This window comes from Excalfactoria chinensis, chromosome 1 (genome assembly GCF_039878825.1).
Source record: "Excalfactoria chinensis isolate bCotChi1 chromosome 1, bCotChi1.hap2, whole genome shotgun sequence".
Classification (NCBI taxonomy): Eukaryota; Metazoa; Chordata; class Aves; order Galliformes; family Phasianidae; genus Excalfactoria; species Excalfactoria chinensis.
This window is the reverse complement of record NC_092825.1, coordinates 160327101-160387037: the sequence shown is the minus strand read 5'-3', so window position 1 is coordinate 160387037 and position 59937 is coordinate 160327101. Positions and strand designations below refer to the sequence as shown.

Genomic DNA, 59937 nt, shown 5'->3' with positions numbered 1-59937 from the left:
GCAGTGGATTCCTGCCCTGCACTGCCATGTGAGACCATCAACAACAGCTTCATCTGAGTGCTCAGTGCATGGCAGCTTAGCTTTTTCCTGACCCATTTGCCTCTCAGAATGAGGATTAAGGACAGGTATTTTTCCTCCAGGATATTTCAGCTTCCTCAGGAAAGGCATTTGACATCCATAATAACTTGATGAATGCTAAGGGTGATGCCGATAATTCAAACCAGTGACTTGCAGCTTTTAGGCATTGCCCATAGTTCCCATCTGGAGCTGTCAGCTGTGGTAATGTGCGTTATCCTCATCTCCTCATGAAGTGGCTGAGAACCCCTCCAGCAAAAGGATTGCTTTCAAAACATGACTGCAATAACATACGCGTCAAGAGCGTTTTTTACTACAATATACATTTTATGTGGGTTTTATTATCTCCTATATATATGCAAATTTATGTATAGGTGTAATAGTGTATTACATATCATACGTAATGTACATTGGCATACAGGTGTATAGCACAGACTTTATTTATGTGGTTGTATTTTTACATTACATACTAAGTATTTTTTTAATTTGTATGTGATTTTTCAAGACAATATCACAAGGGTGAAGTGCTACAAGCTGGGAAGCAGAATTCCAGGTGCTATTTGCCTGGAAGGAGTCCCAGCAGTTAGAACCAAAGCCAAAAGCTGAGACTGCTCAGGGTTAGGAAGGCTGATTTGATTTGTTCAGCTGGAAGCAAAAATAGGCAAACTGGGGGCCTTCAGGGCTGCCCTCCAGGTGGTTGCTCTGGTGGTCACAGCTCTGGGGAGCAGCAATCACTATCTCTGCCTCCAGCTTGAGCCCCTCAGTCACGGTCTGATGCAGGATGCCGGGGAGCGCTGCCCTTCTGTCAGACTGCCTTAGGTTTGAGAACATGCAGTAAATGGCAAGTAAATTAATCGGGTCAAAGAGAAGTTAAATAACTGAAGTGCTCAGAACGCCCACATTTCAGTGTCTCTCCATTTTATTCTAATAGCAGTGTCAGGCTGGACAACGCTCCCCAGGGCAAAGTTCCCCTAGAGTTGTTCTGCTGGGCTGCTGCTCTCCTGGGCTCCCCTCCCACCACTGCTGTGAGCAATGTGGTTGTTTGCTGGCCTGGAATGGCCCCAGGCCAGGAGAAATGCTGTCTTCAGTGAGCATGTGCTCACCAAGGCCAGGGGATTTTGCCAGCATCAGGGCCACGTGAGCCTTTCTCTGGGTCCCCAGACATGTTAAAAGTCTCTTTCATTTGGTGAAGGCATGAATTTAAACATCTAGTTGGGGAAAGAGGGAATCTAGCTGCTAAACGAAGAGGCGCCTTCAGTTGGCCACAGTTCAGGGATCCCCGACAGGACAACAGAGAGGCGGCTTTATTCCCAAGAGCCCATCAGCTGTCACTCCTCTGTGCTCGTGGCACTCTGGCTGGACAGGGAGAGGTCCCTTTTGTCCGTGAGCCCTCAGCATCCATCAGCCCTCAGACCTAACTTCAGCCCTGCTCCCAGAGAGACCAGGCAGGCTCAAGGTGTGGGAAGCATCCTGCCTGGTGAGTCACCAATTTCTGCTGCAGGTGGGTTTTTCTTGCTGCTGTCACGTTTCTTGGGTGAAACTGTTGGTTAATGCAGATTTTGGGAGGAGGGAAGAAAAGAAATGAACGTGTGCTTTTAGGAGGAAATTTTTCACTCAGAGGGTGGTGACACACTGGAACAGGTTGCCCAAGGAGGCGGTGGATGCCCCATCCCTGGAGGCATTCAAGGCCAGGCTGGATGTGGCTCTGGGCAGCCTGGTCTGCTGGTTGGCAACCCTGCATGTAGCAGGGGGGGGTTGAAACTGGATGATCATTGTGGTCGTTTTCAACCCAGGCTGTGAATCGTAGAGTCTGTGATTCTGTGAGTCTATGATTCCAAAAGGGTGTCTGTGAGTTAAAAGGCACCTGCTTGTGGGAGCAGCTTCACAAAGGTGGGCTGACTTTTTAGAAAGATCTGCATTTGAGAACAAACAGTTCTGTCATCATCTCTGATTTATTTCTTTGTTTATCTATTTCTCAATTTTCTGGCAAAGAGTAATTAGTTTTTCCATTTGCTGGTATCACTTCTCAAATGACTGCTCTCAAAAGGAAAGCTCTCAGGGGCCTTGTTTGTCTTTCTGAATCAGATCTTGGTAAACTGACCAAACAAACAAACAAACAAACAAAAAAGTAGGAAAGACAAAAAAAGTGGGAAAAAAAAAGAAAAAGAAAAAGAAAAAAGGGAGAAAAAATAAACCTACCACCAACCACCCACAGCTGCATTTTACAACCTCCACAAAAAGTTTAGGAATGGGAAATGAAATGCATCGCGACTGAGCAGGTTTTATTTCAGTCTATTAAAATCAACCCTCATGGAATCGATGTGTTAACAGTGAGCAAAAAAAAAAAAAAAAACAACCAAGAAAAAAGGCCTTCTGTGCTAACAAAACTGTTAACATCTGAGATGTAGGAAATTGGATGTAGGCTGGGCTCAGCTGATTCCTTCTGTTTTCCTTTGCTTTCGTTTATTCCTCTTTCTCCTCCCCCTTAGTTCCTTTCTGTATTTCTTGCACGGCATTTTTTTTGCTGCCTGATAATGCAGAAAATGTGCCATCTTCTGTTCTTTTCAGCAACTACACAGTCCCAGAAAAAATGTCCTCCAGGGAACTCCTTCAAATGAGCCCACTAGTGTGCACACGTACATGCAGGCCCATGCATGTGAATGTAAACCTACATACGTGTATCTCCTAAACCTCTCTGAGCTACCAGCTTCTCTTTGTTTGCAGCTTTAGTTACCCGACAGGACAACAAATATGCTCACCATGGGGTTCCCAAGGGAACCAGAAAGTAGGGCAGCTCGGCCACTGCTACTGAGGGCAGGAGGGGAGGAGGGAGATGGTGCTTGGTCAGATCTCCCTTCCATGGCTGCACTGGATGGAGACCATACCTCTGTTTTGCCTTCTAATCCTCACTTTTGCCCACACACCCATGTCTGTGTCCTTCCCCTTGGAGGTGCTCTCGGTCAGTCTCCCTCCACTCCTCTCTCTGACACAATGCTAGTGGGACACTCAGCAAACCTGCTAAGAACAGTGTGGTCGGATATCAACATGCAGCCGTGGGCCCAAGACCTTGCCTTCATGTTTCAAGACTTTTCATTGGAGATATTTCTGCATTAGGCAATGTATGGAAGGGCAAGGGAAACTACATGGCCTTGTAATGGTCTTTGTGGGCTTCCCTTGCAAACAGACTGGGAGGTGGGCAGGGGGCCTCTCCCAGAGGCACCATCAGCTGCAGTGAAGTGGGGGAATGCCACAAACTTTGCCTGCATTTGCATGAGGAGTGTTTTGCTGAGGTAATAACTGCATTATTCTGCAGCTTATACACGTGTTCTTACTTCCATGTGGTCCTGTACTGTCCTATGTAGAGAATCCTGCCTGTCTGACTCCTTAGTGAGGCTGCTTTCAGTTGCAGATTGGATTATTTATTCTTTAAAAGAACTTTGAATACTATTAAACCAGCCATTATTTCTACCATATCCCTGACAAGAAGGCAGGAAGGCTAGCAGCAGAGTGCAAAGAGGAATAAGTAATGAGAGTAAGATAAATATCCTCAGTGGGTGTATTTTTCCTCTGTGTTCTTTTAACCCCAGTGATATGTGTTATGACAGAGGAGCCAAAGATCTTCTCTGCCTTTTCCCATGTGCCAGAAAAGTGCTAGAATTTTGGCCTTACATCACAGTACCTTAAGGCACTTTTAGGTCTGCTAGAGGTGTAGCAAACCTTCTGCCTTCCATGAAATATGGAGAGCTTTAGGATGATTTAAAGCAATGTTTCCCCCCTCCCTTCTCATCATAAGTGGAATTCAGCTGAAACAGGGAATAGGGGCCCCACATTTTCTCAGAAAAGTTTCTGACCCACAGGGATTGGAAAGAGGGGAGGGAGTTGTAGTAAATCAGAACATCCATAAGACATGGAGTTGGGTCAGGCTTCTGACCTGAAGTCATCACTTCAGAAAGGACACAGGTGAGACAAGCAGCAAGCCCTAGTCTTGGCAATAAGCTGTAGTGGTCAGCAAAAACCTTTTCATTGTGCCTTTCAGTCTTTCCATCTGCAGTACTGCATCCGGGCCTGGGGTCCCCAGTACAAGAAAGATGTAGAACTCTTGGAACAGGTCCAGAGGAGGGACACTAAGATGATCAAAGGGCTGGAGCACCTCTCCTATGGAGAAAGGTTGACGGTTTGTTTAGCCTGGAAAAGAGAAGGCTCTGCGGAGACCTCATTGTAGCCTTCCAATACTTGAAGGGAGCGTATAAACAGGAGGGGGAATGGCTGTTTAGGAGGGTGGATAGTGACAGGACAAGGGGGAATGGTTTTAAACTGAGACAGGGGAGGTTTAGGTTACATATTAGGAGGAAGTTTTTCACTCAGAGGGTGGTGACTCGCTGGAACAGGTTGCCCAAGGAGGCTGTGGATGCCCCATCCCTGGAGGCATTCAAGGCCAGGCTGGATGTGGCTCTGGGCAGCCTGGTCTGGTGGTTGGCGACCCTGCGCATAGCAGGGGGGTTGAAACTGGATGATCATTGTGGTCGTTTTCAACCCATTCTATGATCTCACCACTGGATGGCATCAGGGCTCTATTTTTTTGTAACTGTTCCAAATCTCTCTCAACACTGCTTCATGCAACAGCAGCTGCATCAGTACATGGATGCTGGGAGATTTATCAGATTCTTCTTGCAGGATTATCTGTCTTAGAGCATGTTGACATCCTGTTTGTGACCAGGTCAGAGGCACTGACACTGCCACATTGAGTCAACACTTTCTGTTATCACACTGGAAAACACTGAGGCAGATATTTATAATGTATGAGTAAATGCTGTTAAGGTTTTTATCCATGGAGAACAAAGCTGGGCATTCTGCTTAAATGTACATCTGCAGTGTGCTTGCAGAATCCATCAAACTTTCCTAAATACTCCATAGTCTTGGATAGTTTGGATACATAGTTTGGATGTGGTGCTCAGGGATATGATTTAGCAGAGTATTGTTAGAGTTAGGGTAGTATGGTTAGGCTGTGGTTGGAGCTGATGATCTTCGAGGTCTTTTCCAACCTGACTAATTCTATGATTCTATGATTCACCTCTGCACCTAAGGCACTGAAAGGGCAGCTGAATTGTCTTCTGTATCATTTTGCTGGCAGGTGTTTTCTCAAACCTGGGTTAGCAAGAGGGAAGGTTTTTGCCATGATGTTTGTGCCCAGGCTGGTATGGTGCCTACATCTGAAAATGTCAAGAGGCATATGGTTCATCCATGTGGCTGCCTAAAAAGATGATGGCTACATGAGGTCAGAGCTCCATGGTAAATCTCTGCAAACATTGCCTGTAACTATTCCACTGAGCAGCTACAGAATTCATTCTGGTTTTGTTCTGCTATAACAAGACAGCAGATGGTCTGCCCACACCCCAGGGAGATCCCACAACTCCTGATACTGAAATGCATTATAGCTGAGCAGGTTCTACAAGCTGAGAAAGCTAGGCTTGTTCAGCCTGGAGAAAAGAAGGCTGTAGGGTGACCTCATTACAGCCTTTCAGTACCTAAATGGTCATGGTCAGCTGTTGAAAAGGGATTTCCAAATCTAATTTTCTGTATTGTCAGAAGTGAATTATTGTCTTTTGTGTTTGTCACAGTTCCCTGTAATGCAGCAAAGAGGGTATTGCTGCGGTGCTGATTTGTGACGTGTGAAATTATCCTTCATACCTTCTTTCCACGTAGAGGTGAAAGAGGGAAGGAGAAAACAGAAAGAAAAAAGAGTCTGGTCTCGTTAGTACTTTGGCAGATTAAGGAGGGCTTTGAAACAAAGAATAAACCTACTGCTAGTAATCACAACACTGTGAAAACCTACAAAGTTCAGACAAAGTCACTGAAAGGAGAGCAAGTCCATCTCCCCAGGTGAATGCTGGCTAGTCTCTTCTTGCATATATCTCAATCCCAGACTGTTGTACTGAACTCTGGGTCAGCTGGAGAGTCAATAGAGTTCCCAATGAGTAAATATGAAAGGACTTTGCCTTAAGAGAAAAGACAGACACAAAAGCTATTTTAGGGTGGCTTTCATGTGTTGTCTCTTACAAGCATGTGTAAGGCTTTCAATGGGAGATTTTAATTTATCACGCTCAGTTATGTATATGCATGTAGTAACTACAAACTACAATCCCAGGCAATATGAAGAATCTATGGCACAAGAGAAGCAGTAAAACGATTGTTTTATACAAACTCCAAGAAGTACAATTTAAGCAAAAATAATTTTAAGATTAGTTGTATAAGTAATTGTGGGACTGTATGTACTTACTCTTGTGTTAGAGAGTGATAAAATCCCTATTTAATTGCATCAGCTTATAGCAGTGAATGACTTCAGAATAACAGTCATACCTCACAAGGAGGAAAAAAGCATGCAAATCCAATTAAAAAAGTGAAATCAAAAGGAACAGCTTTTGCAAAGTCCCCCTTAAAAAGCAGTCCATGAAAATGTCTCAGTGAGAGTTCATAATGCAGCAAAGCATGACTGCAGCCACCAAAGCAAAGAGCTATTTGTATAGCTGTATAAACAGACCTCAGTCCCCTGACAAACAAGCCAGCCCAGACAATGAAATCTCTGACAGAGACAAGAACCAGGGTGAGATTTTGCTGTGAATTCACAGTCCCTTTGACTTCAGAGATGGCACTTCTCTGCTGGCCATGTTACAGCCTTCTGCGAGCAATGTCACTTTACCTAGGAGATAGCCTTTTGTCTTTCCCAATCGAAAAGCCACCCAGCTTGAAGTTGTTGATTTGTTATTATTATTATTATTATTATCTCATTTTGTTATTTGTCTGGAACGAAATTAATGATTCACTTACATTCATTTTGTGTCCTGATTTTGTGACTGAGGTTTTTCAGTGCTTACATTAGTCCGTACCACATGTGGCAGCAATGTTAAATGTTTCTAGGAAGGAGCCATATCATCCTGCTTATCTTCTGCTGCTTTTAGTTATCTTCTCCCATTATCTTCTCTTCATTTATGTAATAGTGAGAAGTGTTTATTTTGCCAGCCATTTCTTAGCAAACCTCTTCTATTCAATAAGAGGACCAAGAGCCCTGTTCCCAAGAGAATTTTTCCACAAAACTTGTATTTTTCCTACCCAGAGATACTCTTTGTGGTAGAAATCTCTGCCCTTCTTCACCAGTTTGCTGGAGTCTTGTATGCCAGAGCCCCCAGTGGAAACTGTGTGATTTTGGCCTGGAACTAAATCAGATTTATCAGTGCATCACTGCAGTGGGAATGACAGGGTAGGGAAGGAAAGCAAAGTGAAAATAACTGGTCTAAGCAGTTCCCGTTTCTGATATCCTGCAGACATCTCCCAGTGGGCATGAGTTTGGGCCCTGAGGACTCTTGGGTTCCTTACCATATCTTCTTACTGTTGCCTGACAGCTAAGATCAGAGCGGAAGCCAGAAGAGCATTTGGAAAACTCGTGGTGGACTTCGGGGCTGCAGAAATAAAATTTCTCTTCTTTCTGTTTTCAATACTGGGACACTATTCAGTTGGCCCAAGTAAATGTCATTACAATATTGCTATTAAGTTAACACTTTGGTAGAAATAAAGAAACTGAAGGAAATGTGGAGCAAAACCTTAGACAGGTTTCTATCCAATCATCTTTTCAGCACTGCAAGACAACAGTGAGTGTTATCTCAGCCTTACAAACACTTGCACATTTCCTAGCTTTATTATGAGAACCATACAAGGCTGGTTAGCCCTCTGCTGGGGCTTCTTAATTAAGATATCATTCCTACAGTGCCAAAATTTGGCTGTCCCAACCAATGCCCCCTGAACAGCTTGTGCATTGAGTCCCCCTGCAAACATGAGTCAGGTAGTGCTTAGAAAGTGGTCGGAAAGTCTGATAACTCATAACATTTCTAACATAGAGTTATTTTATATATAATTTGACTGTCACAATGAAAAGAACTGAGTCCCTTTAGAGCAGTCAGCTGATTTAAAGAATTTTCTTCCTATAAAAGCTCTACCCCAAGCCTTAGCTCTCAGTGATGTCAGAGTCATGTATTTGCCTTACCATGTTTATTTCCTGCTGAATTACATTTTGTTCTGTTCCTCAAGAGTAAATGCTGTAGAGATTGTGTGCCTTTTTTCTTCAGCACTTTGGGACTCTATTGACAACAAGAGAAGCTTTGATGTGCTTGGTCAAAAGGCCTCCCTGAGTCAGCTGTATAACTACTCTAAACCTGTGATAGTAACAAACAGAACATACTAGTAGTATAGTCATTAGCATTATCACAAGCTAAATTTTGCTCCTTTATGTTATGCTATTTTACACATTTACTTATTTTTGATGAGCATAACAATCGCTATCTCTCTGAACTATCCCCCACTAATGTACTTTCACCACTGTCACTGTGCTCTTGCATTGACCTCATAACTTGTTTCAAGAACCAAAGCCTAAAGCTTGGTTGAAGGCTTGAAATGGAGTAACTTATCTGTCCAAACAATAAGTAAATACCTATCAGTTTGAATTGTCTAAATGCAATAGGTTTTTTTCCAAGGCAATGCCTGCATGGGCTGAATTTCAGTCTGTTGTCATACCATCTTCTGATGTGAAATGTAAGCCAGAAATACAGTTGTTGCTACAGCCACTCTCTGTGACCATCACTGGACAGAAGGTAGTCATCATCCATTTTGTGTTTGATTCAGATGGAGCTACCATGCTTCTGAAACACTTGGTGTGAAACAGTAAACTGATCTGTTGACACCATACAGCTTCTTCTCTTCCCCGACCTCCTTGTGTTTCTCATGATGAAAAATGTTGAGTTGAGGAGCTTCTTATGTTTGAAGATCAAGGAAAGTTCTCCTAGGCAAGAGATGGGGCAAGGTGAGGGTCCCCTCACAGCACAACATGACTGTGGCCTGTGAGTCCCCTTAAAAATAAAGGTGTGCTGCCTTAAGGCATCTATTGCTAAAAATTAAAGATACCAGCTTAAATGTGGAATGCTAAAGGGCAGTTTAACTTCAGAACTTGTGGGCAGCCATGTGATCATTTCTGGGATTTCAGCTGCCTGCAGATCAGATGGGCATTTTTCCATTTTTCTGAGTCAACAAAATTGTGTTTGGGAAACAACAATCTCCAGGCTTGCAAGAATGGGACATGGGGAAAGTTTCAGTTTCTTCTTTCATCTTTTCTCAAAACAGGTTCCTGCACAAGCAGTTATGTTTCAGGCTTTTTTTTTTTTTTTCTTCTGTTTTTGAGTATTCCGCACCCTAAGACATAATATGTCTTTTGTGCTGTGTGCAGTGCCTTCAGCTGATGAGCCATTTTACGTGTTGAGTCTAATTATCCTTTGAAAAAACCCTCAGTCTTGACTACAAAGGAAAACTGGGCTGACTAACTTAGTGACATCCATTTTAATCCCATTTAAGTTAAAGGAGTTGAACTGCCATCATGGACTGCAGATGGCACTAAGATGTACAGATTTCCACTACAGTTCCTTTTGTGCTGTCTGAACCAGAAGGAGCCCCCTGAACCAGAAGGAGCCCATTCTTTGTTGGACTACAGAGATACCAGGAGTTAAGTAATAATGTAGAGAAGGAATCTGTTGCATTTGTCTTCATTTATTTTTGACTTAAAACCATTCCTTTAGCCTGGTTTGATTTTTGGTTTGACTTCATAGCATTTATGAAAACTTTTCCTTCTGCGTGATGTTTAGTTACTGTAAGGTGTACATACTGAAGGTGGGAAGAGAATGAATGAATAATCAAACATAAAACTGTGGATTAGTCTGGAATGTCTCTCCCCAGGCTATTAATTTGTGCACTATTAACATGTCCATCATTATTGGTTGTACAGTTTTGGAAGTTATTAATAAATAACCAAGATGGGTAATGTACTTAGCTGCAATATGCCATTGGCCAATACTTTCACTTTGCAAACCAAAGGTAGATTGACAGTGGGTTTTTCGTATTTCTGTTTTGCAGATGCTGTAGTTTTACCATGGAAAGTCTGGTATTTTTGACGAGCTTTTTTTTGCTGCTAGCCAGCACACAGCAAGAACCTTCGTAAGTATATGTTTTTATTTTATTAACTTTTCACTCATAACGAATTCTTTGAAATAGAAAGTAGGAAGTGCTTATGATCTTGAAAAAGAAGGGCAGCGCTGAGCTCTGCTCTGTGTGACAGTGACAGGGCCTGAGGGAATGGCATGGATCTGCATCAGGGGAGGGGCAGCTGGGGGTGAGAGAAAGGGTCTGCACCAGGGCAGGTGGGATCAGGCTCAACAGGGAGGAGTTCAAGTAACATTGGAACAATGTTCTCAGAAATATAGTCTGCTTTTTGGGTGATGCTCTGTGGACCCAGGTGATCTTTGTGGGCCTCTTCCAACTCATGATATGCTATGATTCTGCATGAAGATACATGAATTCATAATGTCAGATGTTGAGGTACTAAATTGTCTTTGTAAGGATTTATGAGTGCATACAGTAGTTCTGAGTAGATGGAGTGTTCTAGAATAGCTGAGTTAGGCCTGTAGGTTAAGAGTTAGTGGGTGGGGGGTTTAGGTAGGTGTGTGTACAGGTTCTCTCGCATGCATCGGGTTTTGCGTAGCAGGTGTACGCATCTACAGGCTGCCCAGGGAGGTGGTGGAGTCTCCTTCTCTGGAGATATTCAAGACCCGCCTGGACGCCTACCTGTGCAATGTGGTGTAGGGAGCCTGCTTTGGCAGGGGGGTTGGACTCGATGATCTCTAGAGGTCCCTTCCAACCCCTACAATTCTGTGATTCTGTGATCTGCGCGGGATTTAGGATGGTATAAAAGGAGTGTGACACAGCAATAAATTGAAAGAAGTCATCATGGCATCCATGTTTGTGTCTCTCCCCCGGACAGTCGAGGTCCCGGGATAAGTCAGGTTAATTGGCGAATACGTCAGTCAGATATATTTTGACATATTGCAGGTGTTTTTTCTCTCCTATCTGTAGGAGTTGATATTTGAAGAACCTAATCTATATGGCACAGAATTTGGGGATCAATCAGAGAGTATCTGCCTTCTTTTAACATATACTCTAACTAGCAAGGGTGGTAAGCTGGGTGACCTCTGCAAGGCCCTTTTAACCTCGACTATTTTTGTGTTAGTAATACTGACAAGTCTGTTCTTCTTTTCTTTAACATGCATGTTGGCTAAACATGATATTATACAAAAAAAAAAAAAAAAAAAAAAAAAAAAAAAGCCTATGTATTGGTCAATCTATTCCTATGTGATTTTAGATTTCTCATCACTGCACCAAATGTGGTTCATTTGGGTGCACAGGAGACAGTAACCGTTCAAGTTCATGGAGCAAAGAGCCCAGTTCATGTTACTGCATATTTCAAAGATGAGGTGAAAAATCGGCTTTTATCAGATAGAATCAACTTCAACCTTAACCAGGGGAACAACTACCAAGAGATAAAAAAAATAATGGTAAGTCTGCCATCATAGTGATGTAAATGCTTATCCTGCGTATAAATCATAATGGGTTATAAGTGGGTTGGAACAGAGATAACATTGATTGCTAGAGTGAAATGAGAAAATATCTGCATCAGTAGTGACAACACTCTGTTAATCCAATAAGCTAATAAAGCAATTGCTTGTGCTCTTTCGTGCCTAATCATCAAGCCCAAGGTTTTGTCACATGGTGATGAAAGATCTTTTCATCAATGTTGATCAGCGATGAAAGTAATTTTTTAAACTTTTCTTTTTTCCCCCCATTCTTCTATAAATCTGTGGCATTTGGGGGGGTTGAGTTTTTCTGATAGATTGATTTTTTTTTCATTTGAGGGGTTTTTTTCCTCCTGGAAGTGTAGCATGTAATCCTTCAACTGTTTTCATGGCCTTATCATTTCCTTGGCCATCATAGGAAACAGGGGAAACCTTGAAAAATGTACAGTCTCTCAATCCAAAGAACGTAATGTTTCCTCAGACGTTTAAGTTGATTAATTCTGCTTTACATCATTTGTTTCAGACACAATTCTTTGACACAATTTTATCACTTAGTTCAGTTGTACTGATTGGACCCATTTGGTTGGAAACAGCACACAGCAATACTCAGTTTTGTTCTGTTTACATGCAAAGCCATGGGTGCCCATCCTTTTGACTTGCCTAGGCCACAATGAGTAAAATTGTCTTGATCTGTGTGTAATACAATTAATGTATTTAAGTACATCTGTATTTTAGATATTATCTTCAAACATTTAACTTATGTTACTTCCACGCGGAAGAAAGAATAAGTATACATTAAATACATAATTCAGTGAATTTACAGATTCTGAGGAAAAATGTGTAAATGTGGTATAATGTGTATTTTGTAAATCTGCCTTTAACATGCTTGGATTAGCAGACAGACACAAGTTTATTCAGGTGATTATTATTTGTATATTCCCCCACATAGCAGAAACATTAATCAAATACATACTGCAAAACTAATGAAAAACACATCCCAAATTATTCTATCCTTCTTGTGAGCTTCCTGAAATGTTGAAAATTACAAAATTTGTCAGCAGCACAGAAGTATTCTGGATGTTTCTTTGACAGTGAACACGTTAACTTGTTAAATTATTTTATAATATAAGCCCAAGCTTAATAATTGGATAAGAAAACTTACATGTCTGCTTGATAACATATGCCTTCACAGGCACACACATGTAGGTAGGTTGAAATATTATTATCAGCAGTCACTGCTTTTTACTTGCCAAGTGGCACAAGTGTGTGTAGCACATAATACATGCAGGTTTCAATTCAACCAACCATGTGTGGTGGAGGTGAGAGGCAGAGACTGCACTGAGCCCTCCCATCCACAGCATTATGCTGTCACCTACGCAGTCTGTGCTCAAGTTATGTGCAATTAACTCTTGAGAAATATCATTAAAAATCACATAATATAAAAAGTTTACAATCTTGTGGGACTGCAATACTAGCTGTCCACGGCTGCATGTGGGCTGTGAGCCATAGGCTAGACATGCCTGACTAAAGCTAAAAGCTGAGATGTAAAATTCTAACATCATGTACAAGATTTTAGCAAAGAAACATATCCAAAAACTGGGGCCTCCAGAACAGGAACGATGAGGAGCTCTTGGACTGGGTCCAGAGGAAGGCCACTGAGATGTTCAGAGGGCTGGAGCACCTGTCCTATGGAGAAAGGTTGAGGGCTTGTTTAGCTTGGAGAAGAGAAGGCTCCAGGGAGACCTCATTGCAGCCTTCCAGTACTTGAAGGGAGTGTATAAACAGAAGGGGGAATGGCTGCTTACAAGGGTAGATAGTGACAGGACAAGGGGGAATGGTTTTAAACTAAGAGGAGGTTTAGGTTACATATTAGGAGGAAGTTTTTCACTCAGAGGGTGGGGAAGCACTGGAACAGGCTGCCCAAGGAGGCTGTGGGTGCCCCATCCCTGGAGGCATTCAAGGCCAGGCTGATGTGGCTCTGGGAAGCCTGGTCTGGTGGTTGGCGACCCTATACACAGCAGGGGGTTTGAAACGAGATGATCATTGTGGTCCTTTTCAACCCAGGCCATTATATGATTCTATGGTATGTAAATGATAAGTTAGCTGGAATTAAACATGCATGTAGACTGAAGAAAATTCATTGGGCTTTTGTTATTGTTATTTTGTTATTTTGTTATTGCCACAGAAAAGGGAGGAATAGACATTAATTCTATTTACAAAGAAATACTCAATAAGAAAGACACAGTTGAGTACCTTCTTTTGAATTATGCTTCAGCTGGTTTTGGCCATCCGCTGTGTAACTCCAAGTTCACCAGTTTCTTGACTGTTTCTTTCATTATCTTCAGGTCAAGCCAGGAAATCTGCAGCAAGATACGTTCAAGAAGAGTAAAAATCCACATATTCTACTTGTCAGTGAAAGCAGGGAGCTTCATAAGGAGACTGTTCAAAAAATCCGCATTCTCCTGTCGTCCAAGAAGGGCTACATTTTCATTCAGACGGACAAGCCTATATATACACCAAATTCTAAAGGTTAACATACAAATGCTTCACTTCAGATGCTGAATATAGATGTTACATGGGCATGATTTAAAAAAGTAATAATGTTTTAATCCTCTCTAATGTATTTCCTTGTCTTTTAACCATAGCTATCTCTGTACATTCAAGCCAGCCCAAATTTTACATTTGTGTTCTGCTGCCAGGGCTTTTGCAGGGTCTGCACTGCGTATCAGAGCAAACACATGGAAATGAGAGAGAAGTCAAAGTCTTTCTCTTCTTACAATGGTAGCCCACTGTTTGCAGTGTCAGCACTAAGCATCTTTTACACTTTAAGACCACAGCAGTTTTGTTTGTTAATAGTTTAGTTAAGTAGCAAGAGAGAGAGGTAAAGAAAATTCTTAAGTGTTGCTGTAGACTTTGACTGCAGAAGGAATATTAGATGGGTGAAGCACCCTATATAGTTTTCAGAAGTGGCTTCAAAATGATATGAAGTAATTTAAATTCAAAATGTGAAAGAATTACATTTTTTTTTTTTTAAATTTCTTGCACTTCTATTGTTTGAAAAGAGGTATTTTATCCTAAACTCAGATACGCGCTTGTAGTCAACCAACAATCAACAGAACAAGAGGAAAAGTCTCAAGTTGCACCAGAGGAGGTTTAGATTGGATGGTAGGAATTATTTATTCACTGAAAGGGTTGTGAAGCATTGGAACAGGCAGCCCAGGAAAGCACTTGAGTCACCATCCCTGGAGGTATTTAAAAGATACATAGGTGTGGTGTTTAAGGACATGGTCACTAGTTGACTTGCCAGTGATTGGTTAACAGTTTGAGTTGGTGATCTTTAACAACCTAAATTTCTATGACTATAGCATTTACTATAAAGAAAAGCCAGAAAATAAGTATGTGAACACATTTTCTTCTTCCTTTAACCAGTAAGATACAGGATCTTCATTCTGGACAATGCTATGAGGCCATCAGAAGATACAGTTACAGTTGCTGTGCTTGTGAGTATACAAATACTTTTATTGTGTGCTTCTTTAGCACAGGCATAATGAAAAGGCTTCCACAAATAGCACAAGAGTAAAAACATGCCTATAGCTCCTCTCATTTCCTCATCACTATTCACATATTGTGAGATATAATTCATTGTTGGTGCATGGAGGGAGAGAAAAGGCATGAAAATTAAGATCAGAAAACAGCGTGTGTCTTCCTTAGGATCAGTACATGAACATGTCTCTTTTTTAATATCTGGCTTATGTTTGCTTGTTTTCACTCTCTCAACAGAATTCAAAAGGGATGGTGGTTATGAAGTCAGAACGGAAAATAAAAGCAGTCTTGAGTGAAAATTTTGAAATACCTGACGTTGCCGAGTACGTTACTATGCCCTGTGCATTAACACAGCTCAGACGTCCAAATGCCACTTTGTTTAGCTTTTTTTTAGGCCCTTCATCTTCCTTTTGGTATTAATGCAGTGTGTTTAGAAACCTTTACTCTGTTAAGGAACAATTGAGCAAATGCTTAACCATCTCAGTCATATGAAGAAAGACTGGAGAGAACTGGACTTATCTAGTTTGGGAAAGAGAAGGCTCCAGGGAGACCTCATTGTGGCCTTCCAGTACTTGAAGGGAACATATAAACGGGAGGGGAAATGGCAGTTTACTAGGGTGGATAGTGATAGAACAAGGGGGAATGGTCTTAAACTGAGGCAGGAGAGGCCTAGGTTACATATTAGGAGGAAGTTTTTCACTCAGAGGGTGGTGACACACTGGAACAGGTTGCCCAAGGAGGTTGTGAATGCCCCATCCCTGGAGGCATTCAAGGCCAGGCTGGATGTGGCTCTGGGCAGCCTGGTCTGCTGGTTGGCAACCCTGCACATAGCAGGGAGTTTGGAACTGGATGATCATTGTGGTCCTTTTCAACCCAGGCCATTCTATGATTCTATGATACAATATGATATGACTACATCTAGGAGAGCACTTCTGTAAGAGTTTAATTTATAAAGTGATTTCAAATGGACTTGAGCTTTTACTTACCTTTCAGTGTGGCTTTTAATGTCATTTTGACACCACAGTGAAGATGAGGTATAGATAATATACCATAAAATGCCTGTTTCCTTATGTTTGTCTGTGGCAATGCATGTTACACGCAGTTTGCAAATGTACCATCTTGCAGTTTCTCATAGAAGTCTGATGGAGTGTTACCTAGAAATCTGGGAAGTACTTTTCTAGCTCCTATGAGAAATGAGAAATCCATTAATAAATAGATTTTTAGATTGAATCATAAAAAGGACAAAACTAGTATTTATCAATAACTGAAATACTTTAGCATCACTACATATCTGAGGAATCTTAATTTATTTTCTACTTAATCTGAACTTTAGGCCTGGAAGTTGGAAAATCAAAGCCTGGTTTCAGCAGTATGAAATGTCCAATTCTTCAGCAGAATTTGAAGTTAAAAAATATGGTAAGAGAATATTTAAATTGGATTATACAGAAGACATCATCACTACTAATTTAAAGATATACTGTGATGATTAAATCTGGCTGTAACTAGATACTAAGGATGCAATTCACAGCATTTCTGTTTCTCATTGCTATGTCTTTTGTACATGCAGAACTTCCATCTTTTGAAGTCAAACTGATCCCACTTCAGCCATACTACTCCATCTGGAGTGAAAACTTCGTATTTGATATCGAGGCCAAGTGAGTGTGCTCAAATTGAGGTCATTTTAGAAGGCAGATATGTAGATAATGAACTTTGCTACTGCTTCTTCTCCTCATCGTTAACAGTTAATCAGATTCTGAATTGACTTGAATTTAATTTTATCCTCTTGTACTCTGTTTCCACTTTATTGCTAAATCTTGGTGTTGGTGTGAAGTGCTACATAGGTCCAAGAGGTGGTGATCAAAATGAAACAAGATTTTCTGAATACTTTACAATTTTAGTAGATGGATGACAGTTTAGAGTTCTCTGTGTTGCTAAGAAAGATTTCAGTCAAAATAATAACCAGCTTTTCTTTATGCTCAGCTGTTGTTATTTAATGCAATTCAAATAGAAATGGATTCAGGTTTTAGAATGAAGTTGTTTAGTATGAAATTTTCTAATCCTCAATACTCAGTGAAGTTTAGAAGTAACAAATTCGTTCTTACTTGAGAATTGAGGTGAATAAATACAGTGAACCAAAGGAGTTTATATAAGCATTACTATGGACCTGTGCATTACTTCATCTCAGTTTGAAGTCCAACAATGGTTGGACTGGATGATCTCTTTGATCTTTTCCAACCTTGGTTATTCTATGATTCTGTGAGTTCAACATGACTCCAGAACCACTTGAGCAGCCAAAAGAAGCATCCCAGGTTCTTTTGAGATTGGCTGCTGGCTCTTTGGCCAGTGCCTGGCACAGTCTCAGCCTCAGCCATAGAGCACTCCCCAGATAACACTCAGAAGCTGTTTTTACTTCAGCACACAGCAAGACCCACTCCAGGTAAGCAGTCTAGATGTCTGTTTACTTTTATATAATCACCTTATCCCTAGCTGTGTGCAGGGGATAGCTGTATCCAAACAGAACACTCAAAATGCACCCCCAAGTTCTAGTAGGTTTTATTTTCAGTTTTATTTTCCAGCTAATCCCTGGAAAGTTTATATATGGTTGCTCTTCTGCCTACTGTCATTGAACTCTTCACATTTCATGCTGATCCCTCTTTTCCCCAGAGTACCCTGTGAAAGCAGACAGGTTTCAGTATCAGTCCCTTTTTGCTTGGCTGAGCAAACTCAGCACCTCTGATCTTGGCAGCAAAGAATCATCTTGGTTGGAAAAGACCTTTAGTATCACCAAGCCCAGCAACCTACCAACTCCCATCACTAAACCAGGTCCATTAGCACCGCATCCATATCTCTTAAATACTTCCAGGGTTGGATACTCCACTGCTTCCCGGGACAGCCTGTTTCAATGCAAGACCACACTGCCCATGAAGAAATTAATCCTAATATTCAATCTAAGCCTTGCCTGATTTACCTGGCAAAAATCCAACACCCTCCTCACTGCAATTTCCTTTCATCTGGCTCAGCATCATCTTCTCTGAACAACCACTGTTCCTTCAGCCACTCCTCATAACTCTTGTTTTCTAGTTCTCTCACCAGCTTCACTGCTATTCACTTGCTCACCTTTATTTCTCTTATTTATTATTCTCTTTGTTAGTTTTATTCATGATTTGTTGATATTATCAGTGATACCAGATAACTCAGATTTTCTTTGTGTTACTGCAGCATTCAATTTTGAGTTTATGAACTGTGGAGTTCTTTGTATATCCTTCACTATTCATTAATATTGTAATTATTTAAGAGGCAAAATAACTCAGTACTGTTCTTTTGTTTATTGAAAAGATCCTAATGATGTTAATAAGGCCTGCTTGACTTTAATCAAAATCCACGTATCAAATCCCTTTTATTCAAGCTTGTTACTCTGAACTGGCCATGCATGTAATTAACACAATATTATCTGATATATTGACTGTTGTTTCCCTTAGTTGCTAGTTATGACATTTTAAGCAGTTTTCATAAGAATTCTTTGTCAGTCTTCTGAAAAATTTTAGTTTCACTGGTACAGATGAATGCTGTTGATCAGGTCAATTTGAAAGTGTCACTGTTTAAACAAAAATAAGCCATTGTAGAACTGAAAAGAAGAATTTCCACAGCAAGAGACAACACTGTGGGGGGGTTAGAGTAGGTGATCTCTGGGGGTTTCTCCATCACAAACAATTCCACGATTCTATGATGTGAGTGTTGATAGGTCTCATGTGACACACTGCATGCTGATCTGCAGAAGGATGCCAAGGATTCTGTATCTGCCAAGATCTCCTTGAGTAAGGACCCTGCTAGGTGCAACAACATACCCAGTTATCTCTCCCCATCATCTGTATGAGAGCTCAGGGATGTTCTGGCCACATAGCTTGAAGTCTTTCACTCACAAAAGGCATCTATGCTATATTTCCTGAATGCATATGAGAGATATGAGGTGGAGGGTGTTTATTCTGCCTAATGCAGGTATGAAATCTTGAGCAGATGAGACCTGAGCCTCGAGGTCCTTGGAGGTTCTCATGCTTCATATAGTTCCCTGATACTGCTTAGTTCCTTGGTTTCCCAGTACAAAGGAATCAGCAGTTCATTCAAATTATATAGACTGGAAGCCTCCCTTTAATACCTGAGAAGTGGGCCAGTTGTGTCAGGTACCTGTGCCAATGATGTTCTCCTTAGTTTATAAACAATACAGAAACCTACTCAAGTATAAATTTTGTCAGGTGATGACTCCTCTGCGTGGAATTCTGACAAGGTGATTTACTACATGCATCCATATAGTGAAATCACTGATTCTTACATGGGCTTGAAGCAGTCTTCATGTTTGCATGCAGTTCCAACAGTTTGGAACTATTTTTCATTTTCAAGGTATCAGTTACAGTCAGTATGTTTACAAGTATGCCTATTATATTTTAGCATAAAATTATTAATTTGATTTATGCTTGCTTTTTGTCAGTGTAATGATTCATCTCCTCACTTTTCTTCCTTCAAAAGGCACTCTTATGGAAAAGGGATTGAAGGTATTGCATATGTACGATTTGGCATAATTGATGAAACTGAGAACAAAGTCTTTCTTCCAGGTCTGGAACAACAGCTGTCAGTAAGTACTACTAAAGTTCAGTGGAATTATTCAGCTTTATCCCAAGTGAGCCAAGTATTGTCAGAAATCATTGAAATATACATCCCTGTAGTACTATAGTCATGCAAAGAACATTTTTTTAAATACTAATGGAAGCAAATCAGCAAAGGCAGTCACTGTTTTTTGCTTCTCTTATAGATTCAAAGTGGAAAAGGAAGAATTACTTTAACAACACCACTTCTGGAAGAGAAATTAAAGAAGAGTATTTCCACTCTGGAAGGGTTTCATTTATATGTTGCTGTTACTGTTGTAGAAACTGCAAGTGAGTAGATTATGCCTTTGCTGATACAGTCTGTAATATTTACATTGAACTTTCTCTAGGATGATCCTTCACGTGAGCAACTTTACCCCATATTAAGCAGTCCTGTGAAAATACCTAACACATCCTAGACCATATTAAGTGGCATCAGATGCCTGTATATAGGCAACTGAATTGCTGTTCCCCTTATGATCTTGTCTGAGTATTTGCCTCAAGAGTACCCTTTACATGCAGAGTTATGAGCTGAACATGGTGCTTTATCTTAATTTGTTCCCCAACTAGATGGGCTGTCAGTAGAAAGATGAGACATGTACCACAGCCATAGTGAGGTGCAGAGTCCTTATGATTCATGCTAGTTCTTTTTAAGCCTTGGCATGAAAAGTGCTACAAGAGTTACAGTAAGTTACCTTCACAGTTACTCTGTATTAACACTGTTGACTATTTCAGCTGTTTCACTATAAAACTCCTATTGAAAATGCAATGCCTGGGAGACCATCTATCCCACACACCAGCTGGCTAGGAATATATAGTATTATATATATACAATAGAATATATATAATACCATACCAGCACATAGGCCAGTATAAGCAAAAGTAAATAGGCAGAAAGTGTCTAAGAAAAGACTCACCAGTGCCAAGGCTTCCAGTTGATACAGATGCTTACCAATATTGAGGCTCACCACAAAACTCCCACAAAGGAGCAATCTCCAAAAAGCAATGCTTCCTTAGTGGTGGTCAGCCCTTAAATGGGATCTAGGAGAGGTGGAGTCAAGCTCCACCCCTTCTGGGAGCACAGCTGAATTACCTTCACCTGTGCTCCCGCTGCTGACTCAGTGCTTGCCTCAGATGGTTAATCAGAGGTTCAGGCTGTGATCAGCAGACCCTTACAAACGGCAGGGCTGCTTTGGAGATGCAGGAGGGCATTAAGCAATTTAGAGATCTCTTGCAGGTCTGAACAGTTTAGCTTCTTTATACAATATAGTCCAGATAGTATGATTTTGCTTTTCATTTAGGGTGGTGGCTGTGGAAATGAGGCTGGAGTGTATCTACCAAAAACTTTCCTAGGTAATAGATAAATATTTTCAGAGTTTACTAAAAAGTATTTGCATAGATGTTTGTTCATAGCAATACTAAACACAATAAGGCTTCCAGATGTCTTACGGTTATCCACAGGAGATCATGGGGTTGAACTGTGTGCAGTGGTGAATGGCTTAATTGGGTTGCTGTGAGTATTATTGTCAGTCATAAGAGGCACTGACTTCAGTGCTTGTTACTGAAGTTGAATCTGCAATGGGGCTGAATCTGCAAACATGGTCAGTGTTTGTTGTTTAATGGAGACTGGTCCCTTTTACTTTAAGTGTCTTAAATTAAGGCACCTGGTGAGAGCTAGATTCTCTGGCACTTCGTATATAGGAAGCAGAGAAGACAAATAGGGTAAATTGTACTCTAGGGATGTTTCTACACACTGGTTACAGGAGTCTAGTTACTTTGCTCAGAAATAAAAACTCATAAAAATTCTAAGTATCAATTAGAATTTCTTAGAATCCTAAAATTAAGTAAACCACATTCCAGCACTGCAATTATTTTTTTTTGTATTATTTGCTATAGTTATTTGCATGTACTGCAGCATTTATTTCAAGAGGAAAAAGGGTTTGTTCCCATTATCGCAATAGCATGATGAATCTCACAGTGTGACATGGTCTCTTCCCTTCTGTTCCTGCTTTCTCTGCTGTCCACACACAGGTTCTATCTACACTAGCATACTTGCTGGATTTAGTATTACATACATGCAAGGCTGGAGAACTTTACTGGCACATTTCCACCTCGTAGTGCTTAATGCAGAACATAAGGACTAAGGAAATTATGTCTCTAAACACACTTCGTTTTAATCAAGCCAAGCTTTTAGAAGTAGTTGGAGGAAATGTAACAGAGCACTTCATGTCTCCAGAGTTTCCAAGCTCTCAAGAGCACACAGTTGTTGGTGCCAAATGGTTGGAGCACCGGTCACAGAGATCTGTAGGCTGGCCCATCTGTAGTTGTGTTCCCAGTCCTCCTGAACCCAACTCCCCTTCTCAGTACTGAAGTTCTTTAGGGAGGAATCATGTTAAAGCTATCTTTATATCCAATTATTAAAATGCAGTGAAAATGGAAAACCACGGATGCTATGGTAATAGGTAAATAAGTAGTTATTACTCTCATGGCAATGTGTACTGTTTGATATCAACAGGTGGAGAGATGAGGGAAGAGGAACTCAGCAATGTGAAATTTGTGAAATCTCCTTATGTTGTTGATCTGTCAAACACCAAGAAGTACTTTGTGCCTGGAGCCTCCTTCTCTGTTGTGGTATGCATTATTTAGCCACCTCTGCCTCCATAGAAATAGATTTATATTTGTTTGTAAAACTCTTATCTGATCCAAGGGGAATTTTGTAGAAGAGACCTTCATTAACATGCCCAACATGGAGCTTCTGTCGGTGTTTCTGGTTTGTCTTGAGCTTGAGCAGGGAAATCAAAGCCAGAAACTGCTGCTTCTGTTTTGGAAGTCATTTGTGCACTGTTGCACAATTTTTATATAACCTGTAGCAATCTCTTCCCCACTTCCATATAGAAAGGTTAAAAGAATCATGTTGTATCGGTTTAATCCTGTATCAAATTAAAATTATGAAAACCAAAACACAAGTTGTTTTTTTTGTTGTTGTTGTTGTTGGTTTTTTTTTTGTTTTTTTTTTTTTTTCATTTAAGTTAGTGAGTTTTAAAAACTGAAATCTTCACGTTTTCCTTCACATTTCTTCTACAAGCTGTCAAGGTTAGAAATTTACCTAAAAAAAGGTGAAGAAAAATATCTCTGGGATCTGATGCAGGATGGAGATCTGGGGCAGTTGTTAACAATTATTCGCTGTTCTTAATCTTAGCTGTAGTCTAGACTGAGTCAACTGCTATTGTTTTCTCCTAGAGCTGAAATCTATAAATGCTTCTGCGTACAGCTTTACATTTCTTTTTAATTTATAAAACTACTCACTTTTTCTTTGTGGTCTTTCTTTAAACCAGAAGTTTCTTTAAAGTAACAAAGATTTTTTTTTCCAATAGGCCTCTGTCACTTTGGTTGATGGCTCTCCTGCTGCCTCTCTGCCTGTCACTGCTACTGTGTCCATACCTGGAAAGTCCTCCATGAAGAAGACTGCACTTTCTAATAATGATGGCCTCATTCCCCTCACATTTGACATCCCTGCAGATGCCCAGACTCTTCAAATAATGGTAAGGAAAACCCAGACACTCATGTTTAAAAGCATACTGTTAAGAAGATGACTTAAGAAAACTGCAGATGTCTGGATGTCTGTGGAGCTGTTCTGTTTTCATTGTCACAGAGAATGGAAGATGAACTCTTGTACCATATTCACAACTTCGTCAAGGTTGTATTAGATATCAGACAGACCAGGGTCCTGAGGGATATCTAGCTGAAATGAATGACAGACTCTTGTACATCAGAGCTTTGAGAGTGTGTATGGGTGGTGACCCTTTTTTGTATGGTTCCAACTTGCATTTTCTTGATATGGGGAGTGTGAATGAGTCTGTAGGGAGTATCACCATGGGAAGTGATAGCAAATGATGAAAAGAGGGCATAGAAAAATATCAGGTGCAATACAGACTGGATGCTCAGAGGGTTTGACTATGTGCACGATATAAAAAAAGAAAAAAAAAAGCTATTGAATTACCACTGTGTGATTTTAAGCTATTTATTCTGGTTCAGTAAAAGCCATACCTGAAAGATATCAATCACTAGTACAGCAAGAGACAAAATAAGGTCAGAGAAACAGTAATGAAAAACCTTGGTCTTTTGATCTCATGTCCTGCTAACATGGTCTCTGTGGGGTCTCATCTCATTTCTCAGCATTTTTGGAATAACATGGCAAGATGTGAATTGAGTGATACTGCACATGTCTCTTGAGGGACATTTAACTCACTCTGTCCTTTCCTCCCCTGACAGGTAAAGGCTGAAGAGGGAAAAGAAAGATTAGAATCACCTGAAACCAATATCAGAGCTGAAAGATACCAATCTGCTACCCGCAACTATCTTAGCATCAGCATCCCACATGCTGTCTTGGCACCTGGGAATACTTTACAAGTCACCTTAAATGCCATTCATCAGTCTGGCAGTGGAAAGATTGACTACTTCTATTATATGGTAAACAGAATAGTGGCATATCAGTAATATCTTCTAGAAACTATACTCTCCAGAACATCTAGCACAGCCAAAGTGATCAGCATCCCAGCACACCAAACCTACCAGGAGAGGTTGAGGGAAGTGGGCTTCTGCTGTCTGGGGAAGAGGCTGATTGAGTTACTACCTCAAATCATTTGAAGTGTGATTACTGGCATAGCAGAGACAAACTTTCCTGGGTGGTGCCACATAATATAACCAGGGACAAAGTCTATGCATTTTAGCTTGAAAGAAGTCTATCTCACTGTGAGCAGATCATTTATATAAATTAAGTTACTACCCCTAGAAACAGAAAAGCCAGTTGCATTCTAGGGGACCTTGAATATCTCTGAAAATGTTTTTTGAGGTTATTTATTACTTATTACATGAGTAATACATGATTCTGAAATTACCATGGATTCACGTTACTTGCAGCTGATGTCAGTTAACAGGCAGGCAACAGTTATATCCAAAAAAGAGATGAAGGAACACAGAAGGCATTGACCATTATGGTCCTAAATAACTTCTTGAAACTTGAACAAAAAGTCAGTTCTGTAGATGGAAAAGCCAGGAAACAATAATGCTCAGCCAAGACCAGGCTTACAAAGTATTTGTTCTGCTTAAAGAGACAAATGCATTCACAGATACATTCCAGGAGCAAATCTGTTGCACATAAAATGTGTTTAATTTCCTTTCTTCTCCTCATAATTTCCCTTGGCAGCTTAAATTTCCCAGGCTGATAAACACCACAGAAAGTGTTTCCATTTATTTTTAATAGGACCTGTATATATTGGAATAATTGTATCCCAAGGAGTTAAATTTGAGTTTAGAGAGATTGTTTTGATCATGGGGCTGAGCACAGTGTTCACATTGCTGATGATGATCTCTGGGAAGAAGTAGAGCTGGACAGGCAGGGGCATTGCCAGAGCTCAGCAATGAGACTCTTTCTCAAACTTTGGTCCTTAAATGAAGACTGTGAGGATTTCAGACATGGTTATAACATAGCTTTGTTTCTTTCTCAGGCCCACTCCTTGTGCATTCAGGAAAGCTGCTTGTGTTTTGTTTGCTGACTACTCATGAAAATAGGAAGCAAATAATTAAATAGTGCAAGATGTGCAAAAATAATTTAAGGGCCAGGCTATGATACTTTACCCTGAATAATATTTGGGTGGTGAAACCTCCCATTCCAATCCCTCCACATCATTTGAAATACTCACTACGGATGGTAGAGTAAATACAGCTGATATCCTCTTGAGGGTGATGATGTGTTATTGCAGAACACAGGAGTAAAACTGCTGTCTCTGAGCCCCTTTTCAAGCAGCAAGGCCAAGTGGAGGGAGGTAGACTTACGTCCAGACTTGGGCCACAGGACCAGTGCAGCAGACTTCTCTCCTAGAGGCTCTTTTCTGGTCTCCTCCAGGGTACTGTTGGGGAATTAAAACTGTTAGCTGCCATTACAGAATAAAGTTCAAACAGATGTGGTCTTGGAAAATTATACGTATGCAGATACATAGTATAATATACATAATATACACAATGCGTCTAATATATATAACAGATAATGCATATAGATTATAAAATTACACAATGTACTGTGTGCCGTGTGTTCATTACGCTTGATCTCTCTTATGTCTGTTTCTATAGGTTATAGCAAAGGGACAAGCTGAGCTGTTGGGAAGGGTGTCTTCCTCAAACAAAGTAATAAACCTCAAAATCACTGAGAAGATGGTGCCAGCTTTTCGCTTCTTAGCTTACTACTTCGTTGCGAACCAGGGCCGTCAAGAGATTGTTGCTGATTCTGTATGGGTAGATGTTATGGATGTCTGTGAAGGAAAGGTAAATTCAGAGCAAGCAGCTTCTGGTTTTGTATTACAAAATAATAATAAATAAAAAGTATTATCAGCAGAGAGTGCAGAGCTGGGGTTGAAATGTGAAAGGTATGGTGAACATTTTCTTCCTTATTTTAAAAGGGAATCATCACAATTCTTGCTAAAAGGTGAGGCTGGTAGAGACTCCCAGGAATGAAGTCACATATAGTCCTTTTCTATAGGACAGGTTATACCCTGAAGAGATGAAAAACATAATTTCATAAAGGTAAATCCCTGGCCTAGATAATAGAAATCCACAACAAAACACCAGTAGGACTCCTGAGTGTCAGTATCTCTTGAGAACTCTCTCTTTCTGCAGTGATGTTCATCAGATGAAAGAAAGTGAAATTTATTGGGGGAGAAAAAGAGCCCAGAGAGACTGTAGATGCCCCATCTTGAGGCATTCAAAACCAGGCCAGATGTGGCTCTGGGCAACCTAGTCTAGTGGTTGGTGACCCTGCCTATGGCAGGAGGGTTGTAACTAGGTTACCTTTGAGGTTCTTTTCAACCCAGGCCATTTTATGACTCTATGAACATTTTTCACAATAGCATGATACACAATTACTGAAGTGTCAGCCATTCAAAATAACTTTTGCTTCCACTGGAAAATAACAAAAAAGGGACAAAGCCCCTACTCATACTTTTTATTCACATTGGTGCTTATGTCCCATAGTAAGATAACATCTTAGTGCCCTCATGAGGGTTATCTGCCAACAGGTAGGATTCCAAGCAGAAACATCCCCCAGCCTCATGCTACTGACAGACACAGGTGACAGTACTGTCTGCCCAAAGAATGCCTGCATTTTATTAACAAATGTGACATTTTTGTTTCAATATTTTCTATTCAGATTAAAGTGAGAACAGAACATGAGATGTATGAACCAACCAACAACATCAAATTACAGATTGAAACGGACCATGCGGGAACTGTTGCCTTAGCTGCGGTTGATAAAGCAGTGTTTATTCTGAACAAGAAAAATAAACTCACATCCAAAAAGGTAAGATAACTTTAGGAAGAAAATGTCACACTTGCTAGCCAGGACAATTTTTTCATGACTGATGAGAGGATGAAAATGAGATTAATGGCTATTAAATGCTTAATCCAAACTTTGCTAAACTTGAATGTGTTTTTGCTCTTGCAACTTAAGATGCATTCAAATGAGAAGTTTGAGAATTCCCAGGTTACAGCAGATAATTTTGTAAATTAAAAACAAACAAACAAACAAACATTAATTGAAATTATTCTACAACCAAAACAACCCTCAGTCTTAATCTCAGTTTCCAAGTATAGTTTACACTAAGTTTCTGCAAGTTAAAGGCAATGAGAACTTTATTATAATAGTAATAATAAACTTTCAAGTATGTACAATCCATCTATGGTATTTTATTTGGCAGGTATTTAAGGCAATGAATTCATACGATCTTGGATGTTCTGCAGGCGGTGGTGCAGATAGTGCTCAAGTTTTTACTGATGTTGGTCTTGCCTTTTTATCAGACACGATTAAATCCAATGTTCGGGAAGGTAAGTGAAACCTGTCCTTTACCTTAGATGTTTGTACAAATCAATCTACACTTGGTTGAATGAATGAACATTTTGTCATGCTGTTACAAGAGCTGCTGTCCTTGTGGATTTTTATTTTCCTGCTCTTCTGCTGGGTTCTGACAGCTCAGGTAGCCTGAATATTGGCTGCTGGTCCACTGGTACTCAGCTCACTTAGCGCAGGGCAACAGTTGGCCAGGACTGAAAGCAATGGGTCTTCTGTAAATGAGATGTGTCCTAATATAGGTCTTCCATGTTTGACATGAAATGTCTGACTGTTATTGTCATCTCAATACCAAACTCTCCTATTCTGCCTTCCCAGGGTATACCTGCCTCCAGGCTACCAGAAGGGAGAAGAGATCTTTGGATTTCCAGAAGAAAATGTTAGGAATTGGTATGTCCACTCACTTGGGTGGCATGAGAGGCCTAGTGGGGATAGATGATATCGAGGTGATATTTGATATTTCCTTGCCAGAAGTCACCAGAACTTTTGATAACAGTGACTTTCTTCAAGAACAAGAATACAGCCATGAATGTTCATACCATGATATCTAATTCCAGTGTGCCACATTCTCAATCCAAAGAAAAGGTTATACTGGAACATTTAAGATGAATAGGTTCTATGCTTTGCTCCTCTGTGGACTGATTTTAGGATGGAGCACAGGTCTCTTGTTATAGGTAGACTGTTGCAGTGTTAATTAGTCTACTGCAAATAACAACAGGAATGAACACAGTGAACACCTTTATGCCTCCTGCTGTTTCTACACCTCTAATTCTGGCCCTTAATTATGTTGCAGCTAGCAAATATCAAGATGCTGATCTACGCAAATGCTGTGAAGATGGAATGAAAATAAATCCCATGAGGTTTTCTTGTTCAAAAAGGTTAACGAGAGTAGCTGGCTCTCCCAAATGCAAAGAAGCTTTCAAGGACTGTTGTGAAAGTGCCATAGCCCTCAGGAAGGAGGAGGCAGCGAAGAGGAGAACTGCAGTGAGCTTGGCACGAAGTAAAAATGATATACCACTGTCTAAAGAAAACTACCCTTCACAGAGGGGCAAAGAAAAGCCAAGGGTTGTTTAATCACTTATGGCTTTTTCATCACTGGTGCTATCACTATAACTCCCAAGTAACTCTAAAAAGCTGTCTTCAGCCAGGGACAGTTTTATTTCTGTCTTTCTCTCTTTCTTCTCCCCAGAGTCTCTCCCTCTGATCGAACAGAACATCACCAAAAAAACCCCTACACTTCGAAAATGATCATATTCAGAGTCTTTGCCACTCACTATGAAAGGGGATTTTTTTTTTTCTCATTTGGCACCATACAATTGTTGAACACAGAATGAAAAAATGATCTTTTCTCAATGACAAAAATCTTTGGTCACTGCTTCTCTCTCTCTCTCTCTCTCTCTTTTAATGCAAAAGATGAAACCTACATAAATTGTTTAGACTGCTTTTCAGTGCTGCCTTCTCTTTGGCAAAAGGTCTGCAAGACATTTTATGGTCAGCAACAGAAGTCCTCAGAAAAGAAATCTCACTTTTGTTTTATAGACTTTGATCAGGAAGAAGAAATATTTGAGGAAATGACTCTCAATTTGCGCAGTTATTTTCCTGAAAGCTGGTGGTGGCAATTCGAAGAAGTGAAAAATCCTGGAAACCATAGGTAATGTAATTACCTACCTAGATGAATGCATCCAAGTTTGAACAATAATGTGTATATATATATATAAAGAACAGCTTTATATATTTTCTAGTGCAGAGGATTTCAGAATGATTCCAAGTATTTTGTCTCTAGAACAGAGGGAATATTTTTTACCTTATAATACTCAAACTTGGGCACATAACATTTACGCATCATACATCCATCCTAACACATTTTATTTTGTGTTTCTTAGTGTAACCAGCATTGCTCCTGACTCTATAACTACCTGGGAAGTTCAGGCAATAAGCATATCTCCCCAAAAAGGTGAAAAATATTGTTATTATGTTGGGTTTGTTTTGTGAGGATGAACAGAGAATGTGTGTTTCTTATGTCAGAGATGCAATATCAGCTTGACAGAGTGAGATAATCTGTACTGGAAAACAACCAAGTGTTTGTACCATGATATTTAGTTTCTTTTGTGCTATATTAAAGCTTAAATGGAAGCTAGAGGTAAATGCATATTTTTTAAAACAAGGTGAAGGGGGCTATGAAGGGCGGGCTGAGCAAACAAAACAGCCTTCTTTTTTTTCAAATCTCAAAACAGTCTCATTTGTCTTTCCTGTGGCTATAAAGGCACAAGAAATGTAGTGACAATAATACTACATTATATCTTAATATTTCTGGGAGTGAGCACTGACCAACTGCACACAGGGAATGGTCGTAGTGCTTATTTACAAAAGTCTAGGAAAGGTCATTATGTTTTAAACATGGCCTCTGCAGGAAAGCCAGGCCACATTTAACTTACAAAATCTATTTCTTCCACATTTTACCTATCAAAAACCATGGCTGTTATTCCAGACACCTAATTTTTATCAACTGATCTTAGGTGTGTAATAACTCTGTTTTTTCCTTATCCCAGGATTTTGCATAGCTGACCCCCACACCTTTGATGTTTTCAAAGACTTTTTTGTGTCCTTGAGATTACCATACTCAGTTAAACGACATGAACAACTGGAAATAAAAGCAGTGATTTACAACTATCTGCCCAATGATCTCCAGGTAATATTACCACAGGCTCTCTGGGAAACCCATGCCAGTGTTTGATATTTCTTGATGAAATGGTTTTCCCATTTTACAGATGTAGCATTATGGTGATTTCGCACTGAAGGCCAAGTAAACTTTACCACACCACTCTCTCACTCCTCCTCAAAGGAAAGGAGTAAGAAAATGTGATAGAAAGGGGATCCAGGATTACAGTAAGGATGAGGAGATTATTTGCCATCATGTACAGAACCAACTCAGTGTAGGGAAATTAATATAATTTTTTGCCCATTGCTAACAAGCTAGAGCAATGGGAACTAAGAGCAAATTATACCTTCTCTACCATCCACCCTCTTCTACCTTCTTTCTCCAGGTGACACAGAGGAATGGGGGTCCAAAACACTTTATCTCTGCTGCTCCTTCATGGTTACTCTGCCGCTGTGCCAGTGTGGGGTCCCGCCCATAGGATACCATCCTTCCTAAACTGATCCCTTCCTTAAATAAATTCTCCCACAGCAGGCTCTGATCTGACATAAGGCAGTGATGAGCTATGCTCACAGAGGCCACCCCACAGCCACCCTGCTACCTAAACCTTGCTATATAAGCCAATACGTGCAAAGGAAATTCAGGGGAGCTAAATGAAAAATCTTTTTTGTCTTGCAGAATAAATGTATTGCTCTTTCCTTTTTAAACAAAAGTCTCCTTTTAGAACTGTTTCTCACTTCTCATTCAGCATTGGTGGAGCTGGACTATTTTCCTTTGCAGTGATGCTTTAGTACTGATGCTGGACATTGACTTGTTCCCATAGGTCACAGTGAAAATGGATGCAGTGAAGGGACTGTGCACTGCAGAAGCAACAGGGAAGGGAGTGCAGCTGAAACTGGAGGCTAAGGGGAACTCAGCAACACCAGCCTATTTCTCAGTTGTTCCTCTGATTGTGGGAGAAATTCCAATTACCATTTCTGCCTTGGACTCAAATACTGGGCATAGTGATAGTATTAGAAAGAACCTCAAGGTTGTGGTAAGTGTAACTAGTTGACAGTGGACATTTCACTAGTATGTTTTTCTCCATACCAACAACATCTTTCAGTGCACATCTCTTAATCTTTAAATTTCACCTGCTTCATCAGTACGTATAAAACACCCTTTTCTCTTATGAAGTTAAGATTGTATATATTCATCCAGTGTTCTGAGAAGGAAGAAGCCTTTCCTAAACATGAAGTTAGGTTTATTATTTTATATCTAATTAATGCATCTCTAAGCATAGTCGTTAGATTACAAAGGTAAAACAAACACTTGCAAACAAAGATACTGTATTGATTAATTATCCTTTCTTTTCAAAATGGTGAAGAGAAGTAGCATTTTAGACAAAAATGGCCTTTGAAATGTCAACAATGACCTGCACAGACTCACTACAGCATCCAAGTAGCCCACTGAGAGAGATGAAACTTTGCACCATTAATGTCAACACTGCAGACTCGTAGATAAAGATGATGAATGGGATGATGCAAATGTACTGTTGTTACAGACCATAACTTTTCTAGAGATTGACAGTCTCAGAGTTCAATGTTACACCAAAGTGTTAAAATTGTCTGTAGAAACAGCTTTATAAGAGACAGGCTTTTGAAAGAGGGACGTGTGGAAATCAGAAGGGAAAAAGCTTCGAGTTTTAACAACATGAGGAACTCAGAAATTGGTGGATTTCATAGGAAACAGGCTTATGAAAGTGAGTCCACTTGTGAATTTACCTGCACAGCTCACAAAACTGAGAACAGACTTTGAAGTTTCATTTTTTCCGGGTTCCAGTTAAAATAATTACTTCTAAGGAAATATATCAGTTATAATAAAATTCAGTAAAAAAAAAAAAATTAGTTTTTCAACGGGGACACTTTAATTCTGGTTTCAAGCTTCATTTTTACCTGGAAAGAAATTTCACTTCAAAATAACCTATTTCTGCCATCTGCTGGTCTGAGGCAGATGTGAAGATCACGGATTTCATGTGACTTAATTTCAGGTGTGCAATTGCAAAAGTTTTTATTTTCCTTTCTTCATTTGTACAGGCTGAAGGTGTTTTACAAAGAGAAGAACAGACAATTTGCATTAACAGCAACTGTAAGTTATACTTAAGAGTTGGACATGGATGAAATCTTGAGTAGGAATAGGGATTGTGAAGCCTGCTGTTAATACAGCAAAATACTTCTTAAGTTGAAAAAATACTTCATCCAAAGCATAGCAGAAAGACTCGGGAAAAACTAATTTTTGTATTAGATGTTCATAACTGATTTGTGTTATGCTTGTGTTCAATGGTAGCATTATTATTAAGTAGGTTTCTACTTTATTAATTAATGCGTATAAGAAAAAGAACAAAGAATTGAAATTAAAAGCAAAAAAAAAAATATTGACTAAAAATTAAATTTAAGAATTATAAATACCTTTCTTCATACATTTCCACTTAACATTTTTAATAGCATTTCTGTTGTAATTTTCATCAACAGTGAGACATTTAATAAAAAGTATGTTCTAAAATTGCAGTATAATTTTATGCTTAAAAAGTTTGGATGTTGAACTTTATTTATTTACAGTAAGATCCCACACATTGGACCTCAGCAGACCAGCTGATATGATACCAGGCTCTGAGAGTCACATGTTTGTTAGCCTGAAAGGTAAATATTTTCCATCAATACTTTTTCTGGAGGTGAGAATAGACATACCCATCTTGCTGTTAATTTCTGCACGCCAAATCTCCATTCATTCCTAGGTTTTCTGCTGTGATCCAAATGCCATGGGTCTTGCATGCCCAGGTTGTAAAAGAAAGCAGCCGCAAGATTCATCCAGCAGTTTACCTTGTTTTGATTGCCCCTTCTCATTTGTATTGGATAGATTAGTTCTGTCTCACTGTGCCCAGATCAAGGGCACTAGGGTCAAAGAACAGAAGAGCTGCCCATCAGCAGTAACCCCACACTGCATGTAGCCCTGTAGAAATTTGCTTTATTGTTTGGGAACAAGTATACCATACTCTAATTTATATGTTCTAGAAATATCTGTTTTTCTAAAGAGAAAATATGTATAACCTTTCATTAATTTAATCAGATAAACTTTACGCACTTATGCTCATGCATACAGAATTTAAAAACATGCATTAGCAAGCACTCATCAAAGTTAAAAGCAAGTTATCCCAGGAACTGTACAATAATGCATCCTTGATGCAAAAGCTATTTGCTTGCATTTCAAATGCCTATTCTAAAATGCTGAGATGCCTAAAATCATCAAAGGAGAAAATAGTAAATGTAAAGGTAAAAAAGCCAAACATGTTTGACATTATTAAAGCATGATTATTTTTCCAGCCTCCAACCCACCCCTCCACCCCCGTGAGTGGATCAGTTTTGATTTGACAAGACCTTTCCAGTGAGAACCTCACTCACCAGACTTTGCTCCTCTCTTTGCCTCCCCACTTTCAACAGCCTCAGAACTCTTTCTATTCCATGTTACCTTACTATCCCAGCATTCTTCCTCCAACTGTTACACCAGTAAGTCTGAAATGCTATGTCTTACAGATTATGTCTTTTACAACAGGAAATCCTATGGGTGATTCTGTTGAAAACTGTCTTAGTCTCAATGGAACTGAGAAACTTATTCAAGTGCCCACAGGCTGTGCAGAGCAAACAATGGTGAAAATGGCTCCCACAGTCTATGCTATTGAGTATTTGGATGCCAGTGAGCAGTGGAAGAACTTTAATCCTGAACGAAAGGAAGAAGCCATTAAGATGATTGAAAAAGGTACACAGAAAAAAAGGAAAAAAGCAAAACAACACAGCGACCAACAAACACTGGCTTTGTTATCTCCTCACATTGTACACTAACTATTGCAACTTGCTGAAGGAGTGTCTTAATATAGTCAAGCAGAAATGTCGTTGGCAGCCTGCAGACATATGTGAGAAACAGAACTGGTGAGGAGGATTTAGGTGGCTAACCACTTGTGTCTGACATTGCAGAGTATTGACATTCACAGCTCATCCTCTCCCTTGCCTAATTTAGAAGCAGAAAGTGAAATTTAAGTTGACTGATGTTAACTCAGAACAAATAGACAGCAAAGGGCAGTTGTAGAGTGCAAATCATTTCAGACTAATGCAGATGTGATATAGATATGATACTGATGTTGTCAAGATAAAAGCAGCCAAGATCAGAAACCAAAACTCGTGAGTTTTAAAACTTAATCCGACATGGGTAGATAATATGTTGTATATTTTTTGATTTTGTGCACCATGAAGTCAACAGCTTGAGAAGTTTTCAGTAACGGGGAATAGGTTTCCCAATGTTCACCATGGAGAAAATGCCTTGTTAACTATGTATGGGTTGAGACATACCTACAGTTTTCAGGTTGTACTCATAGCTCTACTAAATCAAACAATACAAAGTACCTTGAAAGCCTTGCCTTCTTTTACTTTGTCAGTGGTCTACTGATCCAGACATTTCGTACTTGATGAACACCCCCATGTACCCAATCCACTAATCAATGCTGAACACGTTCATGTTAATAAACTTGGTATATGAAAATTATCAAGAAATATGTATATCTTCTAAGCAGTTCTGTGCTGTCTTGTTCATACAGGTTATACAAGACTGCTCGAATTTCAGAAGGATGACGGTTCCTATGGAGCCTTTAAATCAACACCCAGTAGCGTTTGGTAAATGTATTTTTCTTAACTAGCTTTGGTTCTTTTTCTTTCCTCCTAAAATGCCACTGTTAACTGATTGATGAAAGATTTTATTTATTTTTTTTTTGGAGGGGGAGAGGGGAGCAGGGGAGGTGGGAATGATTTTCAGAGTTTAGTGAGCATAGTATTGCCCACATACTTCTGTCATGGAAAGCCACCCTTCTAAGACTGTTCATCTTTAGCCCTTTATGAAAGAGAGCTATACAGAGCCCCTGGTTATGTTGCATTTGCCACGGAGTGCTCATATTGTCACTGCAATTCTAACGTTGCACAGGAAATCTCCAGCTTCCAGTGAGCACACTGTTCAAAATTATTCTGTGCGGAGACTGAGTATGCTTGACTTCCAGTTAATATATTCTTCAATAAATATACATCAACACAAGTTTAAAACATTTTCTTTTGTGCAGGTTAACTGCATTCATTGTTAAGGTACTCACAAGGTGCAAAGAATACATCAGTGTGGAAGACAGTCACATACACAACTCAGTTTTCTACTTGCTTAGTCAACAGCAGGCAGATGGTTCATTCTATGACCATCATCCAGTAATGGACAGAAAAATGCAGGTGAGTCATTAGTAATAAGAAGAATCAGTCCCACCTTTAAGGCTGGTAAGTTAAAGGAATGTCCTGAATTGCTGAATACAATGAATTTATAATAAGCAAGTGCGTGTGGTTTTACATTTTCATGTTTCATCTTCCAGGGTGGCATTGGGTCAGCAGGAGAAAATTTGGCATTGACTGCCTTTGTAACCATAGCATTGCAGCAGACTCTACAGGTTTACAAAGAATCACCTGATGTGGTAAGATGCCTGACTTTTTATCTTTAAGCTTAAAGGCTATCACACAGTGGCATGTTCACCCCACTGCCTTAAAGTACTATGGATGAGATGGTAATATTCTGTTTACCAAGTCTGTGATGGATAAGAAAAGATGCAACAAGCTAATGTACAGCAAAGTATTTTGAACTACACACTCCATCACTGATGTCTTTAATCACAACACAACAGTTATTAAAAATGTGTAAAAAATAACTACACAGGAGTATACTGAGTATTTACAACAGCAGTAACAGTAGGTATGGATGATATTTTCAGATGAATCAATTCTGTTTTTGCAGGCAGAAGCTGTTAGAAGATCAGTGGTTTACATGAATAATGAACTTCCTAGAAATACTGACTGCTATTCTACAGTTGTTGCTGCTTATGCTTTGACGCTCGTTCAGCCTGATAGTTCTCAGTCCCTGAGTGCAAGAGAGAAATTAAGGAGCTGTTCTGCTTTTGATGCAGGTACTAGTAACTGTTCTTATAAACTCAACTTGTAATTATAGTGCTTTGAGCACTCTGATATGCTAATAGAGCAAATTCTAATAGATGGAGGGCATTTAATTTTTTATAAAAGTGTGATCATTTATGTGCAGTGTAATTAATTAAATTACACAATTATATATGAATACTAAAATTCTATGTAATTTGTGTAACTGGTATCAATAATCAATATAAATTAACAGTTTAGCATTCGGAATTTTGCAATGTGGTCCCATCTGTTACTGGAGATGGAGCAAAGTCCTGGGATATAGAGATCTACATTTTCTTCTTCTCTTGCTGCTTCTCTTGCTGCAATGTTTTTCCTTTCCCATCATCTACTTCCACACTGATTTGTTGCTTTCATGACAGCACCTGTGTTTTGTGGTTCCTTGGTGTTATGACATGCAATATCTATTGTGTAAAACAGCAGCCATTTTTGGCTAATATCTTTACCAATGACATTCAAGACTGAGTTCTTCTTGCAGCAAAGCAGCAGCGCTACTGGGGAAATGGCAACAATGCAATCTCCGTGGAAACCACTGCCTATGCTTTGCTTCAAACATTGCTCTTGGAAGATATGGAGTATGCAACACCTATTGCTACATGGCTGACGGAAAGAAAGAATTATGGTGGAGGATTTTGCTCTACACAGGTACCTAACCATCAACCTGCATGGCATGTCAAGGGGTAGAAAGATAATAGTTCCATAAAGGCTTTATCATTCAAGTTTGAAAGCATCAGAACATTTCATCTCAGATCTCTTCAGTTCATGAAGCACCAAAAAATCTGTCCCTTATGAGTCCTTAGGAAGATTTATGACAGTCTGAGACTGCAGTGTTTTCTAATGACAAAGGAAGAAGATGAGAAATAAAATGAACAGTATATGCAGGTGAGAACAGATATGGAACTTCAAACCAGCATAATAGCTAGAACTGAAGAACAGCCTTAGATAACTGATCAATCATATGTATTGTAGAATTAATCCAGTATAATTCAGGGGCATTTTTTTCGTTCGTTGTTGTTGTTCTGTTTTGTTTTTTCATTTTTGTCTCAACTAGGACACAGTGGTGGCCCTGGAAGCAATGTCAGCATACAGCATAAAGACACTGAATACTGTTCCCACCAACCTGACTGTAAGAATAGGAACACCTGGAAGGAGAGAGGACTACACTATTACTTTGACTGATACTAACGAAGGGATTCAGAAGATGCTAGAGGTACACAATTATTCTTTGTTCAATATTTTTTGCTCAGACACGAGAAGCATTGGACTGCTTGGTGTAGCTTTTCTCACGTTAAGCAATCATTTAGTTTTCAATATTTTAATCTGTAAAAAAGCAATAAAATAATCTTTTTAAAGAAAAAAAATAAATCACCATCTGCCTAGAAGCATAGTTTATAGGTCCTTCCACCCCCCTTCAAGAACTTTGGTGATGTGAACATCCTCCATCAGTAGAGAGAAACCAAGACAATATTCAAAGTCTTTCTAAGGAGTGAGGAAGAAGAGAGCAGGGGAATATTCTGATATTCACTGTTTTGGGACCTAAAGGAATGTCATATTCTGGCTATAGAGGGAATAATGAACTCAGGAAAAATTTGCCTCCTGGGCCACAGAATGGCAGAACAAGATGTTCCAGCCCAGCACACTAAAAATCCCATTAGATGTGGGGTCTCATAACCCCTTCCATAAGATTTCCCATATCTTCTGAGGGGAAAGACAAAGAGGCTGTTTTGATCACAGAAAAGCAATAGAACAAATGTTGAGCACACACTAAATCTTTAATATTTTGCTTTTGCTTGCAGTTCGATCTTGGGAGAAAACTTGAAGTGTCTGTACAAGGCAGAGGAAATGGGACAATGAGTGTAAGCCATAAATTGGAAATTCAGATTCCAGATGGACTTCTTTTATTTCCTTTTTGAACACTGAGGGAAACTACCGCACGTCTTCATTCTTTCTATTCCTACCATCAAGTCTCTAAAATTAATGGCAAGCAAACTGCCCTGAAATAATGCCTATTTTTAACATCATGAAATCCAAAGAGCTAAAGAAGTGTTGGGAGATTGAAAGGGCCTTTTGTGGTGGGGATGGAGAATTGTGTCAGAGAACTCAGGCAATTTGAGGTTTGCAGGACTTCTCCTTTTTTACCCATGGCAGTTCTCTAAGACTAATCAGTGTCTCTGAGAGACTTGTGTTTCCCTCTGCACTCCAAGTCTCATCGACATTTGCTAAAGCCCTGGAAGAGAAAATCACATGTCATTTAAATGACATTTTTATAAGTTTGATATCTGTGGTTTTGTCTTAGATACTGAAAATGTACTGGTCACCTGAGCTGAAAAACAATCCATGTACTGACCTGATTTTGACAGTGGAAGTGGAAGGGAGGATTAAATATTCTGGTAAGTGAAAAATGGTTGAAACTCACAGGTAACACGTTTGGATAATAATTATTCAATGACTTTCCAGCCATGGAGAGCGGGAATAAAGAGTGAAGCAAGGAAAGAGAGAGGTCTCTGAAACCTGTACAGCTATCGATGCATTCAGTTTTTAAATAGTTGAATAACTCTTGCAATGACTGTGGCTGCAGAGAGTACCTAAGTGTTGCATTGCTAATACTGTTAACTTTTCAGTGTAACCTGGAAGAGATGGAGATAAACTCCTGTCATTGTGTTCTTGGCTCCCGTGCAGGGAGCTCAGTTGTTCCACTAATAACAGACCTATCGAGCAGCCTTAGAGTACAATATGGGGGGTAGATTTGCTTTAGATATTTTCATATAGTCAAGACTAAGTTTTCATTTCTCTGAAGCACAGGTTCTGTGCCTATGTCTGCATTTGCCTGCATTTTTCTTTACTTCGGTTTAAATAGGTATTTTTTTGTGGCAAGGATTGTACTTTATATGTTAATAGATGGCACAAACACCATTCTTAGTTAGATCTGCTGACCCTTACTAAAATTACTGCTCAAATTTTAACACTGAACTGATTAGAAACACTGAGATGGTGTAACACAAACTTTAACAACATCCCATACAGGTAACGTGGCTGTCCATTTTATCTATCACTATTAAAAAATAAAATAATAATAAATAATAATAAATAAATAAATAAATAAAAGAAATGAAATTGCAAGAATTTCAGTCAAATTTCTAAATGGCTGATTGTGTCTGTCACTTCCAGACACTGTATACTCAGAGGAAAATTATGATGATGAAGATTATCTTAATACAGCCTCCAGTGATTCTGAGACCCTGTCTAGAATAGACTGGTTTGATATCCGCAGCAGAAGGAAAAGGGATGTGATCTTGCCCACTAAAACAGAATCTCTGCAGTACAGAGTCTGTGTCAGGTAGGTCTGGAGATCAGCCTCTCATTAGGACATACTTTCATTTTTGTTTGCAGTTCTTCTTGCTCACCTTTTTCATATCCATGTACTCAGCATTCAAGTGGGTAACCTTCTGTAGTTACACATAAATGGAGAGAATCTGCATCCTTATTTCCACAGCAGGACAGTCAGTTTCCAAGCAATGTACATTTAGATGGTTTACACAGACTTCAAACACCCATTTCAGGATCTGCCCCAACAAACTCACTGGTGATATTTGGCTCTCTGGGGATATTCAAAGTATTCTGGCTGTCTATTCATTTGAAAGAAGTCTTTTACATGCAAGCCAGGCTTTTTTCAGTGGTGCCCAGGGACAGGTATAATGAAAGCCTAGATGACAAGGTCAGACGAGGCACCTGTGTTTTGGATGACCATCTGACTAGCATTTGTAGCTAATGTTATTTCATGACATTTACTGTGGTAGGAAGCTAATAAGCACATTAAAATCCACATAAGAAACCTAAATGGAGCAGAATGTTGGTGGGGTTTGTTTTTGTTTTGAGCCAGGAGAGCTAACCTCTCCAAACAAAGCTTGGAGAACAAGCTGAACAAAGTTCAGTGCAGATGTTCACTGCTAATAGTGAACCCTTATAAAGGTCCACAGGTTCCAATCCACCAAAGATGTCCCTGGTTGATCTCTCTCTGCTGAGTGGCTTGGAGCCTGACACCAATGATCTTGAACAGGTGAGAAAACACACTTTTTTTTTTATGGCATTCTTTGGTAACATTTCTATGCAAATTTTATCTTTGTAAGTCTTTCCTAGGTATATAGAATAATGAAAGGATAGGCATATTTTCATTATCTGGCTTTGAAAAAAGTATTCATTAAATATATGCAAGAATCGAAAAGCTGCCAGTGAACTGAACATGGCCTGTAGTTCCTTGTAGTAGAAGTTAGCACAAGGCTTTTTAGAGTGCTTACACATTCTCCTGTCTTTACACATATTCGCATCCCTGCTGGCATTGCTGTCTTGTGACAAAGCAAAACAGTGTGTTCTTTGATTACAGAAGACAAAAATATCTGTGCACGCTGCCTACAGAGCACAGTGGCAGGGACATGCAGTATGGCACTCTGTGAAGGTAGCTACAGAGTTTTTGCTCTATAGCCTGCGGGTCTAGTGGAGGTTTGCCTAGGTTTGTGCTCACAGGCACTGTTTCCTTTAAGGAGGAAGAAAGAAAGCAGGATAATACAAATGTCTCAACAAAGCAAACCCGGATATAGAGGATGATAGTAGTGGTGTTACAGTCCTACATTGTTGTTTTGATTTTGTTGTTGTCTTTCTGTAGTTGGTAACATCTTCAGATCAATATATTCAGCACTTTGAGTACAAGGAAGGGAAGGTTTTGCTGTACTTTGGAGAGGTAAGCAAGCCCGGTGGTTTTATGATCTGATGTTTCAGTTAATATACAAATTCTTCCTTTTAAACCTACTACTGTTTTTCACACTCCATTGCCTTTCTGTGATTTTCATCATTTATTAGTATTGAAAGTTCAGTTCAAAGAGGGCAGGGGAGGTAAAGGCAGGAGATGTGCACGTTCATCTTCAGCTCTTCTGTGTCATAGATGGAGGCTGTGCCTCACAAGTGAAGTTCAGTATTTCTTGATCAAGATCAATACAGTAATAAGCAGGTGTAGTCATCAAATCCTCTAGTTTCTGTGTTGGACACTATAGTTGTCGATGAAGGATATAAAGCTGCTAGATGGTGTCCAGTGCAGGACTATGAGGATGGTGAGGAGTCTGGAGGGCAAGATGTGTGAGGAGCAGTTGAGGTCCCTTGTGTTCAGCCCAGGGCAGAGGAGCTGAGGGGAGGCCTGATGGCAGCTTCGGTTCCTCACAGGGAGCGGAGGGGCAGCGACAGGGTCTGTGTGAACGGCATGAAGCTGCATCAGGGGAGGGGTGGGGGAGGTTGGTCCAGGAGTTGAACTCAATGATCCTTGAGGGTCCCTTCCAACAGAGGATCTTCTATGATTCTGTGGTCCACATTTCTCAGTTAAAACATAAAAGGCGTCTTCTAATTGAATATAGAATTATCAGAATTAACTCATCCATGCCATCAGAAGCACACCAGCCAGGCTGGTACAGGCACAAATGAGTAAGGAATTAACTGGGGAAAGTTAGCTTGCACATCACAACTGTTGTTCCTTTCTTGTCCAGCTCACAAGTGGACCAGAGCCAGACTGTATAATATTCGGGGCAAAGCAAATTAATCCAATGGGCTTGGTTCAGCCAGCAAATGCCATCCTGTATGATTTTTACAGCCCAGGTAAGGGCATATAAAAGTGATACGTAAATGGTCAGAAAGAGAGACCTTTAATAGCAAACTGTAGTTTCTTAAAAGGTGTTTTTAATGTAGTGTGAAATCATGTGATTTTGCTGAGTATTAAAATGACCTGTCTGCAATTATGTGTATTGATATCCCAGTTTAAGATCACCATTTGACAGAATTTTGATAACAATATTTGAAAATTAGGTCAAACCTCTACTTTGCTTGAAGCTGAGGAGTCCCTGACAGTTTACAGTACTTAGAGCTTCATCCATGCTGACTTTTCTATTTGTTGTCTAAGGGTACATAAACCATTGGTGATCCTGTCTCCTCCCTCTGAAACACCTTGTGGTCATTGCTGCCCTATTGCTAAACTATAAAATTAAGATGGATGTTTTTCAGACAGAACAAAAGAAAAGGGGGGGAGAATACAACTTAAAGCCACAACAGCAGCCACAGCAACAACAAAAAATAAAACCACAGAAGCAACAACCCAGGTTGTAGCCCAGCTAAAAGTCAAGTGCCTGTACAGCATGTAGGTGCTTAGGTTACAGGTCTTCGTGGATTTCTGAGGTCTATTTTACCCCTTCATACGCTGATTTCTCTGCATCAACTGAAAAACAAGTGTAGTTCAGGTAATTAGGCCCTTCCATCTGAGCACTGTAAGCCAGATCACTTTGTTTCATTTCCACAGACAGAAAGTGCAGTGTCTTCTACAGTGCTCCCCAGCACAGCGCCATGCTTGCTAAGGTGTGCCATGCCGAGGTTTGCCAGTGTGCAGAAGGTAAAGAACATCTAGATATACCAGCTGTAAATGCATGGGAGAATTCTTATACTCAGAAAAGACCTATGCATTTGTTTTATGCATTTACCCTAATGCATAAGTTAGAACGCAAAATATCCGCTCACGTATGACTAAAAACTTTTGTTTTGAAGATATCCAGGATTATTTTGATAGTTGCATGTGATACCTGTAAACATATGCCTATGTTAAAAAATAAGAATAATAATTACCACACTTCTAATGAAGTTGTCAGCTCTTTTGTTTTCTGTTATAATGTTGAGTGGATGAATAATTTTAGACTGCATCTAAGTATACACAACTATGAGACAGATAAGTCATTTCTTTTCTTCTTTCTAGGTCCTTGCCCAAGACAAAAATCAACTTTCAGTAAAAACTTGAATGAAAACTCACGTTTTAATTTTGTGTGCTACAAGCCCATTGCAGATTATGGTAAGGCATGAAAGACAATTGTCAATGTATTTTAAAAGCAGTTATTTTCAAAATGTAAGGATAAATTTGGAGTATTATATGCCTAGACCTCTCCTGAAATGAGAATAGTTCCTTTATCTGGCCAGGAGACTGAGGAGATGAAACACTAACGCTGTCATCTGAGGTCGAAGGGGAAAAATAAAGACTTCTGAAAGCTGTAGTTGGATGCTGAAGAAGGAAAAATGTATAACATTGTATTGCAGGGCTCAGAAAAGATCAGTGGTGTGAGTACCACTGACCCCATGATCCATAATTTTAGAGGATTTATGATATAAAGTGCAGTTTTCATAGACAGCATTCCAAAGCTTAGCAGTTCACTTCTGCAGAGCTAGGAGAATAGTTTCTCTTTGTTTAATTTGCCTGTCTGACTTATTCTGTGGATGGAAATTGGAAGAGCTACTGAAGGAAAACTGATTTAGCAGCTTTGGTGAAGAAAAAGCAAGAACTCAATCATATACAGTAGCTTATTCCAAAAGATATATAGCCAAATAAAATACAAATTTAGAGGTTAATGATTAGCACCAGACTTGCTGAAAATATATTAGGTACACAGGATAAGGATAACTGTCCTGTTGTCTTTTATATTGCCATGAATTGTGAAAAGATAGCATACTGGCCTCTGCGCTGACATGGGATAAAAACACAGCTGTTTTTCTGTTTCTGGATGTGACTTCATGTTTCCATGTACCCTCACACATTTGCTGTCTGTTGTAGTCTATGAAGTGGAGCTCCTCAACAGTACACAGAAGAATGTTTTTGATTACTATGAGGTCAAAATTCAGAGAATCCTTAAATTCAGTAAGTATCAACATGTTTAGTTCCTTTTTTTCCACCTGAAGGAAAAAAATGTGATTAAACACTAGCCAACATGAGCCATTCAGGTGCCTTGTCTCACTGTCAGAAATACAGTCGAATATGTTAGGCCTGAAAGAAGTCTGATTTATTGACTTGATGCAGCTACATCACTCTTAGGTTCAGCTCAGCTGTAGGTTGCTTTGGTTCACACTCTGGGGCAATCTCAGAGCACACACATCCCATCCTTTCAGATGAAACTAATCCAGAAGACATATTGCGGCTGCATTTAATCTATGGCTCCAAACTGGGGCTAGTCTAAAGCAAACCCTCCAAAACTTGTACTTTGTGTATATTAGGTCCTCTGTATATCATTTTAATAATTGTAATAACAAGAAGCATTTTTATTTCTTTTGTTGCAATGCAAAGATTTGCACAGCTCTCAGACAATGTCCTTTTTCAGGCCTGCCATTCCAGCTGTGCCCACATGAATGTTACTTTATCAGCAGCATCAGTGAACACTGACATTTTTCAAAGTAATTTCTGAAAAGGCTGTCAGATGACATCTCAGACTTCAGCCACCAAGCTATCATGTGGTTTTCAGTTTTGAGTTTGACAGCCAGAGACTGTAAACTATAAAGGTTTCAAAACTTCCCTTCCTTAAGGAGAATAATTATCTCATTCTCTTGATCTTTGCCTACAGGGCAAGTGATGTCAGCCAGTGCTTTAGGGCACACAACCTATGATCTGTGCCAAATGTCCACTTTGTCAGAAGATCAGGTCCGTAGTCCATGCATCCAGAGATATGCCAGTGATAATCAGGACTTTCCATATTCAGGGAAATCATAATACACTTCATGATCAAAACACTGCCTCTGGGAGATTACAATACCATGAGGGAAAGTTTCTTTAATGCCTCCAGGAAACCTACAGGTTCTGAAGAACTTAAAGCTATGGGCCTCACTTCGTTTGTTCTTGCAGCTCATGGGCAAGTCCTGGAAATATTTTGCTTCTTGGTTCTTGAAAGAGATAGGTATTTTTTGAATCTAAAGTTGAACAGAAAAGGTGACTTCTCTCATTCCCACCTCCTTCTTTAAAATATTTCTTTGTTTGTACTGTATGAAACAGGTTACAAGCATCAGATTTTTTCAGTGGGGTTGGTAAAGTCTGGAAAGAGGAACTAAGCCATGATAATGAAGAAAAAGGAAGGTGCAGTGGCATCCAAATCATCTATATATAGAGAGGGAGATACATTTATATATATCAAAATCATATATATCATCACTTATATATACATAAATATCTCTATATATAAATGGAGATTGAAAATTGCATAATTATATAACAACTGTTACATTAATGGCTGATGATCCCTAGAGTGTGAAATCTGCCAGGAGATTTGTGAAGCATTTGAAGTGAGAAGCACCGTGGTAATTTAAACATCATGAACCTGAGGCAAAATTTGGTAATTTTCTCAAATAATTCTGATTCATCTTAACACTCCTTTACGTTCTTTGAACTTCAAACTAGGAAATTGATATGGTTCTTAGTGCTATGTTTCACAGTTTAGCACTCTGTCTCAAATTCTCTGAAATCTTATCAGTGTTAAAATATTCCAAATCAGGTTTTTATTCTGTTCCTCGGATTTCATATAGAATATTAAACTTTTCGTAATTGTAATACAATGCTTCAGACAGCAGAGGCTGCACAAGTTTCTGATAGCTGTTAGGAAGTCTGTGGTGTCTTACCTGAGATCTAATCTGGTTTGAGGCTGATTTTGTCACCCCAGTTGTGCACCACAGTTTGCATTATTGTTAGAAAGAATGTAAGAAAATAACATACTGATGTAATCTGCATATATTTTGTTTTCCAAATGGACTTTGTGAACTGATGTTCTAGCAGAAGAAAACTCAGTATACTCATATCCTGCATTAGCTTGCTAAATAAGTATCTTTCCATATCTCATGCCATTTCAGTAATGGGCACTGCAGCTTTTAAATGAATGAGCATCTGAGCCAGAACTTAGACCACAATCTTCTAAGATACTTTGATGTGGAGATCAAAAAGCACAAAGAAGCTCTTTCCACAACTGTTAAAGAGGCTAAGACCACCAGAAAAGGAAAAACTGACTTACCAAGAAATGTTAAGGGGAATATGTCCCACCACAGCGTTTACTCCCAAATGAAATAATAGCTTAATTTAGCAGTATTATAAAAGACTGAAAAGATTTGTGTCCCATAGGCTATTGTTTTGCTCTTCAGCGGGAAAGTTTATGGGTTTTTCTCTTCTCATACCACAGCTACTGATGAAAGCATTGAAATAGGAGCACATCGACAGTTCCTAAAGCGCTCCTCTTGCACGCTAGACATGGTAGCTGGCAAACGGTACCTTCTCATGGGGAAAGATGGGCAAACTGTCGACTGCAACAACAAGTAAGTGCAATAGTTTCTGAGCCACAGAGGCTGCTAGCACAGATCATGAATAAAGCTGATAGTCAGAAGTGCTGGAATGATTCCAGAAAGCAAAGGGAGGACCAGATTTCTACAGGACTGATTCTGTTGGCTTTACTAAAATGCAGAGTATCAACCTAAAGTCAAAAGGGCAGCTGTGGGAAACAGCTGAGCCAGTCAAATCTATCTGTGTACAGCCTGATTCCCACATTTCTAAGAATCAAAATCTGTCCCTTCGTCCATTGGGTTAAAAAATCACAGCTGAAAGGGAGAACGGGAAGTGCTGCATTATTGCTTATACTGCAGATGTCTTACACAGTTTATGCATTTGCAAAAGAAATGGGTGGGACTATATCAAAGAGCAGCACTCAACATTTCTGTTACATCAAGTGTGCACATGGCTTGCTATTCTAACTTCTCACTGTCATACTTGTATAAAAAAAAAGAGAATTTATAGGAGGAATTTAGTCTGTCCTTAATAAATATTCAGTGAGGAAAGCATCTTAAATATTTGATTCCTCAGGACAGAACTGGAGAAAGGTAGTGCCTTTGGAAGCTTCCAGGATGGAGACTATCTCCACAGAATCTTGACAGAGAAAGGCAGCTTCACATGGTTTGTGCTTTCCTGTTTCTCTCTGTCAATGCTGACAACTCACTGCCTTTACTTTACTCAGGATGCAGTACTTCCTTGACTCGCAAACCTGGGTGGAGAAAATTCCAGAAGACAAGGAGTGCCGCACCACCCGTAACCGGCAAGCCTGTGCTTACCTGCAGGGCTTCCTGAACAAGTCTGACAACATTTGCCTCTTCTGAAAGGTTCCTTTGCTCCTCGCATCCCACCTGTGTTACTGCAACTCAGCTCCTTACTGATTTTTTTCTTGCAAATCCTGTACATCAGAGATGCACCGGAGACACCACAGAGCTGCTTCTGTTGCTGTCTGTTTTTCTTTCAGTGGTGTACTTCCTGAATGGGATACCTTCTTGTAGATCTACATATGGGGGCAACATGATAAAAATTGCATCTATCCTACTGTTTATTGAGTTTACTGCACCCTGTACTCTGTACACTCTGGTGAAGAGGGAGCAAAAGTTTCTGCTCCCTGACCCATTACTCAATGGTGTAATTATACTGGAGGGGATCAAATGAAAAAGGGTTGTTTTAATAGAACATTTTTCTTGTAGAGCTGGTTGATTCCCTCAGTCACTGTCAAGAGATTTGCATGGGTCAGAAAGAAGGCTTTGTATTTATGGGCTTACCAAGTACAGCTTGCTGCTGAAATAAAAGATATTAGCACTCATGCTTCAGCACATCGTTTCTGTGAGAGTTCATATGGGGAAGCAAATGAACCCACTTGTACTCACAGTAGGATTCCCATACACAGTTTTTAAACTGGAACTGACTCAGCATCAAGAATATACAACTGGTCTGGATGTACCTGACCCCAGAGTCCTAGCTGTTAGCACTAGTGGCTCACTGAGGGCACAGAGCTGTTTTCCAACTATAGTCACATATCTTTCAATCTTTTCCTTCCTACAGTTTAATTAATCTGCACTACTCTAAAGAAGGGGTGCAGACTATGGCTGCATTTCTCTAAAGCGTTGCTGCTTTTCCAGCTAGGCAAACAGCTCTGTAGTGGAATTGCAACATTTGTCAGGCAAAGGAGTTATAAATACTTCTACATATGTTAAACTAAGTTGACAATGAAAAATAACCCCCAAATTCAAAACATCCCTTTTCTTAAAATAGGAGCATCTGCAGCAAATGTTAAGAAGGATGACTTGTGAATGTAGGTTTTACACCTTCTATTTGCCAAGAAAATGCCATTTGGCAGTCATCTCTGAAGCAGAGAAGAGGTGCAGTGAAAAGCTGTGTTTGCTGAGCAGGTCACCATCCTCAGATGCTCATATCACTGTCTTTCTGCCAGAAGTTATTGAGTACAAAAATTTGCTACCTGGGCTGCTTGTGTTATTCTGCAGCCAAAACAAGATGGGCCTGAATCAACAGTATAATTAGTAGGCCCATGCTGATCATGTGAATATGGAGCTAAATGACACTACTGTATAGAAGGAGCAACAGTGAGCCTTGTGTGTTTGAGATTCTACACAGCAACAGCATCCACCAGAGAGAGCATCTACACTGCAAGAGCCTTCAGATTCATGTACAGCTAGCCTGTTATGTGCCAGCCATGTGAACAGCTCAGCTGTTTTTGAAGGCCACAAACTCAGCATTACTGCAGGCTAAACTCAGGAGTGCCCCCCCACTCAGCTTCAGGACATTGCATGGATGGAGGGTGGGGAAGGCTCTTTCTATGAAAACCTGCATCACCACTTCATGACGTCTGCAAGGTAGGATAAGAAGCCTCTTGTGGATGAAAATTAGATGCTTAAATTAACACATAACAATTTGTTTTGCAGAGGTTTGCATCAGCTTTCAGATATAAGAAATGTGATTGTAATACATGGACATAGATTCTTATCCTTTTATTAAAGAGCTTATAGAAATATCAGTGATGTGGAAAAATCCAGATGAGGTCATTAAAGCTACTGCTAATTTCCATTTATCTAAGGTTGGAGAAGTTCACTGTCAGACTACATGAGGCCCTGGGCAACCTGGTCTGGTACTTGAGCTAGCGGATGGCAATCCTGCATGTGGCAGAGAGGTTGGAACTAGATGATCTTTGAGGTCTCTTCCAACCCAAGCCATTCTATGATTCTGTGATAAAGAATAAGCTGTTCCACTGACATATCAATTATCCAGTAATTCTGTTTATAGTTAAGAGGTAATACTAAGCACACTACCGTTACGGCCAAATCATTTCTTCTTTTTCATGGGACTTGAATTACGCACCACCATCTGGCCCTTCTGCTTCATGGAGTAGATCTGTGCACTCATCAGGAGCTCACAGTTTCTTGCTTAGCACACAAATCACCAAATAATTGCTACACTCAAGCACGTGCAGTATGCAGTGAAAGCATCAATAAATTTTCTTATTAGATCTAACATGCATTTTACATTATTTTCCTCCTTTTCATCTCAAGACAAGTCTAAAATAAAACTGCTCAGTGCCTGAATTTTGCAACTTTCTTTGTTCAAATGCAGAATGTGTGGTTCTTAAACTATTTTTTATTTTTATTTTACTCTACTTTGGTAATCTGGAACCCTTTGTTTCATGGGAAACCTTTTAGATGTTTCAGCCCAAGCAGCTAGCGCAAATCAACTTCTATCCCCCTCTATTTTTATGCCCCAAACCATCAAGCAAATTAATAGGCAGAGGGAAGACAATAGTGGAATTATTCTCTGCTGCCAAACTTGTCAACGTTTGCAGGTAGCGCAGCTGAAGACCTGCTGGAGACTCAGCCAGCACCATGGAGGCTTGCTTGAGGGCTTTAGAAGCATTCATCTCTCCCTCTGCTGCCACAACCTGTGATGTAAAAGAAATAGAAATGGCAATGCAACACTGCCAGTAGTGGGGAAATCCACCTTCACAATAAGAAACAGAAGCACTTGAGTGCCCATAAGAAAGATACAGGACATTGCAGACTGGGGGGTAAGCATAGCCATGGATCTCACCTTAGCTCTTGCTTCTCGCGTAGCCTCTGCTTCAGCTGCCATCGCCCTCTGCATGGCCACAGGAATCCTGACATCTTTGATCTCCACGCGAGCCACTTTGATTCCCCAGTGCTCCGTGGCACTGTCAAGGATGGCCTTGGAGTCAAACACAATACCCAGCAAAAGAACACAGGGTGAGCAGGAAGAACTCTGTGGGATTTACTATGCCACATCAACAGAAGAAAAAGCAGACTACAGGAAGATGGAACCCTACCAAGGTGCTGGCACACACAGTGGTGTGAGCACGGCAGGTACCCCAGCCTTTCGAAACTCTTGCTGATCTCTGATGTGAGGTGCTGGTTGATACTTGAAGTTTTTCCCTATGTAAGGCTTTTGTAGGGGATCACCTCTGCGCTCCCCTAAGCTATTCTCCTTTCAGGTAGGCACTTTTCTCATTTACAAACTGATACTTAAAGTATCTGAAACTGATTACTTTAAGAGACTTTAAGAATAGCATTATGTGGACAGTGTACGAACACACATTAGTGGCAAGTGATATATCACAGTCCTGCAGCACTCAGGATCTATGTTGGCCACCATGACAGCAGGTACAAGAACTCCACTGAGGGTCTGCTTAGGGTGGAGTTTCCCACAAAAAGCAGTCTTCTTTCATACTGCTTGCAGCCAACTTTGGGCAAAGACTGCGTGCACTGATTTATTCAACTCATTACATAATTTCATCATCTTCATGCCATTTGATAGGAAATAATTCTTCTACAACAACCTAGTGAAATACCTTTCCAGTAATTCTTACTTCAAACAATGAGAAGTTTAAATGAAAGGGCGGTATAGGAAGTTTTTTCTACTATTAAAGAAAACAAATGAGATTATTTCTGATTCGTTTCTCCCCAGAACTAACTTCCATGCTTGGCAGTGAAACCAAGATCTACCTGGATACTGTGTGCAATCTCTTCTCGACCAGCCAGAAGCTGAGCCAAGGTCTGCGTACCCAGTACATTTCTCAGGGTTGTCTGTGCCAAGAGGAAAGTGGCTGAATGCACGTTGTTGACATTGGCAACAGCACTGACTGCACTGTGGATCCTGTAGTACACCACCCCATCCACCTGAGTAGTAACAGCATCTTTGGTGAGAATCTGTGTTGGAGAAACATACAGAATTAGAGAAGTATCCAACAAGAAAAAGCCTGACAAGGAATGACCGTCATAGTCATTCTTTTTCTTTAGTGAAGAATAGACCCTGACAATTCATGGAAACTAAGAATTCCTATTGGTTTCTTTGGCATTTCTCTCCAGGAGATGACTTCAAAGAAGTCATCTTGCATCACCAACAGTTTAAATTAGGGCAAAATGTTCTACGTAGCTTTAAAAAAAACATTTCAATAGTAAGTAAATCTCTTCACCTGCATGAATTTCATCTGCAATGATAAATGATAGTTATCCTGTACCTTCCTTGTAGAAAGGGCCAGAAATGATTTTATACATTGCATGGAGTTTGTTCAAGTAGTGCTACTTTCTCCAAACAATGTGTTTGTGAGAATCACCAAAAATTAAAGCTGAAGAGAAAAGCAAAGTGCAAAAATAGTGAGAAGAAATTCTGAAAGGCATTTCAGTATTCCTAAAGGAATTGTGTCATATTCTGCTATTGCAGATGTAAAGTGCCTGCACTTCAGCCTGGAGAAAAGAAGGCTGTGGGGTGAACTCATTGCAACCTTTCAGTACTTAAAGGGAGCCTATAAGCAGGAGGGGAGTCAACTCTTTGAAAGAGTAGATAATGGCAGGACAAGGGAAAATGGTTTTAAGTTGAAAGAGGGAAGATTTAGCTTGGATATCAGGGGGAAGTTCTTTGCAGATAGAGTGGTGAGATGTTAGAACAGGCTGCCCAGTGAGGTTGAGGATGCTCCATCCCTGAAGGTGTTCAAGGCCAGGTAGGATGGGGCCCTGGGCAGTCTGGTCTCATACAAAATGTGAAGGTTGGTGGCCCTGCCTGTGGCAGGGGGCTTGGAGCTTGATTATCCTTGAGGTCCCTTCCAACCCGGACCATTCTATGATTCTATGATTCTGCACCTCAGCAGGCAGCTGGTTACAGCAGAGCACTGATGACTCTCCATGGCTGCTCCCCTTCTCAGAGTCCCTAGCTGGCAATTAAGTGCTCCATTGAAGCTCTGCTTACATCTGCAGAAGCCTTGCCAAAAGCTGCTAAATCTCATACAGCACAAATATGTAACCATCATCCTTCCTGCTTTCTGTTTTTGAGGAGCCCCCACATGCACCCCTGCAACCTCGCTTCTCCTGTCTTGGCTGTCTCCTATTCAGAGCCCTAATCCCATCTTCTTTATTCTTTAACTAGCAAGGGGAGTTTGCCTGGCCTGTAATGATGCATCTGCAGGTTTCCATAAGCAGGTGTTTTGTACGGTCTGTGGAAGTCAGGAGACAAAGCAAATAAGCTAAACTCTATAGGGTATATAGCTCACATCTGCAAGAATACCAAGCACCCGCATCATTTTTGATCTTGCCATGAATCAGTTCTGTTTTGTTTCTGATCTAGCTGACTGCTGGAAAATAGTTACCTCTTGTGGAGGAATGTTACACGTAACAGTTCTAAGGTCAACCTTGATAAACGTATCTGTACATGGAAGTATGAGGATCAAACCTGAAATAAAGAAATAATTAGATGAAACATTTGCTTCTGAGATCTGTCTTAGCCTAGTGCCTGTATGAAGCAAGCAGATGGAAACATCCTTAGGGTGGGAAAAGAGCTAAGGAGCCATTCAGCACTTTATTACTGCAAATGTCCTTCTATAGGTGACAACAGTGAAGTTTTGCATTTTCAAATAATAGAGGGAAATGCAGATATCAGCAAATGATGTGAACTTATTAGACCTTAATGGGTTAGAGTTGTGGTCTGGGAATGGATAGACATCATTCTGGTTTCAAATCTGCCATGAGACTTGTGGCAAAAATTCCTTCCATGCTTTTGCTAACTCTATTCTTTCGGCCGTATCCTATTTGCAGTATGTGTGCCCATCCAGGAAAGGCACCTTCTTCCAGAATCTTCCACCACCTTCAGGCTCTCAGGTTAGGAGGAACACTGCCCTTAGATCTGAACAGTCCTGTGAAGCAGTCCCCACTCTCCCATCACAAGAGCACAGAGCCATGCAGAGAAGCTCTGTGCCTGCCCAATGGCTGGCTGTTATTCAAGATGAAAGACACCATCTGAAAAAAGGTTTTTTTCTTCTTTTTTCGACTTCCAATCTGACCAGGTTTACTGCACAGACGTGGTTGCTGCACCAATGAAAATTGCTGGCATCGATGGGTTTCTTTATTTGCAAATTCGCTGCCTGACCCCACTCAAATGTAACAAACTCTAGGTAGAAAAAGTCTGGGAAGGCCCCTGCACTGATATGTTTATAATTTTACAGAATCAAAGGCAGTTAAAGTGATGGCAAGAACATGTAGTGTTGGAAGTGAAGTGCAAGGAGAATCATCATCACAGTCACTCAAAACAATCTGAGCTGAAGACTGCATTTAAACCTCCCATAAACCTCACTATTGCCTGCAGTGTAAACTCAACCTTCAGTCATCCAATCTACTGAACAGCAAAGCCACAACAGCTCTTCAACCAGAAGACCTTCAACTAGAAGCCCTTTGACTTTCTGTGCTGTTCTCTGACGTGGGGATGACATTACTGTCTATTCAGGAAAGCAAAAGTTCTATAGGCAAAGGACCTGGAGCAGAAAACCTCCTCATTCCCCGTATGCTTTGAAAAAGGATTTCACGGACCTCTGCAATTTTCCTTGGGATTACAGTGCATCCTAATAGAGTAAAACTGCATGCATTCACCTGGTCCCTTGGCTTTCTTAGACAGTATACGTCCCAGCCGAAATACAACAGCACGTTCATATTCTCTGACAACCTAGGAAAACATTTTAAAGTTAGAATTTTACAACTAATCCTATTCATGCTCTCTGGCATTAAATATTAAAAATGCATTTTCTCACATCATTGCTGGAAAAACTCAGATTTTGGTCCTGTGAATAAGTCATAAAATAGATCAAATAATCAAGAAATGCTGCTGATTTAATGAGGCTGACCACAGCTCTTTCAACACCAGTTCTACAAGCAGAAGAGCAGTAGGCAGAGTATACCATCGGAATGTCTACATAACTACTTCAGAACTACACATGGTATGGTGCTAAGGGCAATCGCTCTGCTAATTCAGACCTAAAAAATTCTTTAAATTAGTCATAATTTAATGTCTTGAAGGGACTGTGGGCTCAGGTTGTGTGGTCAGTCTGTGTGTGGGCTTACTCCTTTGTCCATCAGTATCTGTTGTTTGCTGTTTCTGGCAGCGTCAAGTATGAGTTCTTCCAAAACGTTTGTAGATTTATTCTCTCAGGGTTGCTATAGAGCAGGGAAGCTTAGCTGACTATGGAAGTTGATATGGTAAGAAGTCATATGAGAAGGTTTTGTTGATATACAAAGTCAGTGGAAATACATGAATCTCTTGGTCTCAGACCACAACTGCACTGCAAAGCCTTCTTATTTCCAGAAAGTGAATGGGGAACATTTGAACAGATAGAAAACAGTAACAACAACAATAATGGAGCATTCTTTGGGTGCCCCACATCCCAATAGCTTACCTTGATACATGCCCAGACGGAAATAGGAAAGGTTATGAGCACCAACAGGAAAGATATGGAAACCAGGATCCATCCGCAGACACCAATTCCTTCCCGCCTGTCGGCTATAAAACAATAAGGAAGAGGAGAAAAATGAATGCAAATTCTGAAAAGAGTTATCAGAGGAGTGCAGACCTAACCCACTGCAATCACTATGGAATGCAAGGTCCACAAAGAGTAAGTCCTTCTCCCTCTCAGCACCCACTGAAAGCCGAACACATAACCAAAGATCCAGACATATATATATTCCTCCTGCTTGAAAGGTTAAAAGGTTCAGAAAGCAAACTTTATAGCAGGAAAGAAATAGGAGGAGTGAAAGGCATTGCCAAAGCTGGGGACTTGCATAAATTAATCAGGTAGAATATCCATATGGATATGAATCACTGAGAAAGTGTGTTACGCCTGGGGTAGGAGATCTAGTTTGTACAATGCAGATAAGAAAAAATGAGGGGAACTCCTCCATCTTTAGATGGAGGTTTTAAGGAATACTGATGGACCAGTCCGTCCACTGGAAGACAAGCTTCAGTATTAGTGGTTGTCTAAGTGCACACCCAGGAACTGTGGGTAGCTCTCACTGCACTTAGCTCTTCTCATCTCAATTAAATTATTTTAGTGCCTGAAGGGAAGGTGGTGGTGAGTTGTTTTTTGTGTGCTAGAAGTCAGGGAGGCTCTTTGTAGGGGAAAGTGGACCATGGAGCTGCTGCTCTTTGGTGAGATCAGAAACTGGAGCTGCAGGGGCCCTTGCAGCAGAGGGTGAGGAATGGATGCCATGAAACCTGCTGTGAGGGCAGAGCACTGCAGTGGAACCATATCCTGCTGAATGCAGTTATGTCTTGGACCAGGAGAGCCACAAGGGAAGCAGAAGATGCAGGGATACCAGCTGGGCTTGTCCAAAGAGCTGCCAAGTTTGAGGCTCACACGAGGCTGTTTCCTTTCTGACTTGTGCTGCTCTTAAAAACAAATCCACTCCCATGCCGATGCAAATATGCAGCGCGTTTTTTGATGTTACTTCAGTGGTGTAAAGTAACACTGGAAATTTCTGACATTAAGTAAACTTCACATACAGACAGAAACTGATAAATAGGAAGAAAAACATACATACACTTTGTGAAAAAAAACTTGCCACCACATTGAGATAGTGTGAGGTTACCTGATCAGTGAGGCACAAGGCAACAGACCAGCAGACTGGGCAGACAGGTTTGTTGGAAAACCCCCATGATCCTGCAGGAGACACAAAGCCCTCCCACAGCACTTTCTTCTTGCAGGAAACTCTGCAGAGCTCGTTGCAGGCTGCTGCAGCAAGGAACCCACATTAACTGTACACCTGGGTGTTACGTCTTTGCTCCTTGCAGTTTTCCCTTCTGAGATTTAACCACACACACTGAAGTAAGTATTTGTCCAGGGCCAAGATTTGGAACACAGACCTGCTGCCCTGGGATCCTGGCATCCCTCCTGACCCTTCCCAATTGATAATAATGTATATTCCATAGCTGCTTAATGAGGTATCATCAGCCATTCTATAGTCACTGTTAGGAATGATTTGAGGAGTTCCCATGAGTAAATTACCATGCAGATCCTAAGGTCATGGGCTTAAAAACAGGACTGTTGAGATTTCATGTGAAAAGCTTTAACCCTTTCACTGCCACAGTGTTCCTCACATTACACCAAGAATGTGTCAGGCTAAAGCAGGTACACGAAGTGCCCAGTTCACTGTCTTCTGATCAGTGGAAAGAGATCTATGAAAGTTGTGGATTGGGCATCATTAATCATCATCATCTTAATCAAAGTTTACAGAAATTTATCACAAAGGGATGTTCTGTTCACCAGCAGACAACATTCTGCCCTGTCCCTATTTCACTTAAATGATTAGTATGCAGAAAGGTGCCTGGAAATCTTTTTCTCCAGTGACAAGCTTTGCCATGAACCCCCCTCACTCAAAAGCTTATTTTGGATGGTAAAACCATCATGAAACCACTGTGAGGATGGATGGGAATGATACACACCTGATAGGACTGACACAATCCAGAGAGCGGGGACTATCTGAGAGCCAATGTCTTTGCAAGACAGTATTCAAACAGATGAGAAGAGACAGGTCATAATATCACTCATCTTAACTATGGGTAAAAAGCACCCACCCATCCAAAACTTGACAAAGTATGACTGACTCTTCCATGAGACCTGTCCTGGTGATGCCGTACCAGCTAAAAGCAGGGATTCCAATGAGAAAAGCAGGATATAAAGATACACCTGCTTACTACACAATAGACCTAGTTTCCAAAGACCATCACAGACATACTCTGGTAATTCTGACATTTCAAACCATTTAAATGCACGATTAATAGGAGTTTCTACAAAAACACAATAGTGAAGAATAAATCCAGTAAACCAACACGCCAGTGACTTAGTTTTGCTGCACCTGTGTATTGATTACAATAGCCATGACTGGCAGAAACCTCCTTTGCATCTGCAGTCCAAAAAGGTGCCTCTGCCTTCTGTAACCATTAGGAATGCTCTTTCTTTCAACAAGTACCCAAACCAGTATTGTTGTCCCCACATTTGTCCCACTGCACCACCCATTCTTATGCCCACACACGATGGAAACAGCACACGTTGCCCCAAACAACTTCGGTTTGGTAACAGTTCCTTTGCTTGAAGAGAGCACTAGGTGCTCCTCACACAAGCCCAACCACATTAAGTTCCCTTTGGAGCTGAAAATCCCTTTCCACCTCATCCCTGCATTTACCAAAAGCTGGAAGTTTTAGTCCCCGGGGTCATTTTCCTGGAAGGTAAATGCTGAAGCACAGTGGCAGTGCAGTAGGATGTAATTTGCCTCATCACTTACAGTGGCAGATAATGGATTTTCATCTCCAGCCCATAGGGAGATTTACAACAAATGCCTGCTTACATATGTTTTCTTCTTGTTTGGTTTTCATAGCGAAAAACATAACCATGCACAAAAAGATTATGCTTACCAATTAGATGTTCTGAATTGTTTTTCTTGGGTGCCTCTCCAGTGGGATCCATCTCATTCCAGGGAAGTTCTGATCCCCTCACAGACAGGACAGCAACATACCTTGACACAGCAGAGCACCCATGCGATATGCCAAAGAGGGCAGCTCAGGGAGAGAAGGAGAAATCCCCACCTGTATCAGAGTCCTCTGGGAGTCAGTTACCCTGGTGAGGAGGGCATGTTTACAAAAACAAAGACTTGTGGGTCACTGTCGCCTCCGATGTAATTCCATGGCTTTCTGTGGCAGGCTTTTGGCTGGGGAAATACATGGCTCAGCTGATTTTACACCATACAGTATCCAGACTAGAAATTATTTCAGTGAATTACAGAAATATTTATCAACGCAGATCGAAAACAAAAGAGAAGAAATCTAGAGTGTATGCATTGAGTACTGCTCTTCTGCTTCACTTTTTAGTAGGCAAAGTGCCCATGCTGTGTGGACATTTCTTCAGACATTTCTTGATACTTTACATCACAGTAGGTAGGTTACTTCCAACTCAAACAATTCTGTGATGCTGTAGTAATTGTAGCACAGCATTCTAAGCTAAGCTATGTTGGAAGACTGCAGCAGCAGAGAGCAGCCTTCTCAAAGGACACAAAACTGTTACCTGTGAAGAAAATAAAGGCATATTTTTTTTCATATGTTGTGTATGACTTCGACATATAGCTGCATTAATTCTATGGTTGTTTGTTGTGGGCATCCATCACCTCAAGCATATTGGAAAATCTGGTTCCAGCTTCATTTCACACCAGCTTTCGTCTCTGTCAGTGACCACATTGGTCCCAGATGGGTTATTCAACACTGATTGCTCCACAGAGAATTATCTTCCAGCTTCACAAAGACTTCAACCTACCCTTGCTGAATGGATGTTTTAAGTTACAGTGGAAACAATAAGCACAGCTTGCAAAACTGCGTTTTGCATGTTTATCTTACTATTCTCCCCAGTGTCACAATATCTGTATGAAGTCATTTGTTGCACTTCCCCCATGATTTGGCCTCTCGGCTGTAAGATGAAACCTTTTCATAGAATCACAGAATGATTTGGGTTGGAAGGGACCTTTAAGATCACCCAGTTCCAACCCCTGCTATAGGCAGGGACACCTCCCTCCAGACCAGGTTGATCAAAGCCCCATCCAGCCTGGCCTTGTACATCTTCAGGGAGGGGGCATCTACATCACTGGGCAACCTGTACCAGTGTCTCACCACTCCCACAGTAAAGAATTTCTTCCTAAGATCTAGTCTCAGTCTACCCTCTTCCAATTTAAAACCAATTCCTCTTGTCCTGTTGCTATATACCCTTACAAGAAGTCCCTCCCCAGCTTTTCTGTAGGCCCCCTTCAGGTACTGGAAATAATCATGACAGATGCCTACTAACAGGACAGCAGGTAAAAGAAATATGTGCTCTTCAGCTGCACTTTCATTCCGTTTCAAGCATCTTAAGGTAGGGCAATCTTAAATCATTTCTCCTTGGGCTATGCTGGGAATGCAGACACACAGCCACTAGCCCTCATGCCTCCACCTGTAAAACACACCAGCACCCAAGCAGCCTCCAATCTGCAAGTCCACTAATGCTGACCAGCCTGGTACAGTGGTACAAAGCAAAACAGCTCAAGTCCAAAGCCACTCTAGCACAGCTTACTGACTTGGACACAGCAGTAGGCGAATGTGGTTCTGTAGGTGGCTGGTGTAGTACTTCTGCAATGTATGCTGCTACAGCTAGTGCCCTTAACTTCTATTCCTGGACAAGAACAAAGGCTTAGGTTAGACACAAAGATCTGTGGCTTACCTGTAAACATTCTATTCTCTATCATTTCCCTGCACCATCCGCTACACTTGCAAAGTGCGACCAGCTCTTAACAGTCCAAGGTTTCTATTTGCTCCACTTATCCCATCACCCAGTTGATATGGTATTTGCATGACATGAGATTTGCACATAACATAGTTGTAAGTTTCAGTTAGCTTCCCTCTGATCTTTTATGCCCATCTTTCCCTCACATGTGTTGAGCTCTGGCCACCCTCCAAATATTTCTCAACCTGTCTCTGAATTCTGGCCCCCTCACCACCCAGAACAGGCAATAGCTTATTAGCTTTGGGCTTCTCATTCATCTGCCTTAGAATATAGAGGAGATTAGCAGTAACATCTTACTACTAGTGGAAACAACACCATATTGCTCCTCCTCATTTTGTATAAAATGTTATCAGCTTTCTAGAACAGAAAATCACAGAATCACACAA

The 59937-nt window shown here is 40.4% G+C and overlaps 2 protein-coding genes across 3 annotated transcripts; one reads left to right on the top strand and one right to left on the bottom strand.

Annotated features, from left to right (window-relative positions):
- Positions 1 to 1240: 1240 nt before the first annotated feature.
- LOC140265330 (complement C4-A-like) lies at positions 1241 to 49001 on the top strand. 2 transcript variants are annotated; one of them, XM_072361254.1, is made up of 42 exons: positions 1241 to 1576; positions 10024 to 10104; positions 11306 to 11498; positions 13862 to 14045; positions 14946 to 15016; positions 15297 to 15382; positions 16393 to 16475; positions 16627 to 16714; positions 19581 to 19686; positions 19864 to 19987; positions 22212 to 22327; positions 23071 to 23238; positions 23969 to 24166; positions 25826 to 26017; positions 26898 to 27047; positions 27445 to 27571; positions 27912 to 27983; positions 28387 to 28593; positions 29133 to 29244; positions 29477 to 29547; positions 30143 to 30282; positions 31073 to 31285; positions 32325 to 32376; positions 32847 to 32927; positions 33838 to 34041; positions 34874 to 34949; positions 35387 to 35543; positions 35681 to 35779; positions 36097 to 36265; positions 36769 to 36935; positions 37342 to 37500; positions 38087 to 38146; positions 38587 to 38680; positions 39459 to 39627; positions 40260 to 40347; positions 40951 to 41025; positions 41819 to 41927; positions 42622 to 42711; positions 43069 to 43161; positions 43915 to 43998; positions 46292 to 46424; positions 47117 to 49001. In XM_072361254.1, the coding sequence occupies exons 2-42, from the start codon at positions 10040 to 10042 to the stop codon at positions 47253 to 47255; spliced, it is 5064 nt and encodes a 1687-aa protein (XP_072217355.1). In that variant the 5' UTR covers positions 1241 to 1576; positions 10024 to 10039; the 3' UTR covers positions 47256 to 49001. The 2 variants fall into 2 exon arrangements, with proteins under 2 accessions (XP_072217355.1, XP_072217359.1); XM_072361258.1 differs by having other exon boundaries at positions 1416 to 1552.
- A 414-nt stretch (positions 49002 to 49415) lies between these two features.
- STOML3 (stomatin like 3) lies at positions 49416 to 57838 on the bottom strand. Its single transcript, XM_072361264.1, has 7 exons — positions 57664 to 57838; positions 54653 to 54756; positions 53853 to 53925; positions 52580 to 52662; positions 50943 to 51146; positions 50014 to 50148; positions 49416 to 49864 (listed from the first exon to the last, which is right to left on the bottom strand). The coding sequence occupies exons 1-7, from the start codon at positions 57713 to 57715 to the stop codon at positions 49664 to 49666; spliced, it is 852 nt and encodes a 283-aa protein (XP_072217365.1). The 5' UTR covers positions 57716 to 57838; the 3' UTR covers positions 49416 to 49663.
- Between the last annotated feature and the right edge of the window lie 2099 nt (positions 57839 to 59937).

Coding starts and splice junctions, on each gene's coding strand:
- LOC140265330 (XM_072361254.1), top strand. CDS start 10,040: ATGGAAAGTCTGGTATTTTTGACGAGCTTTTTTTTGCTGCTAGCCAGC. Junction 27,048..27,444: donor ATAAACTCACATCCAAAAAG/GTAAGATAACTT, acceptor TTTATTTGGCAG/GTATTTAAGGCAATGAATTC. Junction 28,594..29,132: donor TGCAGTGAGCTTGGCACGAA/GTAAAAATGATA, acceptor TTTGTTTTATAG/ACTTTGATCAGGAAGAAGAA.
- STOML3 (XM_072361264.1), bottom strand. CDS start 57,715: ATGGATCCCACTGGAGAGGCACCCAAGAAAAACAATTCAGAACATCTA. Junction 51,147..52,579: donor GTAACATTCCTCCACAAGAG/GTAACTATTTTC, acceptor TCTCCAACACAG/ATTCTCACCAAAGATGCTGT. Junction 50,149..50,942: donor AGATTGCACACAGTATCCAG/GTAGATCTTGGT, acceptor TTTGACTCCAAG/GCCATCCTTGACAGTGCCAC.